Genomic DNA, 70,000 nt, shown 5'->3' with positions numbered 1-70,000 from the left:
GAATGAAGGAGGGAGGGAGGAATGAAGGAGGGAGGGAGGGAGGAATGAAGGATGGAGGGAGAGGAGGAATGATGGAGGGAGGGAGAGGAGGAATGAAGGAGGAAGATAATCATGTCAACTATTCAGTAGTCCATAACATATACTGTGATCTTAACCACATCTCTCTCTCCCTCCACCCCATCCCTCCCCCATCCCCCCATCCACAGCATTCAGAGATGGAGCGAGATGATGGCGGGGGATATAGCCACCAGAAGCAGAAGATTTCCTTCCTTGAGAACAACCTGGACCAGCTTACAAAGGTTCACAAACAGGTGGGCAGTTGAATGGTTCGTTGTGTTGTGTAGAGCAGACTGGAGCTCCGGGCCCATATTAACAAAAAGTCTCGGAGGAGGAGTGCTGATATATTGACTATTATAATAACAAATCGGATCATAATGAATGATTATATGGTCAGTGGGGGGGACCCGATCCTAAATCAGCACTCCTACACTGAGATGCTAAAATGGGTTTTAATACTCTCCATACCCTACTGAAGCAAATCCTTTTTCTATTACATACACACCTGCAGTATGACTTACATTACAGAGCACAATGAGTAGGAGAAGGATCAAATGGACCAAGCAAACGGTATTAGTCCTGGCTGTGCTGTTAGTTATTACGATCCTCTGGCTACGAGCCAGCTACATCAATCGCCCTGTATTGCAGATACAAGTCCCCTGGAAAATAAGGCAGCAGGAAATGTTATGTTACCTGCTGCTGCTACTGCAATACAATGTTATGTTACCTACTGCTGCAGCTACTGCAATACAATGTTATGTTACCTACTGCTGCTACTGCAATACAATGTTATGGTACCTACTGCTGCAAATACTACTGCAATACAATGTTATGTTACCTACTGCTACTGCAATACAATGTTATGTTACCTACTGCTACTGCAATACAATGTTATGTTACCTACTGCTGCTACTGCAATGCAATGTTATGTTTCCTACTGCTGCTGCTACTGCAATACAATGTTATGTTACCTACTGCTACTGCAATACAATGTTATGTTACCTACTGCTGCTACTGCAATGCAATGTTATGTTACCTACTGCTGCTGCTACTGCAATACAATGTTATGTTACCTACTGCTGCTACTGTAATACAATGTTATGTTACCTACTGCTGCTTCTACTGCAATACAATGTTATGTTACCTGCTGCTACTGCTACTGCAATACAATGTTATGTTACCCACTGCTGCAAATACTACTGTAATACAATGTTATGTTACCCACTGCTACTGCAATACAATGTTATGTTACCTGCTGCTGCTGCTACTGCAATACAATGTTATGTTACCCACTGCTACTGCAATACAATGTTATGTTTCCTACTGCTGCTGCTACTGCAATACAATGTTATGTTACCTACTGCTGCTACTGCAATACAATGTTATGTTACCTGCTGCTGCTGCTACTGCAATACAATGTTATGTTACCCACTGCTACTGCAATACAATGTTATGTTTCCTACTGCTGCTGCTACTGCAATACAATGTTATGTTACCTACTGCTGCTACTGCAATACAATGTTATGTTACCTGCTGCTGCTACTGCAATACAATGTTATGTTACCTACTGCTGCTACTGCAATACAATGTTATGTTACCTACTGCTGCAAATACTACTGTAATACAATGTTATGTTACCCACTGCTACTGCAATACAATGTTATGTTACCTGCTGCTACCTCTACTGCAGTACAATGTTATGTTACCTACTGCTGCTACTGCAGTACAATGTTATATTACCTACTGCTGCTACTGCAATACAATGTTATGTTACCTACTGCTGCTGCTACTGCAATACAATGGTATGTTACCTACTGCTGCAGCTACTGCAATACAATGTTATGTTACCTACTGCTGCAAATACTACTGTAATACAATGTTATGTTACCTACTGCTACTGCAATACAATGTTATGTTACCTGCTGCTGCTGCTACTGCAGTACAATGTTATGTTACCCACTGCTATTGCAATACAATGTTATGTTACCTGCTGCTACTGCTACTGCAATACAATGTTATGTTACCTGCTGCTGCTACTGCAATACAATGTTATGTTACCTACTGCTGCTACTGCAATACAATGTTATGTTACCTGCTGCTACTGCTACTGCAATACAATGTTATGTTACCTGCTGCTACTGCTACTGCAATACAATGTTATGTTACCTGCTGCTACTGCTACTGCAATACAATGTTATGTTACCTGCTGCTGCTACTGCAATACAATGTTATGTTACCTGCTGCTACTGCTACTGCAATACAATGTTATGTTACCTGCTGCTGCTACTGCAATACAATATTATGTTACCTACTGCTACTGCAATACAATGTTATGTTACCTGCTGCTACTGCTACTGCAATACAATGTTATGTTACCTGCTGCTACTGCTACTGCAATACAATGTTATGTTACCTGCTGCTGCTGCTACTGCAATACAATGTTATGTTACCTGCTGCTGCTGCTACTGCAATACAATGTTATGTTACCTGCTGCTGCTGCTACTGCAATACAATGTTATGTTACCTGCTGCTGCTACTGTAATACATGTGGCTTTATCTAACTGCATGCTGAGTAAGATGCACAAACTCACATTCACACTCATGCACACGCACTCACACACACACACACACACACACACACACACACACACACACACACACACACACACACACACACACACACACACACACACACACACACACACACACACACAGGGAACAGGGAACAGGGAATATGACGTATATATATTGTTGTCTATCACACGCCATACCTAGGTTCAAATACTGTTTCAATTATTTAAATGACTTTCCATATGTTTAGAAGTATTCAAATATGTGTTTTATTTGAAAATAGAAGTAGTTGAATATTTGAATGTATTTGGAAATACACTTGAAAAGTATCGGCATGCATTTGAAAATACTTAAATACACAGAGTATTAAATAAATTATTGTTTGTCTGAAGGCTCATTTTTTAACACTCTCTATATTGGCTGTTGACTCATCTGACATTGTGCCCTTTAGCAAGACACTTCACCTTTAACCCCTCTCTCTCTCTCTCTCTCTCTCTCTCTCTCTCTTTCTCTTTCTCTTTCTCTCTCTCTCTCTCTCTTTCTCTCTCACTTTCTCTCTCTCTCTCTCTCTCTCTCTCTCTCTCTCTCTCTCTCTCTCTCTTTCTCTCTCACTTTCTCTCTCTCTCTCTCTCTTTCTCTCTCACTTTCTCTCTCACTTTCTCTCTCTCTCTCTCTCTCTTTCTCTCTCACTTTCTCTCTCATTTTCTCTCTCTCTCTTTCTCTCTTTCTCTCCCTCTCCCTCTCAATTCAATTCAAGAGGCTTTATTGGGAAACATATGTTAACATTGCCAGAGCAAGTGAAGTAGATAATATACAAAAGTGAAATAAACAATAAAAATGAACAGTAACATTACCCTCACAGAAGTTCCAAAAGAATAAAAACATTACAAATGTCATATTATGTCTATATACAGTGTTATAGCGATAAGCAAATAGTTAAAGTACAAAAGGGAAAATAAATAAGCATAAATATGGGTTGTCTCCCTTTCTCCCACCCTCTCTCCATCTCCCTCTCTCCCACCCTCTCTCCATCTCCCTCTCTCCCACCCTCTCTCCATCTCCCTCTCTCCCACCATCTCTCCATCTCCCTCTCTCCCACCCTCTCTCCATCTCCCTCTCTCCCACCCTCTCTCCATCTCCCTCTCTCCATCTCCCTCTCTCCCACCCTCTCTCCATCTCCCTCTCTCCATCTCCCTCTCTCCCACCCTCTCTCCATCTCCCTCCCTCTCTCCAGTTGGTACGTGACAACGCAGACCTGCGTTGTGAGCTTCCTAAGCTTGAGAAGCGTCTTCGGTCTACGGCTGAGAGAGTGCGGGCGTTGGAGGGTGCACTGAAGGAGGCTAAGGAGGGGGCTATGAAGGACCGGAGACGCTATCAACAGGAAGTAGAGAGAATCAAAGACGCTATGAGGGTCAAGAACCCCCTACGCAGGCCGCACGCAGCTCAGATAGGTGATAATACATACTCTCTCTATCTCTCTCTCTCTCACACACTTTCCCCTATCTCTCGCCTCTCTCTCTCTCTCTCTCTCTCTCTCTCTCTCTCTACACACCCATACACGCATTGAGGATGATGATAACGCCGATTTTGATACCACTGCTATGTCTCTATTTCCAGCCAAGCCGGTCCGTCCGGGCCAGTTCCCGCTCTGCTCTCCCACCAACCCCTGGGTCCGTATTACTGAACAGCAACACTCCATCCATTTTAGTAATGCCATGTTCCAGATGCCCAGTCTGACCCCCAGCCAGATAGCCAGTCATCATGCTGCATCCCCAGCAACAGCCCCTTACTTCAAACCCTCCAAGAGCAAGGACCAGTCCAACAATCACAACTCCACTGAGTCCAACATGCCCCAGACCAACAAGTCCAACATGGCCCAGACCAACAAGTCCAACATGCCCCAGACCAACAAGTCCAACATGCCCCAGACCAACAAGTGAGTACAAACATAGTTTTGAGTGAAAGGAAAACAGAGGGCAATTTTATAAGCATTTTATTGCTTTATTTAACCAGGAAAGACCCTTGAGGTTAGAAACCTCTTTCTGCCATCTGCTGGTAGCTGTTATTGATTGAGATACTGTACAATCATATGAATAGGTGACTGACGGGCCTCTGTTTGTCTTGTAGGCTGCCAGCTGAGCCAGTCAACAGCCCCACAGAGGACAAGAGCCCCACAGAGGACAACAGCCCCACAGTGGACAACAGCCCCACAGTGGACAACAGCCCCACAGTGGACAACAGCCCCACAGTGGACAACAGCCCCACAGAGGACAACAGCCCCACAGAGGACAACAGCCCCACAGAGACCAACAGCCCCACAGTGGACAACAGCCCCAAAGAGGACAACAGCCCCAAAGAGACCAACAGCCCCACAGTGGACAACAGCCCCACAGAGGACAACAGCCCCACAGAGGACAACAGCCCCACAGAGGACAACAGCCCCACAGAGGACAACAGCCCCACAGAGACCAACAGCCCCACAGTGGACAACAGCCCCACAGAGGACAACAGCCCCACAGAGGACAACAGCCCCACAGAGGACAACAGCCCCACAGAGGACAACAGCCCCACAGAGACCAACAGCCCCACAGTGGACAACAGCCCCAAAGAGGACAACAGCCCCACAGTGGACAACAGCCCCAAAGAGGACAACAGCCCCAAAGAGGACAACAGCCCCAAAGAGGACAACAGCCCCAAAGAGGACAACAGCCCCAAAGAGGACAACAGCCCCAAAGAGGACAACAGCCCCACAGTGGACAATAGCCCCCCAGTGGACAATAGCCCCACAGTGGACAATAGCCCCACAGTGGACAATAGCCCCACAGAGGACAATAGCCCCACAGAGGACAATACTATAGTGAAGAACCCTACAGTGCAGAACACAACAGAGAAGGACACTATAGAGAAGGACACTACATTGAAGAACACTACATTGAAGAACACTACATTGAAGGACACTACATTGAAGGACACTACATTGAAGGACACTACATTGAAGGACACTACATTGAAGAACACTACATTGAAGAACACTACATTGAAGGACACTACATTGAAGGACACTACATTGAAGGACACTACATTGAAGGACACTACATTGAAGAACACTACATTGAAGGACACTACATTGAAGAACACTACATTGAAGAACACTACATTGAAGGACACTACATTGAAGAACACTACATTGAAGAACACTACATTGAAGGACACTACATTGAAGAACACTACATTGAAGGACACTACATTGAAGAACACTACTGCCAACTCTACAGAGACGCTGGATGTGGACACCGTCAACGGTAAGGTTAACAGAACGGCCCTTTTCCTGTTTCTGTGTTCTCCACTTTGACTCCCCACTGCTTCATAGACTTAGATAGACTAACTTCAATTCCCTAGTCTGTTCACTGGTGTGACTGCATTCCCACCCTGACACGAGCTCTGTCTACCCACAGGGAACACCACAGATATCAATGACAACAGGTAAGACCACTGTCACTGACCTGCCTTGCTCTTTGTGTTTAATCCTGCCGTTAATCCCCTGCAGCCAACACAACACTACTACTCGCTTAATAATTAATTGTCATTGATTGGATTTATAAAGCACTTTTGTAGTACGCTCAAAGCACTTAGAGCTTTAGTTAGCTGACTAGACAAACACAGTAGCATTAGCAAACCTTGTTAAATATATTCTATTGTGAACCTGAAGCCTGACACTCCTACACTTGTCCCTCACTGCTTCCCGTCCCATCACTGTTATGCTGCTGTGCTTCTGGTTTCCTCCTGCTGCTACGTCCTATCTTCCTGACTGCCTACTGTTTTCCCTGCCTGGTGCTGTGGTATAGCTTGTCTCTGAGTGTCCACTCTGCTGCTGTGTCCAGGAGTGATGTGCAGCACTGCGACAACCAGAACCAGGACAGCCCAGCCAAGCTGCACCACGTCATCCAGCCAGAACAGGCTCCCAGCTAGTGACCCGGCTCCTCACGTGAGGGAGGAAGGGAATAGGGAGAATATTGAATGAGTATTTCATAACAGACATAATCTAAGATGGCAGATTCACTTACTTGTGTATTTCTATACACCTGCCCTCTCCGTCTCTCTCTCTCTCAATTCAATTTCAATTTCAATTTAAGGGCTTTATTGGCTTGGGAAGTGAACTAGATAAACTCTAGATCTCTCTCTCTCTCGCTCTTGCTCTCTCTTTCTCTCTCTTTCTCTCTCTCTCTCTCTCTCCTTTTCTCTCTCCCTCTTTGTCGCTCTCTCTCTCTCTCTCTCTGTCTCTCCTTTTCTCTCTCCCTCTTTGTTGCTCTTTCTCTCTCTCTCGCTCTCTTTATTGCTATCTTTCTCTCTTTTTCTCTCTCTTTGTCTCTCTCTCCCACTCTCTTTCTCTCTCCCCCTCTCTCTTTGTCTCTCTCCCGCTCTTGTTTTCTCTCTTTCTCTCTCTCCCTCTCTTTCTCTCGCTCTCCTTTTCTCTCTCTATCTCTCTCTCCCTCTCTCTCTCTTTCTCTCTCTCCCTCTCTTTCTCTCGCTCTCTTTTTCTCTCTCTATCTCTCTCTCTTTGTCTCTATCTCTGGGAAACAGAGGGAGGGGGAGAGGAACACTGAATATATTTATGCAGAGTTCCATATGGTGAGCGAGCCACTCACAGACCTAATATTGGGTCCATATAAGAATTATTGTTATTATGGCTTCATCTTGCCTTCTGATTGGCTAGGAGGAAATGGAGCATATTAAATGTGATTTCGGCATATTTAACTGATTAGACTGGTGAAATTCATCCCACAGTTTTTCACAATAAAGATTCCATATCAGACATATAATGATGCCTGGTGCTGTTTATGGGACTCATTGCATTGTTTGTTTGTTTCTCTCTCTCTCTCTCTCTCTCTCTCTCTCTCTCTCTCTCTCTCTCTCTCTCTCTCTCTCTCTCTCTCTCTCTCTCTCTCTCTCTCTCTCTCTCTCTCTCTCTCTCTCTCTCTCTCTCTCTCTCTCTCTCTCTCTCTCTCTCTCTCTCTCTCTCTCTCTCTCTCTCTCTCTCTCTCTCTCTCTCTCTCTCTCTCTCTCTCTCTCTCTCTCTCTCTCTCTCTCTCTCTCTCTCTCTCTCTCTCTCTCTCTCTCTCTCTCTCTCCAGGTGTCCGGTTCTGCCAAGACCGCCCTCATAAATCTGCATGCTGCTGATCAGTGACCTTCTGATCTCCCTCTCCTCCTCCCTCTCCTCCCCCCTTTCCCAGTAAGACGGTCTCTCTCCCCCCCCCCCCCCCCCCCCCCTTTCCCAGTAAGACGGTCTCTCTCCCTCCCCCCCCCTTTCCCAGTAAGACGGTCTCTCTCCCTCTCCTCCCCCTTTCCCAGTAAGACGGTCTCTCTCCCTCTCCTCCCCCATTTCCCAGTAAGACTGTCTCTCTCCCTCTTCCTCTCTCCGTAGAACTCTCTGTAGCCCCCTCCCCCTCTCCCTCTCTCCTCCTTTCTCCCTCTCTCCTCCTTTCTCCCTCTCTCCTCCTTTCTCCCTCTCTCCTCCTTTCCCCCATCTCCCCCATTATGCTTGCTGACTGTCCGTGTACTCTCTTGAACCGTTTGTTTAATCATTTGTTGGTGATATGAATATAACGTACTGTACTAAATAGGCTATGTATGGGAGTGTAGGACCAGTGGTTTAGAAAGCACTGTAAATTAACCACTAGAATTGGCAGCTTCCTCTTCCTCAGAGCCCTGACCCTTTTTGGGATGAACTGTGGTCAAGGCTGTTGGAGCGAGAGAGGGTGTGGTGTTCTGTGTGGCCACTAGGGCGCACTCTTGCTGCTCCTCGCCATTCCCGGAGGCTTTAGTGAGGGTAAATGAGATTATCTTTTTAGGCTATTTTGGGTTAAATCTGTTGGAAAACAGACAATAACCTGACCTAACAACCACCTTGCAATTGAAGATTGATAGAAGTAAACACACACGGCATAGCCTTAATACATTTCTAATAAACCTGCTCATACATTTTTCACTCTATACAATTCATGTACAGTACCAGTCAAAAGTATTAGAACATCTACTCATTCAAGGGTTTTTCTTTATTTTTTACTATTTTCTACATTGTAGAATAATAGTGAAGACATCAAAACATAACAAATATTATTATTATTTATATATTTTTTTACCTTTAATTTAACTAGGCAAGTCAATTACGAAGAATTTCTTATTGACAGTGACGGCCTAGGACTTTCACTATATGACTGGTGTCATACTTCTAGTGGTTATGTAGTAGTCCTAGTTGCTATCTGAGCTGGTTAACATATCAGACAGCTGTTTCTTTCACCTCCTTAATAAGCGTTAGGATCAATTCCATTTCAATTCAAAGTTGAAAGTTCCTGTTTACTTCCTGAATTGACTGAAAGGAAATGAAATTGAATCCAACCCTGATGTCCTCACTATAAAGACAACAGGTGACTTCTTCTCTTGCTTCCAGTATGTCCTGTCGTGTTGTCAGGCTCTGAGATATATATTTACATATCTGCTCAGGTCTAGATTGAATGGACAGAGTACTGTAGGTAGGGGGCAGATCACGATCCCTGTGCTGTTAGCAGTGGTTTAAACGCCATGACTCAGAACCTCAGATGAAGCGGACAGCAGCCTCATGCTCAGTAAATAGCTGATATACAGTCAGTAGATGAGTTAGGGTCATAGGTCATCCTCAAACTTCCTACAGCAGGCTCTGTGTTGTACTTGTATGTGTGTATATTACCCTGACTATAGAATAACAGCTGCTACAGTCAGACGCAAACAAGCATGTCTGTTGTATGCGGACGCTTCAACCGAGCACTTCAAAGCTAGCCTGGGTGCCAGGCTGTTTTCGGCTCTCTTGCCAACTCCTTATGGAATGGATGACAATGCCAATGGAGTAGGTGGATGCACAAACTGTTCTGGGACCAGGCTACTTCACGGCTGGCTTTCAGAGTAATGTATGCTTTTAATGTGTGATGACTTTAATGCAGTAACTCATGGTTTACATCAAATAGGTTATCTGATATGAGAGCAAACTACTAGTGTCTGAGAACTAGGAAAAGTCTGGCAAAAAAATCTGGACTTTTATTTTCAGTGCTTTTCTATGCATCGATCTATACAGAGAGAGAGAAAGGGATATTTTGGAGCTGTAACATATTGTACTACTGTATCCAGACATGGGCTCAAATACTACTTGAAATCTTAGCAGCAGTTTTGATGTGTGTGTAGCGTGAGTGAGTGAGTGAGTGAGTGAGTGAGTGAGTGAGTGAGTGAGTGAGTGAGTGAGTGAGTGAGTGAGTGAGTGAGTGAAGGAGTGAGTGAGTGAGTGAGTGAGTGAGTGAGTGAGTGAGTGAGTGAGTGAGTGAGTGAGTGAGTGAGTGAGTGAGTGAGTGAGTGAGTGAGTGAGTGAGTGAGTGAGTGTGCGCACTAAGGTGCTGAGAGTCAATGCAGTTGGTCAGTCCAGTTCAAGTGTTCAGCAGTCTGATGGCTTGTAGATATAAACTATCTCTGAGCCTGTTGGTATCAGACATCATGCTCCGATACAGTCTGATGGCTTGTAGATAGAAACTGTCTCTGAGCCTGTTGCTATCAGACATCATGCTCTGATACAGTCTGATGGCTTGTAGATAGAAACGGTCTCTGAGCCTGTTGGTATCAGACATCATGCTCCGATACAGTCTGATGGCTTGTAGATAGAAACTGTCTCTGAGCCTGTTTGTATCAGACATCATGCTCCGATACAGTCTGATGGCTTGTAGATAGAAACTGTCTCTGAGCCTGTTGCTATCAGACATCATGCTCTGATACAGTCTGATGGCTTGTAGATAGAAACGGTCTCTGAGCCTGTTGGTATCAGACATCATGCTCCGATACAGTCTGATGGCTTGTAGATAGAAACTGTCTCTGAGCCTGTTGCTATCAGACATCATGCTCTGATACAGTCTGATGGCTTGTAGATAGAAACGGTCTCTGAGCCTGTTGGTATCAGACATCATGCTCCGATACAGTCTGATGGCTTGTAGATAGAAACTGTCTCTGAGCCTGTTTGTATCAGACATCATGCTCCGATACAGTCTGATGGCTTGTAGATAGAAACTGTCTCTGAGCCTGTTGCTATCAGACATCATGCTCTGATACAGTCTGATGGCTTGTAGATAGAAACGGTCTCTGAGCCTGTTGGTATCAGACATCATGCTCTGATACCGTCTGCCCGACAGTAAGGGAATGAATAGCTCATGGCAGGAAGTGACCTCATGCTGTGGTGTGTGGGGTCCTTGATGATGCTGCGGGACTTCTTCAGGCAATGTTTCAAGTAGATGTCCTGGATAGATGGCAGCACAATCCCAGTGATGTACTGGGCCGTCTTCATCAACCACCCGCTGGAGGGCCTTTCGGTCGTGGACGGAGCAATTCCCGTACCAGGCCGTAATGCAACTGGTCAGGACACTCAATGGTGCAACGGTAGTATTTGGAGACGACCCCGGGTGGCACGCCAAATTTCTACAGCCGCCTCAGGAAGTAGAGACACTGTTGATTGTCTTGACAAGAGTGGTAGTGTTGTTGGTCCATGTCAAGTCCTCTGTGATGTGGACGCTGAGGATCTAGTGGATCAGCAGAGGGCTGAGGAATACACCCCTGGGGGGCCCCTGTGTTAAGAGTCAGTGTGCCGGAGGTGTTGTTGCCAATATTCACAGTCTGTGGTCTGCCCGTCAGGAAGTCCAGGACCCAGTTTCAGAAGGTAGTGTCCAGACCCAGGGATCTGAGCTTGGTGTCGAGCTTGGAGGGAACTATAGTGTTGAAGGCTGCACTGTAGTCAATGAACAGCATTCTCACATAGGTGTTCCTCTTGTCCAGATGTGTTAGGGCCGTGTGAATAGCGATGGAAATGGGCATCTGTTGTGGTTCTGTTGGAGCGGTAGGTAAACTGGAGTGGGTCCAGTGTGCCTGGCATGACGGCCTTGATGCGAATGAAAATACATTTTTAAAAGATTTCAAATACTATTTGAAACCAGGTCTGACTGTATCTACATGGGTTGGCAGGTTCTATATACCTCCATCTCAATAGGTCTGTTCTGTTGTGGTCTGTTCAGTGGTCAGTTACATTCACTAACACAGAATGGAAAATATTATTGGGGGAAAATACTACATTTTAGTAATTATGTAGCAACTATTTTTATACAGTCTATTTCCGTTTTGAAAGATTATTTATGCTATGTATTATTTAGTGTATTTAAATATATGTATTATTTAATGCAAGTTGTGTTTTTGTTGTAAATATTCTATATAATGTTATATATATATATGTTTACCCTGATTTGCACATGGATAATGTATTTGTCATGTACTATTTATCAACTCATTGTTTGTATTACTGTTGAATACTTCTGGATATATCAGAAGACACTTTAGTTGCAGATTGGTAGTGAGAAACAGAGAAACAGAATGAGATACATGGCATGTGTAAACCTGCCATTCTTAAAACACAGAGGTACAGGTATCGGAGACTATCCATCTGAACTTTCCCCAAAGCCACCTCCTGATCACACACAAACACACAGAAGTGCTGCCTCCCAGTGAGATCCCTTCTGATCAGCCAGTCAAGACAAGAGGGCCAGGGAAGGCTTCATGTGTGCGTATGTATGTTAGGGTCGTAACTACCAGGGTCGTAACTACCAGGGTTGTAACTACCAGGGTCGTAACTACCAGGGTCGTAACCACCAGGGTCGTAACTACCAGGGTCGTAACCACCAGGGTGGTAACTACCAGGGTGGTAACCACCAGGGTCGTAACTACCAGGGTCGTAACCACCAGGGTCGTAACTACCAGGGTCGTAACCACCAGGGTCGTAACTACCAGGGTCATAACCACCAGGGTGGTAACTACCAGGGTTGTAACTACCAGGGTCGTAACTACCAGGGTCGTAACTACCAGGGTCGTAACCACCAGCGTTGTAACTACCAGGGTTGTAACTACCAGGGTTGTAACTACCAGGGTTGTAACTACCAGGGTCGTAACCACCAGGGTTGTAACTACCAGGGTTGTAACTACCAGGGTGGTAACTACCAGGGTGGTAACTACCAGGGTTGTAACTACCAGGGTTGTAACTACCAGGGTCGTAACCACCAGGGTCGTAACTACCAGGGTCGTAACCACCAGGGTCGTAACCACCAGGGTCGTAACCACCAGGGTCGTAACTACCAGGGTCGTACAACCAGGGTCGTAACCACCAGGTCCATTCTCTCTTGCTCTGTGACTCCTCTGAACCCTGTATACAAAACCAACACCCCACTGCCATGAGGCTCAACAACAAAGCATTGTGCGCTTTATCTTGTGTAAACAACTTATTTTTGTTTGCGCTCCTCTACTATTTAAAATCAACAGCATATAGATAGCAGTAGCGGTGTGTGGGTAAAATCACTGGACAAGCTGAGCCAGTAAAAAATCCATATTAAAACCTATATTGTGATAATTTCTCTATAACTCATTAGTTCATATGCCACCATGATATACAATAAGACCGTGACAACAAAAAGACAACAGTCTCACAGTGGCGGAATAAATTCAACTAAACATACAGTACCAGTCAAAAGTTTGGACACACCTACTCATTCAATGGTTTTTCTTTATTTTTTTTTACATTGTAGAATAATAGTGAAGACATCAAAACTATGAAATAACACAGAAAACGTAGTAACCAAAAAGTGTTAAACAAATCAAAATATAGTTTATATTTGAGATTTTTCAAAGTAGCCACCTCTTGCCTTGATGACAGCTTTAAACACTCTTGGCATTCTCTCAAACAACTTCACCTGGAATGCTTTTCCAAAAGTCTTGAAGGAGTTCCCACATATGCTGAGCACTTATTTTCCTTCACTCTGTGGTCCAACTCATTCCAAACCATCTCAATTGGGTTGAGGTCGGGTGATTATGGAGGCCAGGTCATCTGATGCAGCACTCCATCACTCTCCTTCTTGGTCAAATAGCCCTTACACAGTCTGGAGGTGTGTTGGGTCATTGTCCTGTTGAAAAACAAATGATAGTCCCACTAAGGGCAAACCAGATGGGATAGTGTATCGCTGCAGAATGCTGTGGTAGCCATGCTGGTTAACTGTGCCTTGAATTCTAAATAAATCACTGACAGTGTCACCAGCAAAGCACCCCCACAACATCACACCTCTTCCTCCATGCTTTACAGTGGGAACCACACATGCAGAGATCATTCGTTCACCTACTCTGCGTCTCACAAAGACACGGCGGTTGGAACCAAAAACCTCAAATTTGGACACATCAGACCAAAGGACAGATTTTCACCGGTCTAATGTCCATTGCTCGTGTTTCTTGGCCCAAGCAAGTCTCTTCTTATTATTGTTGTCCTTTAGTAATGGTTTCTTTGCAGCAATTTGACCATGAAGGCCTGATTCACGAGGTCTCAGAACAGTTGATGTTGAGATTTGTGAAGCATTTATTTGAGCTGCAATCGGAGGAGCAGTTAACTCTAATGAACGTATCCTCTGCAGCAGAGGTAACTCTGGGTCTTCCTTTCCTGTGGTGGTCCTCATGAGAGCCGGTTTCATCATATCCTCTGCAGCAGAGGTAACTCTGGTTCTTCCTTTCCTGTGGTGGTCCTCATGAGAGCCGGTTTCATCATATCCTCTGCAGCAGAGGTAACTCTGGGTCTTCCTTTCCTGTGGTGGTCCTCATGAGAGCCGGTTTCATCATAGCGCTTGACGTTTTCTGCGACTGCACTTGAAGAAACTTTAAAAGTTCTTGAAATGTTCCGCATTGACTGACCTTCATGTCTTAAAGCAATGACGGACTGTCATTTCTCTTTGCTTATTTGAGCTGTTCTTGCCATAATATGGACTCGGTCTTTTACCAAATAGGGCTAACTTCTGTATACCCCCCTACCTTCTAACACAACTGATTGGCTCAAATGCATTAAGATGGAAATAAATTCCACTATTTAACTTTTAACAAGGCACATGTGTTAATTTAAATGCATTCCAAGTGACTAACTCATGAAGCTGGTTGAGAGAATGCCACGAGTGTGCAAAGCTGCCATCAAGGCAAAGGGTGGTTACTTTGAGAATCTAAAATATAATATATATTTTGATTTGTTTAACACTTTTCTGGTTACCACATGATTCCATATGTGTTATTTCATCATTTTGATGTCTTCAGTATTATTCTACAATGTAGAAAATTGTAAAAAAAATAAAGAAAAACCTTTGAATAAGTAGCTGTGTCCAAACTTTTGACTGGTATTGTACGCTTGTTTCATCACAAAACCCGGAGAGCAACATCTGTCCAGTGAAGTCCACAAAGCAAATATTGCATGTAACAGTTACAGTACATGACCTGGAACATGGTCCAACAAGTTAATGTTTTCGACAGTTTAGAGCCACTGAGTTAGCGCAGGTCAGCACAAAGACAACGAGAGTATTGACGCCGCTCTTACAGAACCATTTCAACTTAAACGTTCACATCAAATCAACAAAGCTATATATGCTTAGTTGAACTCCAATGCCATCCTCCTCTCTTACATGTTGGCAAAACAGTCAATGGCTCTGTCATACAGTACTCTTTAAGTTGTTATTGTCATAGGCTACCTAGCTAGAATGCTGGCTAGACTAACTTCCTCGCAAGGGCAACAATGAGCCAGCTTAGTTAGCTAGTTAGTTAATGTGAGCATTCTAGGCTACATCTTGAACTTCAATTGTCTCAGGCCAGGGGTACAATATATTAATTCATGGTTAGATCAGAATCGCCATCATAATCATTGGCCTGTAGAGAGAATTAAGTCAAAACCACAAGTCCAAATCCCCATCTCCATCCATGGTTTAGGAAAGGGCCGATTTAGCAAGCTAGCTACTGCAGGACATCAACACAAGTAGGCCAGAAACGAAAATGACTTTTTTCTTAGGATGTGATTTGATTGGTGTGAAGCCAAATCCAAAGTGACTTCCTTTGGGGGGAGGGGGGGGGGGGGTTGCTGCACCAGAACATCCCACAGTTGAGCTCAGCTTTACGCTGATTGGCTAATTATTTTATTTTAAAAAAAATATCAAGGAAGGCCATATGCTTGCTGGCATCAATCAGTCAAATGCTACGGCGGAAACACTTCATACTCTTTTGTTCCAGACAGTGTCAGATACATGGACTACACAGAGGGACGCTGTTCCTCTCGCTCAGATTTCTCCGGTGAGATTCAGCCACTTGCGAATTGACGAAAAATTATGAAAACACAGAGAGAGACGAAATATACATTTTAAATGTTTTTATTGGTCAAATATTTGGGGAGCCTGGCTTCCTTTGGTATCCATGACTACACATCACTGATAGATAGTGGCTGGGATCTCTGCACTATAGGTCTAGACATGTGGAATGTGGGATGATGATGATGATGATGATGATGATGATGATAGCGATGATGTTGAGGATGATGAAGATGATGTTGAGAAAGAAACTGAGTGTGAGTCTGTCTGTTGTCTGATTTGTAACCAATCTGAAGATGTTCTAGTCCTATCCCTGATGCATTATGGGGACTGTAGTACATCGTGGTATTATTCTAAAATACAGTGTACAGTAGTAAATAACCTAAAGAAAAAAGACAACAACGTATCAATATTGTTAGTTTGTTTGTAGTGTGCTGGATAGTGCATGCAGTACATGACTGTAGCTGCTGAGAAACAACAAACATGTTATTATAATGAAAGTCTTACAATAAAGATGATCTGTATCACGACAGTCAGGCCTCCGTGTTTTATTACTACAAACAGCGTTGTGTTTTTATTTAAAGCTGTAGGATATACCGTCACGTAAAGAGGAAACAGATTCCTGTTAATTAAGTTACAAATGTAACGGCTCATCAACCATTTAATAGCCAATATAAACGTCATGTAATGTACAGTAAAGATGTATATTTTATTCTAAAATGATCTAGCACATAATTGAATAGATATAGTTCTATAGTAATATAGTTCTCCATGGAATCTAGAGCTAGGAGAAAAGAAAGATAAAAAGGTCATTAAAGGGTCATTAAGGTTGCCATAACAATGGGGTCAAAGACACAACAGCAAAAAAAAGAGATAAAGGGAAAATACATGGGATGATAATTCCTTAGTACTGTAAAAACTTGTCCAGTCATCTTCCTCCGAACTAACGCACGCACACGCACACATACACACACACACACACACACACACACACACACACACACACACACACACACACACACACACACACACACACACACACACACACACACACACACACACACACACACACACACACACACACACACACACACACACACACACACACACAGAACCAATGGACAGAAGGACACACTATGGACCCTTATACAGCTCTAGTCTAGATATACTAGTCTCATTGTGGACACTTATACATCTCTGGTCTGGATATACTGGTCTCATTGTGGACCCTTATACAGCTCTGGTCTGGATATACTGGTCTCATTGTGGACCCTTATACAGCTCTGGTCTGGATATACTAGTCTCATTGTGGAACCTTATACAGCTCTGGTCTAGATATACTAGTCTCATTGTGGACCCTTATACAGCTCTGGTCTGGATATACTATTCTCGTTGTGGACCCTTATACAGCTCTGGTCTGGATATACTAGTCTCATTGTGGACCCATACAGCTCTGGTCTAGATACACTAGTCTCACTATGGACCCTTATACAGCTCTGGTCTGGATATACTAGTCTCATTGTGGACCCTTATACAGCTCTGGTCTAGATATACTAGTCTCATTGTGGACCCTTATACAGCTCTGGTCTAGATATACTAGTCGGCCAGCCAGCCAGCCAGCCAGCCAGCCAGGTGACTACAGGAGAAGGGTAGGACCTCAGCCAAGCTGGGCAAAGATCAACCTTTCAGCTGATGTAAGAGAGGGACACAGTTCACACACACACACACTCACACACCAGCGAGACACTCAGCGACATTGCTTCTCCCTGAGGATCACTCCCTGGAGCCTGTCTGTGTCAGGGGAGACCTGAGCCTGAGACCAGAACACTGTGAGTAACCTACAATGTGATTACAAGTTGAACCCAATATAATGTATGTTATTTACAGTATCTAGAGATATGTTTATTTTGCTGTGACCCCAGTGTATATTGTTATTTACTGTATATTTATATATGGCTCTGGTGGAACCCAGCTTGGGTTTTAGATCGATCAGAGATGACCTTAGAGATCAGAGATGACCTTAGAGATCACATAGATCAGAGATGACCTTAGCCTTTCAGGGCTACCCATCCCGGATCCGGGAGCATCCTCATCAAAAAAGCTGACTAGCATAGCCTAGCCTAACGTGACAGGGATATCATATAATATAATTTCATGAAATCACAAGTCCAATACAGCAAATGAAAGATAAACATCTTGTGAATCCAGCCATCATTTCCGATTTTTAAAATGTTTTACAGTGAAAACACAATATGTATTTATATTAGCTAACCACAATAGCCAAACACACAATGCCATGTTTTCACCATGTTTCCACCGCATAGGTAGCTTTAACAAAACCCAGAAATAGAGATAAAATTAATCACTAACCTTGAACAACTTCATCAGATGACAGTCTTATAACATCATGTTATACAATACATTTATGTTTTGTTCGAAAATGTGCATATTTGAGGTATAAATCGTAGTTTTACATTGCAGCCACCATCACAAATAGCACCAAAGCAGCCAGAATAATTACAGAGAGCAACGTGAAATACATAAATACTCATCATAAAACATTTATGAAAAATACATGGTGTACAGCAAATGAAAGATAAACATCTTGTGAATCCAGCCAATATTTCCGATTTTTTAAGTGTTTTACAGCGAAAACACAATATAGAATTATATTAGCTTACCACAATAGCCAAACACACAAAGCCATTTATTCACCGCCAACATAGCTTTCACAAAAACCAGCAATAGAGATAAAATGAATCACTAACCTTTGGACAACTTCATCAGATGACAGTCTTGTAACATCATGTTATACAATACATTTATGTTTTGTTCAAAAATGTGCATATTTAGAGCTGCAAATCGTGGTTATACATTGTGAATACATAGCAACAATTCACCAAAATGTCCGGAGATATTTTGGAGAGTCACCTAATCTAACCAAAGAACTCATCATAAACTTTACATAAAAATACTTGTTGTATGGCAAATGAAAGATACACTGGTTCTTAATGCAACCGCTGTGTTAGATTTTAAAAAATAACTTTACTACAACTACAGCATGCATTATTGTGAGACAGCGCTCACCTATTCTCCGCCGTGTTGGAGCCAACATATTATACAAAAATACGAAATAACATCATAAATATTCTCTTACTTTTGCTGATCTTCCATCAGAATGTTGTGCAAGGAGTCCTAGGTCCAGAATAAATCATTGTTTGGTTTTAGAATGTCCATTTCTTCTGTCGAATTAGCAACTTTGGCTAGCCATGCGGAGCTCACGTGTCCAAGAAATCTTGGCGCATGGAACGAAAAATTCCAAAATTCCCAATAAACGTCGAATAAACTGGTCAAACTCGGTTGAAAATCCTACTTTATGATGTTCTTCTCATATGTATCCAATAACATCAGAGCCGGAGCAATTCGTAGTTTATACCGAACGCTTTTCAGAAGACAATGTGAGGTTCCCCGGCGCGCAGATGAAAACTGACAAAAGGGCGGACCTGTCACTCCAAAAGCTCTTATTCGGCCTCACATCAAGCTAGACACCCCATTCAACCTTCTACTGCCTGTTGACATCTAGTGGAAGGCGTATGCACTTCATACGCCTTCCACTAGATGTCAACAGGCAGTAGAAGATCCATAAATAAAAGCCAGTTGAATAGGCAGGCCCTGACACAGAGCCTCATTTTCAGAATTTTCACTTCCTGTATGGAAGTTTGCTGCCAAATGAGTTCTGTTTTACTCACAGATATAATTCAAACAGTTTTAGAAACTTCAGAGTGTTTTCTATCCAATAGTAATAATAATATGCATATTGTATGATCTAGAACAGAGTACGAGGCCGTTTAATTTGGGCACAATTTTTTCCAAAGTGAAAACAGCGCCCCCCTATTAAGAAGAAGTTAGAGATCAGAGATGACCTTAGAGATCACATAGATCAGAGATGACCTTAGAGATCAGAGATGACCTTAGAGATCACATAGATCAGAGATACCCTTAGAGATCAGAGATGACCTTAGGGATCAGAGAGATCAGAGATGACCTTAGAGATCAGAGATGACCTTAGAGATCAGAGATGACCTTAGAGATCACATAGATCAGAGATGACCTTAGAGATCACGGAGATCAGAGATGACCTTAGAGATCACAGAGATCAGAGATGACTTTAGAGATCAGAGATGACCTTAGAGATCACATAGATCAGAGATGACCTTAGGGATCAGAGAGATCAGAGATGACCTTAGAGATCAGAGATGACCTTAGAGATCACATAGATCAGAGATGACCTTAGAGATCACAGAGATCAGAGATGACCCTCGAGATCAGAGAGATCAGAGGTGACCTTCGAGATCAGAGATGACCTTAGAGATCACATAGATCAGAGATTACCTTAGAGATCAGAGAGATCAGAGATTACCTTAGAGATCAGAGATTAATTTAGAAATCACAGAGCTCATTCTATATCTTCTCTGTTTGTGAAAGGACCACATGACTGAGAAACAGGTAAGCAGGTACATGGTGCTTGTTAATATAAATTGCTGAGTCATTTATTCATTTCCAGCTCTGGTAGATAATCTAATAACATAAAGCAATAACAGGACGTAAGCCTGGATGACAGAAAATCTCAAACCTTCAGTACTCTATGGTGAGGGATGGAGATGGCCAAGATCTTAGAGGTACGATTTGCTACAATCTGATGGTAGTTTGAGTTCAACCAGAGAAGGATGGATGCTACTGTACTGTCTAATGACAAATACACCTAAATGTACTGTGAACAAGACACAGACCATGATTGTGTCTACTATGTGTCTTCTAGTTCTGGGCATTGAGTCAACTCAACTGGGCATTGACTCAACTCAACTGGGCATTGACTCAACTCAACTGGGCATTGACTCAACTCAACTGGGCATTGACTCAACTCAACTGGGCATTGACTCAACTCAACTGGGCATTGACTCAACTCAACTGGGCATTGAGTCAACTCAACTGGGCATTGACTCAATTCAACTGGGCATTGAGTCAACTCAACTGGGCATTGACTCAATTCAACTGGGCATTGAGTCAACTCAACTGGGCATTGAGTCAACTCAACTGGGCATTGACTCAATTCAACTGGGCATTGAGTCAACTCAACTGGGCATTGAGTCAATTCAACTGGGCATTGACTCAACTCAACTGGGCATTGACTCAACTCAACTGGGCATTGAGTCAACTCAACTGGGCATTGACTCAATTCAACTGGGCATTGACTCAACTCAAATGGGCATTGACTCAATTCAACTGGGCATTGACTCAACTCAACTGGGCATTGACTCAACTCAACTGGGCATTGACTCAACTCAACTGGGCATTGACTCAACTCAACTGGGCATTGAGTCAACTCAACTGGGCATTGACTCAATTCAACTGGGCATTGACTCAACTCAACTGGGCATTGAGTCAACTCAACTGGGCATTGACTCAACTCAACTGGGCATTGAGTCAACTCAACTGGGCATTGACTCAATTCAACTGGGCATTGACTCAACTCAACTGGGCATTGACTCAACTCAACTGGGCATTGACTCAACTCAACTGGGCATTGACTCAACAAGCACAGAATATTCAGAGAAAGAGTGAAACACTCCTCTTCATTTAATTCCCACGTGACCTATAAGCATGTTTCATTGCTGCCTTCTACTTCACACTATAATCAATGCGCATAGCGGAAGTTCAGTTTTTTACAGCGAGATTGAAATTTAAAAGGCAATGTTCCCCGCTTTAGCGGAGCCTGCATTCACGGTAAACGCTGCTTATGTCGGTACAACTGTAAATTACCTTCACATTTTTATCGCGGAATGTGTAACGCTTCAGCGATACAGACTGAATAGAACTCTTGGACTTTAATGTCTTCGACCTTTACAATGTCATATCAGCATATCTGTCATTAGTTCAAAATGAAAGAACAGCCTCTACCTCACATGAAAATAATCATTGAGTAAATGATTGCATCGGTGGGAGAGAGAGACGGGGAGGGAGAGAAATAGAGAGGAGAGAGACAAAGGGGGAAAGAAAGGAGGGAGAGAGGGGGGACAGAGAGAAGGGAGAGAGGGAGAGAGAGAGATGGGGGGAGAGAGGAGAGAGAGACATTGGGAATGAGGGAGACAGAAGAGAGAGAGAGGAGGAGAGAGGGGGGACAGAGAGAGGGGAGAGAGGGAGAGAGAGAGATGGGGGAGAGAGGAGAGAGAGACATTGGGAATGAGGGAGGGAGGGAGGGAGACAGAAGAGAGAGAGAGGAGGAGAGAGGGAAGGAGAGAATGAAAACAGGAAACACACAAGAGATGATAACCTCTAGTAAACCCTGACGCTGATCAAACACTACAGATAAACAAACGTGTGCTACTACTTGTAAGGGTATGTGGCTTGTTTTCGTCCAGTGGGCCGTTGGGATGACAATGGACAGGTTGTTCACCACCTCTCTCTTCCAATCCTGTCGTCAGCATATATTTAGACAGACCTCATGTGCTATTTAAAAATCGAACCCTTCCAAGAACATACCGTCCCGGGAGTTATTGGGTCAACAGAAATGGAAGGATAAGGAACGATGAGGTTACTGTTGGTCATGACGACAGACCCTCTGTATCGTTCCCCCGATAGAGACAGAAACAGAGAGATAGGAAGTGAAACTGAGGTTACTATTGGTCATGACAGACCCTCTTTATCTTTCTCCCCTACTGTACTGTAGAGGCTGATTATCATATCTTAAGACAGAGCTCAACTATGTACAAGTCCAATCCCCCATAAAGATAGTACAGACAGTACAGGGACGTAAATGGAAAGGGATGAGGAGCACGGCCCCCTTCTGGGGAAAAAACGTAGAATCTTTCCTCTACCATCTCCCTACGGGTCCGCGGAGTTGGGGGGGGGGGGGGGGGGGGGGGGGTCTGCACATTGTTTTTGGGGGAGGGGGGTATTTTTTTTGTGGAAAAATATTAGTTTGGGATTTTTTGAGGTGAAAAATTATTATTTTATGAATATCGCTAGCTACAACAGAATACCATTGTGGATGCAATTTTTATGTCTCTGCGTCCAGTACGAAGGAAGTTAGAGGTAGTTTCAGGAGCCAATACTTACTAGCGTTTAGCGCAGTGACTAGAAGTCTACAGGAACAGTTAGCATGCTAGCTGTTCATCCGACTCTGGGGAAGTAGGTAAATGGCTTCATTGCCAACATGTCTAACTATCCCTTTAACATGGAGGAAATGACAGTCATTGGAGCTGATTACAGGGCCGTCTAATGGTTGTTTTCGTGACGGAAGGACAGCTTCAGTGTCAACTTACGATCAACACCAGATAGAAAGCAAACAGAAAGGATATTGAACTATATATATATATACTGTATATGTTTTAAAAAATATTGAACTATATATATATACTGTGTATGTTTTAGTAATATTGAACTATATACACTGCTCAAAAAAATAAAGGGAACACTTAAACAACACAATGTAACTCCAAGTCAATCACACTTCTATGAAATCAAACTGTCCACTTAGGAAGCAACACTGATTGACAATAAATTTCACATGCTGTTGTGCAAATGGAATACACAAAAGGTGGAAATTATAGGCAATTAGCAAGACACCCCCAAAAAAGGAGTGATTCTGCAGGTGGTGACCACAGACCACTTCTCAGTTCCTATGCTTCCTGGCTGATGTTTTGGTCACTTTTGAATGCTGGCGGTGCTCTCACTCTAGTGGTAGCATGAGACGGAGTCTACAACCCACACAAGTGGCTCAGGTAGTGCAGTTCATCCAGGATGGCACATCAATGCGAGCTGTGGCAAAAAGGTTTGCTGTGTCTGTCATCGTAGTGTCCAGAGCATGGAGGCGCTACCAGGAGACAGGCCAGTACATCAGGAGACGTGGAGGAGGCCGTAGGAGGGCAACAACCCAGCAGCAGGACCGCTACCTCCGCCTTTGTGCAAGGAGGTGCACTGCCAGAGCCCTGCAAAATGACCTCCAGCAGGCCACAAATGTGCATGTGTCAGCATATGGTCTCACAAGGGGTCTGAGGATCTCATCTCGGTACCTAATGGCAGTCAGGCTACCTCTGGCGAGCACATGGAGGGCTGTGCGGCCCCACAAAGAAATGCCACCCCACACCATGACTGAACCATCGCCAAACCGGTCATGCTGGAGGATGTTGCAGGCAGCAGAACGTTCTCCACGGCGTCTCCAGACTCTGTCACGTCTGTCACATGTGCTCATGTGCTCAGTGTGAACCTGCTTTCATCTGTGAAGAGCACAGGGCGCCAGTGGCGAATTTGCCAATCTTGGTGTTCTCTGGAAAATGCCAAACGTCCTGCACGGTGTTGGGCTGTAAGCACAACCCCCACCTGTGGACGTCGGGCCCTCATACCACCCTCATGGAGTCTGTTTCTGACCGTTTGAGCAGACACATGCACATTTGTGGCCTGCTGGAGGTCATTTTGCAGGGCTCTGGCAGTGCACCTCCTGGCAAAAAGGCGGAGGTAGCGGTCCTGCTGCTGGGTTGTTGCCCTCCTACGGCCTCCTCCACGTCTCCTGATGTACTGGCCTGTCTCCTGGTAGCGCCTCCATGCTCTGGACACTACGATGACAGACACAGCAAACCTTTTTGCCACAGCTCGCATTGATGTGCCATCCTGGATGAACTGCACTACCTGAGCCACTTGTGTGGGTTGTAGACTCCGTCTCATGCTACCACTAGAGTGAGAGCACCGCCAGCATTCAAAAGTGACCAAAACATCAGCCAGGAAGCATAGGAACTGAGAAGTTGTCTGTGGTCACCACCTGCAGAATCACTCCTTTATTGGGGGTGTCTTGCTAATTGCCTATAATTTCCACCTTTTGTCTATTCTATTTGCACAACAGCATTTGAAATTTATTGTCAATCAGTGTTGCTTCCTAATTGGACAGTTTGATTTCACAGAAGTGTGATTGACTTGGAGTTACATTGTGTTGTTTAAGTGTTCCCTTTATTTTTTTGAGCAGTGTATATATACTGTGTATGTTTTAATAATATTGAACTATATATATATATATACTGTGTATGTTTTAGTAGTATTGAACTATATATATGTAACAGTATAACTTTAAACCGTCCCCTCGCCCCGACACGGGCGCGAACCAGGGACCCTCTGCACACATCAACAACGGTCGCCCACGAAGCATCGCTACCCATCGCTCCACAAAGGCCACGGCTTTTGTGGAGCGATGGGTAACGACGCTTCGTGGGTGTCAGTTGTTGATGTGTGCAGAGGGTCCCTGGTTCGCGCCCGTGTCGGGGCGAGGGGACGGTTTAAAGTTATACTGTTACATTGATGCTGTTGACCCGGATCACTGGTTGCTGCGGAAAAGGAGGAGGTTGAAAGGGGGGTGAGTGTAACGGATGTGAAATGGCTAGCTAGTTAGCGGGTACGCGCTACTAGCATTTCAATCAGTTAAGTCACTTGCTCTGAAACCTAGAAGTAGTGTTGCACCTTGCTCTGCAAGGGCCGCGGCCTTTGTGGAGCGATGGGTAACGATGCTTCGTGGGCGACCGTTGTTGATGTGTGCAGAGGGTCCCTGGTTCGCGCCCGGGTCGGGGCGAGGGGACATACTAAAGTTATACTGTTACATATATATAGTGTATATGGTTTAATAATACCATCTTTGAGAAATAACAATCAAATAAAAGCTAGACAGTTTTTTTTTAAATTGCAAAATATATTTTTTATTGCCATTCAGAGCACATTAGCTTTAAAACTACAAAATGGTCTCTCATCTCCATGCCAAATAAGTCCCTCCCCCCCAAAACAAAATGGCAGCTCAATGGAAAAATGTGTAGAACAGCAAAAGTAATCCAGTTGCTAAGATACCATTATAGCTAAAAGACAATATTAGAGTTGACACTTCCTCGTACAATGAACAGTGGGGGAGGTCGAAATAATTTCACTGTCTACAAAATCTATTCATTTTAAAATGTTGATTACTACAGTACAGAACTGCTAGATATAGGATCCCATAGGACGTTCCCCTATATCTTTATAAGACAGCCATCTTCTCTTTCTGGTTATTTATGCTTTTGGAGAAGGGTTTTTAACTTTTTATTTTCACAAGATTTGGCGGGTTACAAGTACAAGGGTGTTTATATTTGTGTAATACACTTTAAATGTTTATATTTGTGTAATACACTTTAAAAGCTATAGGAGATTATAGTCAACGGGTTGGGTCTGTAACAGGTGCTGTCTTCCTCTATACACGTGTTCGATTCTAATCTGTTTCTCCTTCAGGTTCCTACAGCAGGGCGATACCTGTACAGAACCCGTCCCTGCGTCTTGACCCGGAGGTGCCATGGCAACAGACAGCAACAGACTTGGAGACACCACGGCCACAGAGACAGCCACCAGATTGGTGCACCGAAACATTAACAACACCAACAGCACTGTCTCCAATGGAGAGGTCACTAACCGTGGTGAGGAGTTAGTCAACACACTATCCTCCATATCATCATCATCATCATCATCACAGATTGATCACATCCTGTATGTAATAGATATTACAGTAGGCTAGCTACCATAACTGTTTATTTCTGTGTGCAGTGGAGAAGCACGCTGAGGATTTGATGCAGTGGAAGAGGCATGCGGAGGTCGGTGCACTGATGTTTTTTATTTATTTTACCTTTATTTAACGAGGCAAGTCAGTTAAGAACAAATTATTATTTTCAATGACGGCCTAGGAACAGTGGGAACAGTGGGTTAACTTTTTTGAAGGTAACGTAAGGGTAATGGCGGACTGAAGGGATTTATGTAGAGCACCTCAAGATAAAACATAATATTCGAAATATCTGCTAAATTAGACTAAAATATTAGCACTACTTAATCTGGTGAGTGATAACCTTCAATCTGGACAATAACACAAAACAAATCCTAAAACTAGAGACATTTATCGACAAATATTACGAAAACAGGCAACAACCAAACATGACGGAGAGTAAGACAGGGGAACCGATTACTAAACGAAAACGTGACTCTTCTACAGACACTGATGACTTAATATTCTCACCACCGGGAATGGTAAAGGTCGAAACCGATCTGTTAAAATCAATAAATGACAAACTGGGTATACTTGAATTAGTTAGTAAGGATATAAAAGAGTTGAAGGCAAGCCTAGAGATGAGTGATGAAAAAGCTGCGACATTGGAGAAGCAAACACACGCGCTAAAAGGGACAGTCAATAAGATTGAAACCGAAATGAATGGAATTAAAAAGGAGAACACCGTTCTGAAGGAAACCTTACTAGACATACAAACTAGATCCATGAGAGAGAATTTGGTACTTACAGGTATCCAAGAAAAAGAAGGAGAAGTTCCTGAATCTATAGTTAGAGAGTTCCTCCTTACAGCGCTTCAGATTCCACGCGAAGTTATCGACAAAATCCAACTTGAACGCGTTCACCGCTTCGGACAGAGAGGGCAGAGGTACGAACGCCCAATCGTTGCCAAATTTGCTTCATTTAAAGATAAAATAATGGTTAAAAGCCTGGGTAAAAGACTTGCTGGGACCAAAATTGGCATGAATGATCAGTTTCCGAAGGAAATAGCAGAACGGCGCAAAGTTCTGTATCCAATTTTCAAAGAAAATAGATTAAAAGCGAAACGAGTAGCTCTCGTCGTTGATAAACTATATATTGATAACCAGTTGTTCAGAGACACAAAGACTACTCCATGGTTATTTTAAAAATTACAAAGTTCTCATAGACGAGGGAAATAAACACAATTCAAGCCCGGTTACTGATTGTAACAATACAATAAAAAATATAGCTTTTCTATAAATCTTCACATATAACTAATTGAACACACAAGCACTAATTCAACATAGTGAAGATAAAAACTAAGTAAACAGAAGGCACAGTATGTGTGGATGGTATGGTTTGTGTTTATTTTTTATTTTATTTGTTATGTTTGGAAAGTTGAGTGAGTGAGTAAGGAAATGGTTGCATATCCCAGAGCCAATGTATTGCTGTGAGCCGGGTATGAGAGGGCTTTCAATGTTGTTCAGATGATGGATATACCTTTATAATGAATTATACGTCTTATTTATTTATTGTCCTATCATGGAGAACTACATTTTTTATTTATTTTTTTATAAATTATATCTAATTATTTATTATCCTATTTTAATGGTACGGTCCATGGCACTATACCCTAGACACCCACCTGAATGACCCAGATACTAAGGAGAAGTCCCTAACTGTTTTATGTGCCCGCTGTAAGCGGTCTGTATGCAGCTAAAATGAGGTCAGAGACCAAGAGCAGCACTGCCCCCTCAAGATTCTGAGCCTGCTTGGCAGGGTTGGTCCTGCAAAGCCAAAGCCCCATAAAGGGAGAGCATAATATACAAGGAAATTCTCAAAGCTGCTAATGAGAACCTTGACGACCTTGTACCTAGCCGGTGGGGATTCCGGTGGGGTGCCCCCACCCAGGCAGTGGCAGTGCTGGCAACACTAGCTGCAGTAACCCATGGGGAGGGGGTCACACTCGGACATTCAGAGAGGGGGTATATTATTGTGGCCCTGGCGGCACAAAATCATAGTCGGACTGCATGGAGATGCGTGGGGACATGGTCATGACGGGTGGCCGTATTGTGGGTGTTTCAGGAATAAGGTGTACATTTGACCTCCATTATCTAGGATATGACAATGGTAAATAAATCTCTCAATTTTTGCTAATTTTTTGTGCGGTCTTGCAGGCCTTCTCATGCAGCTGCAACTGCAAGTGCATTTGTAAATCATGACCCATCTTGAGTTGGGCTCTGGGATGGTGCAATTGTTGAGAAAGTGAGCTTATGGTTGTGTGGGGGTAAGGGCTGAGTGTGTGTGGGTGTATGTGTGTATCCCACAACTGTTGCGAAGGAAGAAGTAAAAGATGTTAGGGACAATAGAGGATGATCCACAGATATATATAATACAAATCGAGGTGAGGGCAATGGAAATGCATATGGTAATTGATCTTCTTCAATTCGGTAAATGGCACTGTATGCTCTTTTCAAAGAATGGATCCCAGTCAGTTCAGGGCTATGGGATACAGGGGGTCGAGGGTGGTCTACCGGGCATTGGGATGACAAGCCATCTCGAGATGAGGCCTTTTAGCGGGTGGAATAGTAGGGACCAATTGGAGGTTTACTTAGTAGAAATGCAAATATCATGGTACAACTATATAGACACTCAATCATTATGTTACTTTTTAATAGTACGTTTACAAAAATATATTCTGATTAAAAGAATGAAAGGTGTGTCTCATTATGGTAAGTGGTGAAATAAGTATAGCCAGTTACAATTGTAATGGCTTAGCAGATAATAAGAAAAGACGATCAGTATTTACCTGGCTAAAAGAGAAGGATTATAATATCTATTGTTTACAGGAAACCCATTCAACAGTTTTAGATGAAGTTTTGTGGAAAAAGAACTGGGGGGGCAAAATATATTTCTCCCATGGGCAAAGAAATTCAAAAGGGGTGATGGTTTTAATTAACAATAATTTTGATCCAAATGTGCAAATTGTCCAAACAGATCCTCAAGGTAGATGGATTATTTTAAATATGTTATTGGACAATAAACAAATATGGCTTGTTAACCTATACGGTCCGAATAATGATGATCCAAGCTTCTTTGAAAATATATATAAGAATTTATCAACTCTACAAGCAACACTAGACTCTATTATTATAGTGGGAGATTTTAATACGGTCTTAAATACCTCTATAGACCGGAAAGGAAATCACACTACAAACTATCACCCTCAGGCACTTAAGGAAATCATGAATGTCATGGATATATTGGAATTAGTGGATATATGGAGACTTAAATACCCTGATTTAGTGAGATATACATGGCGGAGGCTGAATCAAGCTAGTCGTCTTGACTACTTTCTTATACCATTCTCTCTGGCACCAAAAGTTAAAAAAGTGTTGATAGGGGACAGAATGCGGTCGGATCATCACATAATTGGCATATATATTTCTCTTACAGAATTTCCACGTGGGCGAGGATATTGGAAATTTAATCAAAGTCTACTAGATGATAAATTGTTTAGAACTAGGACAGAAGATTTTATAACTGACTTTTTCAGACATAACATAGGTACAGCAGATCCCCTTATTGTATGGGACACTTTTAAGTGTGCCTTTAGAGGCCATGCAATTCAGTACTCATCTATAAAACAAAGGGAATTTAGATCAAAAGAGTCCATATTAACAAAGGAAATTGAAGGACTAACAGTACAGTTAGATAGCAATAAAAACGGTACCATAGAGGCACAGAATAAGTTAGAGGAAAAACAAAAAGAAATGGAGGAACTTATTCAAGAAAGATCCAGTGTAATATATTATAAAAATAAAGCGAACTGGATGGAATATGGGGAAAAATGCACCAAATTCTTTTTCAATCTTCAATATAGAAATGCTACCAAAAAAAATGTATTAAAACTTGTTACAAATGATGGAGTCACGCATGATTCACCAAATGATATTTTGAAAGAGGAAGTAAAGTACTTTAAGAATATGTTTTCGTTTCAGGCTCCTCCATCTCCACTAACTGAAACTAATTGTATGGATTTTTTTCCTATTAATAATGTAAAATTAACATCTGTACAGAAAGACTCATGTGAAGGCCAAATTACAGAGGAGGAACTGCTTGATGCAATTGGGGCCTTTAAGGATGGGAGAACTCCAGGGCTGGATGGCATACCAGTGGAAGTATACAAAACTTTTTTTGATATACTCAAAGGACCATTATTAGCTTGTTTTAACCACTCCTATATAAATGGTAGATTATCAGACACGCAACAAGAAGGTCTGATATCGTTATTACTGAAACAGGACCCAAGTGGTATATATAAAGATCCAGTCCAATTAAAAAATTGGAGACCTCTTACACTTCAGTGTTGTGATGCAAAAATCCTAGCAAAATGCTTGGCGCATAGAATAAAAAAAGTTTTGTCAGATATTATTCATCCTAATCAGACAGGTTTTTTACATGGACGATACATTGGAGATAATATAAGGCAAGTACTGGAAACAATAGAACACTATGAAATATCGGGGACACCAGGTCTGGTTTTCATAGCTGATTTTGAAAAGGCTTTTGATAAAGTACGACTGGAGTTTATATATAAATGCCTAAAATATTTCAATTTTGGGGAATCTCTTATAAAATGGGTTAAAATTATGTATAGTAACCCTAGGTGTAAAATAGTAAATAATGGCTACATCTCAGAAAGTTTTAAACTATCTAGAGGAGTAAAACAAGGTTGTCCACTATCGGCATATCTATTTATTATTGCCATCGAAATGTTAGCTGTTAAAATTAGATCAAACATTAATATTAATGGATTAGAAATCCGTGGCTTAAAAACTAAGGTGTCATTGTACGCTGATGATTCATGTTTTCTTTTAAAACCACAACTAGAGTCTCTCCACGGCCTCATAGAGGATCTAGATACCTTTGCTATCCTCTCTGGATTAAAACCAAATTATGATAAATGTACCATATTACGTATTGGATCACTAAAAAATACACATTTTATATTGCCATGTAGTTTACCAATTAAATGGTCTGACGGAGATGTGGACATACTCGGTATAAAAATCCCAAAAGAAAGAAATGATCTCACTCCAATAAATTTTTATAGAAAGTTAGCAAAAATAGATAAGATCTTGCTACCATGGAAAGGAAAATACTTGTCTATTTGTGGAAAAATCACCCTGATTAACTCTTTAGTCATATCACAGTTTACCTATTTGCTTATGGTTTTGCCTACACCTAGTGACCTGCTTTTTAAATTATATGAACAAAAAATATTCCATTTTATTTGGAACGGCAAGCCAGATAAAATTAAAAGGGCCTATTTATATAACGAATATGAATTCGGAGGGCAGAAATTATTAAATATTAAAGCATTAGACCTCTCACTAAAGGCATCAGTCATACAAAAGTTATACTTAAATCCAAACTGGTTCTCTAGTAAATTGGTACGAATGTCTCATCCTATGTTCAAGAAGGGCCTTTTTCCCTTTATTCAGATTACACCTGCTCACTTTCGGTTGTTTGAAAAGGAAATAATCTCCAAAATATCCTTATTTTTTAAACAAGCCTTAGAAAGTTGGTTGCAATTTCAGTTTAATCCACCTGAAAGGACGGAACAAATAGTACAACAAATATTGTGGTTAAATTCAAATATAGTAATTGATAAAAAAACTGTATTTATCGAAGAAATGTTTAAAAAAGGTATAATTTTTGTGAATGATATCATAAATAGGACTGGTGGAGTTATGTCACACATGCAGCTAACACAGACATATGGAAATGTCTGCTCTACCCAAAATTACAACCAATTAATTGCAGCATTACCACAAAAATGGAAGAGGCAAGTAGAAGGGGAAAAAAGTAAGGAACTTGTATGTCGGCCCTGTATTAAAGAACATAAATGGTTAAAGAAAAGTGTGATAAATAAAAACATATACCAATTTCATTTAAGGACCAAAAAACTGACAGCTGTGCCATATAAATTGCAAAATAGTTGGGAAGAGATTTTCGATGTACCCATTCCATGGCACATGGTTTATGAATTGATACGCAAAACAACGCAGGATTCAAAACTTCGAATTTTTCAATTTAAATTACTGTACAAAATTCTTGCAACTAATAGAATGTTATATATATGGGGTATACAATCTTCCCAGCTCTGCAGATTCTGTTGTGAGGAGGCAGAGTCATTAGATCATTTATTTTGGTATTGTCCATATGTAGCTCGTTTTTGGTCACAGGTCCAGGAATGGCTGAAGAATTGCAACATTTGCCTAGAACTAACGCTACAGATAGCAATACTGGGGGATTTGAAAAGCCATAGTCAATCAATCAATAATATAATAATTATTTTAGCAAAAATGTTTATTTTTAATTTACAATCTGTAGAAGCTATGAGAATAGGAAGGTTCAAATCTTTTGTGAAGCATCACAGCACAGTTGAAAAATATATGGCAAATAAAAATCCGAAATGGATGATGTTGGAAGATAGATGGGAAGGGTTGAGTGGAACTGAAGGGTGGGACTAATAACAAGATAAACAATGTAGGGCATACGGGATCTGTGAAATGTGTATAGGTGCGGAGCTTTTGTGAAATAGCACAGTTACAAGTGGAAATAAAATTGGATGGACAACAGAAATAGAGGAAGGACTAAGAACAAACAAGAGAGAACTATTATAAAGTAGTCTGTGTCTGTAAAATAGGTATAAGATGTATAAATTGAAGGTAAAAGCAGAAGTGTTTATTAGTTTACTCCAATTGGGGGAGCGGTGGTAGGGTTGCGGGGAATAATAATAAAGGTATATTCTTTAAAAAAGTATGTATGTCTATATAGGTATGTGTATGTATATATGTATGCATGCGTGTATGGATATATATATTTACCCAAAAAAATATGGGGGATTGGAAATGATGCAGACAATTACATTGGAAGCAACATTCTTTCCGCAATATTAAGCTGATCCACCCCAAAGAAAAAATAAAATAAAATAAAATAAAAAATAAAAATAAATAAATAAATAAAAAACAGTGGGTTAACTGTCTTGTTCAGGGGCAGAATGACAGATTTTTTACCTTGTCAGCTCGGGGATTTGAACTTGCAACCTTTCGGTTACTAGTCCAACGCTCTAACCACTAGGCGACCCTACCACCCCTGTCTCTATTGTACCTAGATGCCACTTATCAAGCAAAGTAAAGTACTCTGTCTATATGTGCCAACCTATCATACTATGCTCTGTGTGTGTGTGTGTGTGTGTGTGTGTGTGTGTGTGTGTGTGTGTGTGTGTGTGTGTGTGTGTGTGTGGGTGTGGGTGTGTGTGGGTGTGTGTGGGTGTGTGTGTGTGTGTCCTGTGCAGCGAATTAAGAGTAAGGTGCTGGACCAGATTCAGGGGCAACTTAGTGACCTGCTAGACAAGGCCCTGACTGAATCTGTCCAGACATTCACACAGAACGGGAACCATGGCAACAACTACGTCACCAGGGACGGGACAGTCACCACCACTAACAACAACGACCACTCACACAGGTTAGGACAGCTCTGATAATGCTGCACTATACTGTAATGTACTATACTACTGTACTGTACTGTACTACACTGTACTATTCTATTCTACACTACACTGTACTCTACTGTACTCTACTGTACTGTACTCTACTGTACTACACTGGACTGTGCTGTACTATACTGTACTGTACTATAATGTACTATGCCATACTGTATGGATGACAACACACAGTTTAGGATCTGTGTGTGAGGTAGAGCCCAGTTTCTCCTGGTCAACTCCCTGCTATGTCCATGAAGGTACCTGTAGATGTTTGTATGAAAGTGACTAGCTGTTGATCTTCTCATGTTGATTTCAACTTCTTTATTCATTTCAGAACCCACACGGAAAAGGATGGAAAAGTATTTATGGACAGACGCTCCATCCTAGAGTTAGTTCATTATATTTATTTAAACAGACGCTCCATTCTAGAGTTAGTTGATTTTATTTATTTAAACAGGCACAGGACACTAGACAAGAACATAATGTTTTGTACACATTCCACTAGTGAGGATGTTCTGTCCACATGACACAATATTGTGCTATCATGCAACACCATTGTATCAATCAATTGTGTCGTATGGACAGTACATCCTGTCTACTGGACAAAACATTAATTTCATGTCTAGTGTCCTGTGTTTGTTTTGTTTGAGCTGTTTGAGATGAATCCCGTCAGAATAATGTAATACTGGATATGATAGTTAGATGAATCCCGTCAGAATAATGTAATACTGGATATGATAGTTAGATGAATCCCGTCAGAATAATGTAATACTGGATATGATAGTTAGATGAATCCCGTCAGAATAATGTAATACTGGATATGATAGTTAGATGAATCCCGTCAGAATAATGTAATACTGGATATGATAGTTAGATGAATCCCGTCAGAATAATGTAATACTGGATATGATAGTTAGATGAATCCCGTCAGAATAATATAATACTGTATATGATAGTTAGATGGATCCTGTGTGTGTTCCTCCACAGTGATCTGTTTGAGATGAATCCCGTCAGAATAATATAATACTGTATATGATAGTTAGATGAATCCTGTGTGTGTTCCTCCACAGTGATCTGTTTGAGATCAACCACATTCGGACCATCTACCACATGTTCATCTCAGTGCTCTTCCTCTTCATCATCAGCACACTGGCTGTGGACTACATCGACCAGGGCAGGTGTGTGTGTGTGTGTGGGTGCGTGCGTGCGTGCGTACGAAAATGACGTCACGCTGCTTGCTTAGCGAGCTGCGCTTTCTCCGGATTCGGCTCACACCGAGGCTCAAACACAGGACCGCTGCCTTGCTAGCGCACGCTGCCTTGCTAGCACACGCTACCTCGCTAGCACACGTGACCGCCCTCCCGAAGCGTCTTACCAGTCGCGTCACGCAAAAACCTAGCTATTCGTTGACGCAATCGGGGACACATCAGGCTAAGGAGTAAATTTCACATATCAAATCAAATCTAACTTTATTTGTCACATGCGCCAAATACAACAGGTGTAGATCTTACTGTGAAGTGCATACTTACAAGCCCTTTAACGAACAATGCAGTTCAAGAAAGAGTTAAGAAAAGATTTACCAAAGGAACTAAAGTCAAAAATAATAAAAAGTAACACAATAAAATAACATTAACGAGGTTATATACAGGGGGTACCGGTACCGAGTCAATGTGCGGGGGTACAGGTTAGTCGAGGTAGTTTGTACATGTAGGTAAAGGGATTATGCATAGATAATAAACAGAGTAGCAGCTGTGTAAAAACAAATGGGTGGAGGGGGGGGGTCATTGTGGCTAGGAGTCTTTGACAATTTTTTGGGCTTTCCTCTGACACGCCTAGTATATAGGTCCTGGATGGCAGGAAGCTTGGCCCCAGTGATGTATTGGGCCATACGCACTACCCTCTGTAGCACCTTATGGTCAGATGCCGAGTAGTTGCCATACCAGGCGGTGATGCAACCAGTCAGGATGCTGTTGATGGTGCAGCTGTAGAACTTTTTGAGGATCTGGGGACCCATACCAAATCTTTTCAGTCTCCTGAGGGGGAAAGGTGTTGGCGTGCCCTCTTCACGACTGTCTTGGTGAGTTTGGACCATGACAGTTCGTTGGTGATGTGGACACCAACGAACTTGAAACACACACGTTTAGTGTTACTTTTCAAGAATGGTAAAGGCGTCCGCATACACAGGTTGGGTTTGCTCCTAGCAGAACCCGTTTAGGTCGAAGCGACCGTCTGTGATCACATACTCCCTAAAGACCTTCGCTTGAAACACAGCAATATTACTGTTGTTTGTCCCTCTTGAGCCACTGTAGCAACATCATAGCCAGAAACACTTCCTCAAAATAGTCTGAATTAATCTAAGATAAATCAAGGAATCTGTCAATAGTTGTTTACGTTTTTCACCGAGGAGGTCTTAATCTGGCAATTTTACATCTAACTAAGATGTTTGGTGTAGTATATCTCAAGTTTTAAAAAATGCATAAAAAACTTAGCATCTCTTGTGGAATGACAACAAACACTTCATGTTCCCACTCCTACTGGGAGTAGTACTGTTGACCAATCACAGACAAAGATTTAGACTGGGAAGCATACGATAAGCTTCAGACTTTACTAAGGTTTTTGAAGCATCTATTGTATTACATTTCAATATATTCTATTCAATTATATTTTGAAGAATCTATTCTATTATGTTTCAATATATTCTATTCAATTGTATCCCCAGACTGGTGCTGGAGTTTGACCTGTTGTCCTATGCCTTTGGGAAACTACATATAGTAGCTTTGGCCTGGCTGTTGATGTTCAGCTACACGTTGGCCGTGCCCTACTATGCCCTGGCTCTCTGGGGTACTCTCTACCATCGCAGCCCGGTACAGGGGGTACTGTCGGTGGGCGCTGGGCTGGTGCTCTCCGTCTTGCAGGCCGTTGTACTGGGGATTCTCCCTGTATACGTGGTGTTTCACTACCAGCTGCCTCCAGCCTCACGATTCATCATCATATTGGAACAGGTATGGATAACATTGTATAGTAAAGTCAACACCATGACACTATGACATTTGGAATTACTAGAAGAGGTATGGATGGATGTGTGTACCTACAGTGGAGTGGTGGAGATCTGTCTGGTAGTGGTGTGTGGTGGAGATCTGTCTGGTAGTGGTGTGTAGTGGAGATCTGTCTGGTAGTGGTGTGTGGTGGAGATCTGTCTGATAGTGGTGTGTGGTGGGGATCTGTCTGGTAGTGGTGTGTGGTGGAGATCTGTCTGATAGTGGTGTGTGGTGGGGATCTGTCTGGTAGTGGTGTGTGGTGGAGATCTGTCTGATAGTGGTGTGTGGTGGAGATCTGTCTGATAGTGGTGTGTGGTGGAGATCTGTCTGGTAGTGGTGTGTGGTGGAGATCTGTCTGGTAGTGTGGTGGAGATCTGTCTGGTAGGGGTGTGTAGTGGGGATCTGTCTGGTAGTGGTGTGTGGTGGAGATCTGTCTGATAGTGGTGTGTGGTGGAGATCTGTCTGGTAGTGGTGTGTGGTGGAGATCTGTCTGGTAGTGGTGTGTGGTGGAGATCTGTCTGGTAGTGGTGTGTGGTGGAGATCTGTCTGGTAGTGGTGTGGAGATCTGTCTGGTAGTGGTGTGGAGATCTGTCTGGTAGTGGTGTGGAGATCTGTCTGGTAGTGGTGTGGAGATCTGTCTGGTAGTGGTGTGGAGATCTGTCTGGTAGTGGTGTGGAGATCTGTCTGGTAGTGGTGTGGAGATCTGTCTGGTAGTGGTGTGGAGATCTGTCTAGTAGTGGTGTGGAGATCTGTCTGGTAGTGGTGTGGAGATCTGTCTGGTAGTGGTGTGGAGATCTGTCTGGTAGTGGTGTGGAGATCTGTCTGGTAGTGGTGTGGAGATCTGTCTGGTAGTGGTGTGGAGATCTGTCTGGTAGTGGTGTGGAGATCTGTCTGGTAGTGGTGTGTGGTGGAGATTTGTCTGGTAGTGTGGTGGAGATTTGTCTGGTAGTGGTGTGTGGTGGAGATCTGTCTGGTAGTGGTGTGTGGTGGAGATCTGTCTGATAGTGGTGTGGTGGAGATCTGTCTGATAGTGGTGTGGTGGAGATCTGTCTGGTAGTGGTGTGTGGTGGAGATCTGTCTGGTAGTGTGGTGGAGATCTGTCTGATAGTGGTGTGGTGGAGATTTGTCTGGTAGTGGTGTGGTGGAGATCTGTCTGGTAGTGGTGTGTAGTGGGGATCTGTCTGGTAGTGGTGTGGAGATCTGTCTGGTAGTGGTGTGTGGTGGAGATCTGTCTGGTAGTGGTGTGGGGATCTGTCTGGTAGTGGTGTGTGGTGGAGATCTGTCTGATAGTGGTGTGGTGGAGATCTGTCTGATAGTGGTGTGTGGTGGAGATCTGTCTGATAGTGGTGTGGTGGAGATCTGTCTGATAGTGGTGTGGTGGAGATCTGTCTGGTAGTGGTGTGTGGTGGAGATCTGTCTGGTAGTGTGGTGGAGATCTGTCTGATAGTGGTGTGGTGGAGATTTGTCTGGTAGTGGTGTGGTGGAGATCTGTCTGGTAGTGGTGTGTAGTGGGGATCTGTCTGGTAGTGGTGTGGAGATCTGTCTGGTAGTGGTGTGTGGTGGAGATCTGTCTGATAGTGGTGTGTGGTGGGGATCTGTCTGGTAGTGGTGTGTGGTGGAGATCTGTCTGATAGTGGTGTGTGGTGGAGATCTGTCTGATAGTGGTGTGTGGTGGAGATCTGTCTGATAGTGGTGTGTGGTGGAGATCTGTCTGATAGTGGTGTGTGGTGGAGATCTGTCTGATAGTGGTGTGTGGTGGAGATCTGTCTGGTAGTGGTGTGGTGGAGATCTGTCTGGTAGTGTGGTGGAGATCTGTCTGATAGTGGTGTGTGGTGGAGATCTGTCTGGTAGTGGTGTGTGGTGGAGATCTGTCTGGTAGTGGTGTGGTGGAGATCTGTCTGGTAGTGGTGTGTGGTGGAGATCTGTTTGATAGTGGTGTGTGGTGGAGATCTGTCTGGTAGTGGTGTGTGGTGGAGATCTGTCTGGTAGTGGTGTGGGGATCTGTCTGGTAGTGGTGTGGTGGAGATCTGTCTGGTAGTGGTGTGTGGTGGAGATCTGTCTGATAGTGGTGTGTGGTGGAGATCTGTCTGATAGTGGTGTGTGGTGGAGATCTGTTTGATAGTGGTGTGTAGTGGAGATCTGTCTGGTAGTGGTGTGTAGTGGAGATCTGTCTGGTAGTGGTGTGTGGTGGAGATCTGTCTGGTAGTGGTGTGTGGTGGAGATCTGTCTGGTAGTGTGGTGGAGATCTGTCTGGTAGTGGTGTGTGGTGGAGATCTGTCTGATAGTGGTGTGTGGTGGAGATCTGTCTGGTAGTGGTGTGGGGATCTGTCTGGTAGTGGTGTGTGGTGGAGATCTGTCTGGTAGTGGTGTGTTTAGTAATTAAGTAAAGACAGTGATGAATGTAGACACGAGCATCAACAACATCTCATATTATACAAGTTAAAGTAGAGAACTGATCCTGATTGGACACGTCCCATCGCTGCTTGTTGTGACAGTGTTGATATTTATCTGGATTGGACTCATCCCATCTCTGCCCTGCTCCTCTTATCTTCACACTGATATTGTCAATAAAGAAAGGTTGATTTAATAAATCAGCTGGATGACTAGCTTGGTCATTTGTTATCTTTTTAGAATTGGCAGGAGAACATATGAGACTTTGGATGCACTAACCAAACCTGGGTTTAAACACTATTTGAAATCATTTCAAATAATTTTGCTGAACTTGATTGAGATTAGTTGGTGCAAGGGAAACAATAGAATAGTTACAAAAGATCAGCCCTGTCCATCTGGCACTCCAGGCAGGCTAAAGAAAAGGCAAAAAGTATTTGAAAGATTTCAAAAACTATTTGAACCCAGGTCTGGCAATAACTCTCACAAGGACAATTCTATTCCAATCCCTTGATTCATCTAAGGTGTGGATATCAATGTAACAAGTTACAGTCATTCATTGGTCATGATTGATTTGTTTTATTGCCTTAGCTGGCTCCATTTGCCTTGTATAACGTTTACGTGTTGTCTCTCTCCCCTGTTCAGATCCGTTTCCTGATGAAAAGCTACTCTTTCATCCGAGAGAATGTCCCAGTCATCCTAAAACACAAGACAAAGGAAGGTAATGACAAGGATCATGTAATGTAATATAAAATAATGTATGTAATGACACAGAAACTACCCCCCAATGACGATTGCATTTATATTGGAGTCATTCAGTGCATTCAACTGACCATGATGAGTCATAATGTCAATACAGTGTCAAAACCTCAGAACCTTGTCTAGTGTTTATAGAGGTGACATATAGAACCTCAGAACCTTGTCTAAAGTGTTTATAGACGTGACATATAGAACCTCAGAACCTTGTCTAAAGTGTTTATAGAGGTAACATATAGAACCTTGTCTAAAGTGTTTATAGACGTGACATATAGAACCTTGTCTAAAGTGTTTATAGAGGTGACATATAGAACCTCAGAACCTTGTCTAAAGTGTTTATAGAGGTGACATATAGAACATCAGAACCTTGTCTAAAGTGTTTATAGAGGTGACATATAGAACCTCAGAACCTTGTCTAAAGTGTTTATAGAGGTGACATATAGAACATCAGAACCTTGTCTAAAGTGTTTATAGAGGTGACATATAGAACCTTGTCTAAAGTGTTTATAGAGGTGACATATAGAACCTTGTCTAAAGTGTTTATAGAGGTGATATATAGAATCTCAGAACCTTGTCTAAAGTGTTTATAGAGGTGACATATAGAACCTTGTCTAAAGTGTTTATAGAGGTGATATATAGAACCTCAGAACCTTGTCTAAAGTGTTTATAGAGGTGACATATACAGTAGAACCTTAAGGCCAGGATTTTTTCCTGACCATGTGGCCTGACCAAGATAAACTAGGCCCTGTATTGACATGACATCTCTTATATATGACATCACCTCAACAGACAATACTGCCTGACTAATGACATCATTGTGTTTCTCAGGAGAGGGTCCCAGGGGAGAGGGCCCCAGGGGAGAGGGTCCCAGGGGAGAGGGCCCCAGGGGAGAGGGCCCCAGGGGAGAGGGCCCCAGGGGAGAGGGTCCCAGGGGAGAGGGCCCCAGGGGAGAGGGCCCCAGGGGAGAGGGTCCCAGGTTCCCAACGTTCTCGAGCTACCTCTATTTCCTCTTTGCTCCCACCCTCATCTACAGAGAGTCTTACCCCAGAAACCCACACATTAGATGGAACTATGTTGGCGTAACGTTTGCTAAGGTCAGTTATTTTCCTACTTTTAATCTTAATGATAGATTGTCTGTATTGTCTGCTGTAGATATACAGTTCATCTTTTAGTCTATTTTAAAATAATCAGTGAATGTATTCACCCTAATAATAAATAATTGATTTGATTTTATACTGTAAAGTGTTTTTCCAGAGCCCAATTTGCTTTATAAAGTAAGGGAGAGACTACCCTTATTCGCCCTCTGTTGGTAGAGGTGTTGAATGCAGCCTGTGGCTCAGTATTGTTCCAGTAGCAGGTCATTGACATACCAGTATAGTTCAAGTCTCCAAGCTATACTATAATTTAACTGTTATCTTTAATCTTATCAATATGTACAGTATGTTATTGAAGAATACATTTAGATTTGACCTTCAACCTCTAACCTAACAAACTAGAACTTTTGTCAGTAAGCCTTCTGTCTAGTGCATTCTGGGTCCTACCCCCTGATAAGTTCACATTGGATAAGGTCAAAGATCATTTTGTGTAGTATATTTTGCTTTTATAATTCTGAACTCTGGACAGATTCCTCTGCCATGGGAACTGGCAAGACCGCACAAACAGATCTGGTACCAGGCTTGCCATGGGTGACTTTTCCATTTATCCTCCACCTGTTTCCTTCCTGTCCTTCACTCAGATTCTGGGCTGTCTTTTCTATGGTTACTTTATCCTGGTGAGACTGTGCATCCCTGTCTTCATGAATGACAGCAACACGCCTTTCAGCACCAGAACACTGGTCCTGGCCTTGTTCCATGCTACACTTCCAGGTAATTCGTCAGTCAAATATAAATATATATATATAAAGCCACGTCAGTAGAAGAATGTAGCCTGTATTCTAATTGGGAGTGGTGAATTTTTATGATTTTTAAAAAACCTTTATTTAACTAGGCAAGTCAGTTAAAAACAAATTCTTATTTACAATGACGGCCTACCCCGGCCAAACCCCGGACGACGCTCGGCCAGTTGTGCGCCTCCCTATGGGACTCCCAATCACAGCCGGGTGTGATACAGCCTGGATTCAAACCACGTTGTCTGTAGTGACGCCTCAAGCACTGAGATGCAGTGCCTTAGACCGCTGAGCCACTCGGGAGCGCCAGAGTGAACTTTAACCTTTATTTAAGGAGGAAAGACCTTTGACCTTATCCAATGTGAACTTATCAGGGGGTAGGACCCAGAATGCACTAGACAGAGGGCTTACTGACAAAGTTCTAGTTTGTTAGGTTAGAGGTTGAAGGTCAAATCTAAATGTATTTGTCACATGCTTCGTGAACAACAGGTCTAGACTAACAGTGAAATATGTACGGGCCCTTACCAACAATGGAGAGAGAAAGAAAACAGAGAAATAATAAATAATTAAACACTTAATAATAAAGTGATAATAAATACGCAATGTGTAACTATAACTTGGCTATATACACGGGGTACCAGTACTGAGTTGTTGTGTAGGTGTACGAGGTAATTGAGGTAGATATTTACATATAACTAAGAAAAAGTGACAAATAATAAACAGTAGCAGCAGCGTATGTGATGAGTCCAAAAAATTTGTGGAAAATGGGTCAATGCAGATAGTTAAATAGTTAACCGAATAGTTACCCGGACGAACTATTTAGCGGCCTTATGGCTTCAGGGTAGGTGTTGTTCAGGGTCCTGTTGGTTCCAGATTGGTGCATTGGTACCACTTGCCGTGCGGTAGCAGAGAGAACAGTCTATGACTTGGGTGGCTGGAGTCTTTGACACCTTTTAGGGCCTCCCTCTGACACCGCCTGGTATAGAGGTTCTGGGTGGCAGGGAGCTCGGCCCCAGTGATGGGGCCGTTCGCACCACCCTCTGTAGTGCCTTGCGGTTGGAGGCCGAGCAGTTGTCATACCAGGCGGTGATGCAACCAGTCAAGATTCTCTCGATGGTGCAACTGCAGAACTTTTTGAGGATCTGAGGTCCCATGGCCAAATCTTTTCAGCCTTCTGAGGGGGAAGAGGCGTTATCGTGCCCTCTTCACGACTGGTTTGGTGTGTGTGGGCCATAATTGATCCTTAGTGATGTGGACACAGAGGAACTTTAATTTCTCGACCCGCTCCACTACAGCCCCGTTGATGTGAATTGGGGCGTGCTCGGCCCTCCGTTTCCTAGTAGTCCATGATCAGCTCATTTGTCTTTCTGACGTTGAGGGAGAGGTTGTTTTCCTGGCACCACACTGCCAGGTCACCGTTCTCCTCCCTATAGGCTGTCTCATCGTCGTTGGTGATCAGACCTACCACCGTCATGTCGTTGGCAAACTTAATGGTGGCAATGGAGTCGTGCTGTCCACACAGTCGTGGGTGAACAGGGAGTACAGGAGGGGACCAAGCACACACCCCTGAGGGGCCCCCGTGTTGAGGGTGAGCAAGGCGGATGTTCTGTTGCCTACCCTCACCACCTGGGAGAGGCCCATCAGGAAGTCCAGGATCCAGTCGCAGAGGGAAGTGTTCAGTCCCAGGGTCCTTAGCGTAGTGATGAGCTTGGAGGGCACTATGGTGTTGAATGATGAGCTGTAGTTAATGAATAGCATTCTCACGTAGGTGTTCCTCTTCTACAGCTGGGAAGTGTGTGGAGTGCAATAGAGATTGAGTCACTTGTGGATCTGTTGGGGCGGAATGTGAATTGGAGTGGGTCCAGGGTGTTTGGGATGATGGTGTTGATGTGAGCCAACACCAGCCTTTCAATGTTTTTCATGGCTACAGATGTGAGTGCTATGGGGCGATAGTCATTTAGACAGGCTACTTTGGCGTTCTTGGGCACCCGGACTTCTTGGGCACCCTGGAACGCCACTTCTGTCTTGAGAGCGTCGCTGTTACTTCCGATTTAATTTTTTTGCTTGTAAGCAGGAATCAGGAGGTTAGAGGTACAAGGCACTGCATCTCAGTGCTAGAGGCGTCACTACAGACCCTGGTTCAATTCCAGGCTGTATCACAACCGACTGTGATTGGGAGTCCCATAGGGAAGCGCATAATTGGCCCAGTGTCGTTCGGGTTAGGGTTTGGCCGGGGTAGGCCGTCATTGTAAATAAGAATTTGTTCTTAACTGACTTGCCTAGTTAAATAAAGGTCAAATAAAATTAAAATAAAAGATTTGCCAAATTAAGAGCGAGGGAGAGCTTTCTATGCGTTTCTGTGTGTGGAGTAAAGCTGATCTAGTTTTTTCGCCTCTAGTTGCACAGTTGATATGCTGGTAGAAATGAGGTAAAAGGGATTTTGATCTAGTTTTTTCGCCTCTAGTTGCACAGTTGATATGCTGGTAGAAATGAGGTAAAAGGGATTTTGATCTAGTTTTTTCGCCTCTAGTTGCACAGTTGATATGCTGGTAGAAATGAGGTAAAAGGGATTTTGATCTAGTTTTTTCGCCTCTAGTTGCACAGTTGATATGCTGGTAGAAATGAGGTAAAAGGGATTTTGATCTAGTTTTTTCGCCTCTAGTTGCACAGTTGATATGCTGGTAGAAATGAGGTAAAAGGGATTTTGATCTAGTTTTTTCACCTCTAGTTGCACAGTTGATATGCTGGTAGAAATGAGGTAAAAGGGATTTTGATCTAGTTTTTTCGCCTCTAGTTGCACAGTTGATATGCTGGTAGAAATGAGGTAAAAGGGATTTTGATCTAGTTTTTTCGCCTCTAGTTGCACAGTTGATATGCTGGTAGAAATGAGGTTAAAGGGATTTTGATCTAGTTTTTTCGCCTCTAGTTGCACAGTTGATATGCTGGTAGAAATGAGGTAAAAGGGATTTTGATCTAGTTTTTTCGCCTCTAGTTGCACAGTTGATATGCTGGTAGAAATGAGGTAAAAGGGATTTTGATCTAGTTTTTTCACCTCTAGTTGCACAGTTGATATGCTGGTAGAAATGAGGTAAAAGGGATTTTGATCTAGTTTTTTCGCCTCTAGTTGCACAGTTGATATGCTGGTAGAAATGAGGTAAAAGGGATTTTGATCTAGTTTTTTCGCCTCTAGTTGCAGTTGATATGCTGGTAGAAATGAGGTTAAAGGGATTTTGATCTAGTTTTTTCGCCTCTAGTTGCACAGTTGATATGCTGGTAGAAATGAGGTAAAAGGGATTTTGATCTAGTTTTTTCGCCTCTAGTTGCACAGTTGATATGCTGGTAGAAATGAGGTAAAAGGGATTTTGATCTAGTTTTTTCGCCTCTAGTTGCACAGTTGATATGCTGGTAGAAATGAGGTAAAAGGGATTTTGATCTAGTTTTTTCGCCTCTAGTTGCACAGTTGATATGCTGGTAGAAATGAGTTAAAAGGGATTTTGGTCCGGGGCGAGCAGTACGTCCGCTGTTCTAATGTTCAGAAAAAAAACACAAAATAGCCAGTAAAAGCAGCTGCTCTACATTGCGGCGCGATTCTATAGATATACAGGTGATCTATTTACTATGAACCACAGGGAGGTTTGTCTCCCAGAGAGATAACACACTGCTTCTTTATCTATGGTGTCTCCAGTCTATTCCCTAGGCTGTGATAGGAACTAGCATTACAATGAGATAATAATACCAATACAACCTCTGAGTTTATGGTTGTGACCCGATGTGTCAGTAGGTTGTTGAGTTCCTTACTGTGAGGTAATTGGACAAGTCAGATAAGTTGAGTTACTTGAGTACGTTCTGACAGTGGGGTGGTAAATCTCTCTCTCTCTCCCCCATCCTCCCTCTCCACCTTCTCCTCTCTCCTCCTCCCCCTCTCTCCCACCCCCTCTTCTCCCTGCCCTCCTCCCAGGTATGTTATTGCTACTGCTGGCGTTCTTTGCCTTCCTCCACTGCTGGCTAAACGCCTTCGCTGAGATGCTATGCTTTGCAGACAGGATGTTCTATAAGGTATAACTTCCACACACACACACACACACAAATAGTCTACACGTAATACCTCTGAAACACACTGTCTATTTGTTATAATCAGACCAGGAAAAATTCCCGGCACTATTTAAAATGCCGTAGAACCAAATTCAATAATTTTCATCCTTTTTGTTCTGCAGGACTGGTGGAACTCGACATCGTTTGCCAATTACTACAGGACCTGGAACGTGGTGGTTCATGACTGGCTTTACTACTATGGATACAGAGATTTTCTCTGGGTAACTATCTCCGCTAAATCTCACCGTAAATATAGCCCCAAATCTCATACAGACCCACTACTGGGAGCCACAGTGTTCGCATTCGAAAACAGAATATTCAAGAGATTTTTTTTAAATCTAAGAGATGAAATGGGATTGACCGTCCACAACCCTGTTAAACCTTCTAAACCTTCTGCTTGTAAAAAAGAGCTGACCTACTCTAACACCTAAAAAGGCTTAAAAACGAGAAATTAGGTAAAAAGGTTAAAAATGACTTCAACTATTTTAAAACTGCAGAGTAAGTAAAGCCATTGGCAGTAAAAGCTTGGAGGAAATGCAGCTGACACACAGGTTAAAAAGACATGCTCCTTCAATTAGGTAAGAGCATGTGCACCTGTGTCAGAATGAACGACCAATGAGCAATGGGGGAAAAGTATCCAATTGTCATACTTGAGTAAAAGTAAAGGTACCTTAATAGAAAATGACAAAGTGAAAGTCACCCAGTAAAATAGTACCTGAGGAAAAGTCTAAAAGTATTTGGTTTTAAATATACTTAAGTACCAAAAGTAAAAGTAGAAATCATTTCAAATTCCTTATATTGAGTAAACCAGACGGCATAATTTTTTCTTGTTTTTGCTAATTTACGGAGAGCCAGGGGCACACTCCAACCCTCAGACATAATTTACAAACGAAGAATTTGTGTTCAGTGAGTCCGCCAGATCAGAGGCAGTAGGGATGACCTGGGGCCTCATTTATAAAATGGACTTAATTAATATCCATTGTTATCTTAAGTATGACTTATGCAAGAAAACCACGTATAAGTAGTTATTTATAAAACTTTACTGTGATGTGGAAATGATCTTATCTCTACTCAGAGACTTGACACAAGTGATTTTCCTGCTGGTTATGTATGGCTATTCTTTCTTCCTTTGCAGTTTAAGGTCTCGTTTCTTTTTCACATCAGACACAGTTCTGTCCTGCTGCCCCACCTCGTTCACTGCAGAGGCGACACACTCCCAAGATACCTGTTTGTCAACCCACTATTTAGTCCACCGAATAATACGTGTTGCCTGTTTTCAATCTCCACTACCATCGCCGTGATCTCGTCTTCCAGAACGTTTGCGTTTCTCTTTTGGTCCATGGCTATTCCTGACTAAACCCTCATTCGTGCCACCATTCTAGAAGGGGAAATCACTGATTGTAAGGAATGTTTTTGGTGCCATCAATTTTCAGTTAATTTGAGATTTATAGATGACAAGTAAGTTACAAACAGGCTTCTTAGAACCTGCGTAAGCAAGGTTAGCCGTCAGAAATGATCTTACCACTAAGTTCAAGTATAAATCTAATCATTTTTTTTTATAAATGAGGCCACAGGGATTTTCTCTTAATAAGTGAGTGAATTGGACCATTTTCCTGTCCTGTTAAGCATTCAAAATGTAATGAGTACTTTTGGGTGTCGGGGAAAATGTATGAAGTTCAACTTCATTATTATTTTGTTTAGGAATGTAGTGAAGTAAAACTCAGTTGTCAAAAATATAAATGGTAAAGTAATGTACAGATACCCCCCCCAAAAAAACTTAAGTAGTACTTTAAAGTATTTTTACTTAAGTACTTTACAACACTGTCAATGAGAACACAGTAACAATTATAATGACTGCACGGCCAGGCACGACTCCAACACCATCATTACATTTGCCGGTGACACAACAGTGGTAGGCCTGTTCACCGACCACAACGAGACAGCCTATAGGGAGGAGGTCAGAGACCTGGCCGTGTGGTGCCGGGACAACAACCTCTCTCTCAACGTGATCAAGACAAAGGAGATGATTGTGGACTACAGGAAAAAGAGGACCAAGCACGCCCCCATTCTCATCGGCAGGGCTGCAGTGGAGCAGGTTGAGAGCTTCAAGTTCCTTGGTGTCCACATCACCAACAATCAAACATGGTCAAAGCACACCAAGACAGTCGTGAAGAGGGCACGACAAAACCTATTCCCCCTCAGGAGACTGAAAAGATTTGGCATGGCTCCTCAGATCCTCAAAAGCTTCTACAGCTGCACAATCGAGAGCATCCTGACTGGTTGCATCACTGCCTGATATGGCAACTGCTCGGCCTCCGACCGCAAGGCACTACAGAGGGTAGTGCGAACGGCCCAGTACATCACTGGGGCCAAGCTTCCTGCCATCCATCCAGGACCTCTCCAGACTATTTGCAGTGCCCCCCCCCCCCTTTTACACCACTGCTACTCTCTGTTGTCATCTATGCATTGTCACTTTAATAACTCTACCTACATATACATATTACCTCAATTACCTCAACTAACCGGTGCCCCCGCACATTGACTCTGTATTGGCACCCCCCCTGTATATAGTCTCGCTATTGTTATTTTACTGCTGTTCTTTAATTATTTGTTACTTTTATTTCTTATTCTTATCCGTATTTTTTTTTTTAAACTGCATTGTTGGTTAGGGGCTCGTAAGTAAGCATTTCACTGTAAGGACTACACCAGTTGTATTCGGCGCATGTGACTAATAAAATTTAATTTGAAGACAATTAGCATTTTGGTGTGTGCAATTGGAAATTAGTGCAGGCATAGATTCTCCATTATATGTATTAACCGCCTCTTCTTCTCTGGCGCAGGCTTATGGGATGTTTGAATGGAATGGCAAATGACCAGAAATACAAAGACGTTACGTGGACTTGCTTCACGGTTAAAGAAGTTACTTTAAAATGAGTCTCAGTACAAGTGAAGGCTTTTTATATAGAGAGACGAAGTCTCTCAAACGATACCCGATTACCTACGTCAGGTTAAAAGTTGTGCACTATAAAGGGAATAGGGTGTAATTTTGAACACAACTAGTGTCGTGTTCATTGTGTATGTCCACTCGTCTCTGTGACCCTGTCCAACCCCTAACCTTTGACCTGTAACCCCTGACTGTAGCTGTCCAGAAGGAAGTTCCGTACGGCAGCCATGTTGTCAGTGTTCGCCGTGTCGGCCTTGGTCCATGAATATGTCTTCACCCTGGGCTTCGGATTCTTCTACCCAGTGATGTTCTGTCTCTTCGCTTTCTTCGGAGGTGAGACACACACACACACACACACACACACACACACACACACACACACACACACACACACACACACACACACACACACACACACACACACACACACGCACGCACGCAAACACGCACACACACACACACACACACACACACACATGTTCTGCCTCTGCACTGTCATCAGAGATGATCCAGAGCCATAGACTATATTGGCCAGTTTCCCAGACATAGATTAAGTCTAGTCCCTTTAATATGCATTCAAGAATACCTCTGTGATGACACACTGTAACTTGAAATGATTTGTTTTGACAACAGAAAATAGTTTGATGATCTCTCTCTCTCTCTCAGTGGCGTTCAACTTCACTCTGAACGACAAGAGGAAGAGTCCTGTGTGGAACATCATGATGTGGACCTGTCTGTTCATTGGCCAAGGGGTCATGGTGTGTCTGTACTGCCAGGAGTGGTACGCCCAGATACACTGTCCTCGCACTGGGGTAGGTATCACCCACAGACATTATATACCATATGTTTACATATATTACGCTGGGTTACGTATCACAGCCAGATAACTATGAACAATCCAGTACAACGTTATCAGACATTAGCCAACGCTCATAGAAATGCCCATTAATCCACAAAATGATTCACATTTCCTCTTGCTGCAGGATTAGAAAACACTGCAGTACAATGTTATGATAGCACTACAATACTGCAGTACAATGTTATGATAGCACTACAATACTGCAGTACAATGTTATGATAGCACTACAATACTGCAGTACAACGTTATGATAGCACTACAATACTGCAGTACAATGTTATGACAGCACTACAATACTGCAGTACAACGTTATGATAGCACTACAATACTGCAGTACAACGTTTTGATAGCACTACAATACTGCAGTACAATGTTATGATAGCACTACAATACTGCAGTACAATGTTATGATAGCACTACAATACTGCAGTACAACGTTATGATAGCACTACAATACTGCAGTACAACGTTATGATAGCACTACAATACTGCAGTACAACGTTTTGATAGCACTACAATACTGCAGTACAATGTTATGATAGCACTACAATACTGCAGTACAATGTTATGATAGCACTACAATACTGCAGTACAACGTTATGATAGCACTACAATACTGCAGTACAATGTTATGATAGCACTACAATACTGCAGTACAACGTTATGATAGCACTACAATACTGCAGTACAACGTTATGATAGCACTACAATACTGCAGTACAATGTTATGATAGCACTACAATACTGCAGTACAATGTTATGATAGCACTACAATACTGCAGTACAACGTTATGATAGCACTACAATACTGCAGTACAACGTTATGATAGCACTACAATACTGCAGTACAATGTTATGATAGCACTACAATACTGCAGTACAACGTTATGATAGCACTACAATACTGCAGTACAACGTTATGATAGCACTACAATACTGCAGTACAACGTTATGATAGCACTACAATACTGCAGTACAACGTTATGACAGCACTACAATACTGCAGTACAATGTTATGATAGCACTACAATACTGCAGTACAATGTTATGATAGCACTACAATACTGCAGTACAATGTTATGATAGCACTACAATACTGCAGTACAATGTTATGACAGTGTTGTCAGTCCTCGTAAAATACATTTTTCTCTGTCCTCGTCACTTTCCCACTAGTCTCACACGCAAGCAAACACCCACACATCGTCACACACACACACACCAACAGGCCACACGTGTTAGCGTGTGGATATGAATATTTTTTTTATAATTTCAAAATAAATAAACATAACTTTTTTTTAAACAGCAGAAAATCTGATGTTTCTATGTCAAACGGTTTTATTTTATTTCAGTCTTCTGTGATGTATATAAAGTGTAATATTGGGATGCAAACTCAAAATGTAATACATTTCAACTCTATATCTGACATGGTACAGACGTCTTCTTTTTATAAGTGTGTGAGGTGTATACTTGTGTTTCAAAGTAGATTTATTTAAAGACTACCAAGAAACACTCTGTGTAACCTGGATTTAGCCCACTGCAGTAAATTAAACCACAAAAACAGTGGCAATGTTTTCCAAACAAGTGACAATGCTTTTCTAAACGGTGTGTGTGTGTGTGTGATCTCTCTCAACAGGATAGCTTCTGGGAGTTGGTGACACCCCGATCCTGGTCCTGCAGCAACTAGGTCTGAAACTACGTCATTGAGTTGCCTGCTTCATCCAGGGATTGAGACATGGGCTGAGTCTCAATAGTAATCCCAGCTGTTCAACGCTCCACTTTGAACTTGGTGTCAGGGGACAAACCCAGCGTGTAAACCTTGCCTTTGATCCTTGGCTAAAACAGACGCCCTTTGAGAGTGTGATTCATTGATAGAATCCTGTCAGGAAACAAGATCTAAAGGTGGAATATAAACAAGAGGTAGTAGTAGTAGAAAACGTGCTTACTGTTTGGATGGAACATGTACGGATGGATTGTGTATCTATGGATGTGTTTAACTATAGTAGTGGGGACCAAAGGTCCTCACAAGAATAGTAAACAAAAAAACATTTTGATCAACTGGGGATATTTTGTTAGTCCCCACAAGGTCAAATGCTATTTCTAGGGGGTTTAGGGTTAAGGTTAGAATTAGTGTTAGGGTTAGAATTAGGTTAAGTTTAGGGTTAGGAGCTAGGGTTAGGTTTAGGGTTAAGGTTAGGTTTTTGGATTAAGGATAGGGTAAGGGTTAGGGTTAGGGTTAGGGTAAGGGTTAGATAAAGGGTTAGGGTTAGGGTAAGGGTAAGGGTTAGGGTTAAGGTTAGGTTTTTGGATTAAGGATAGGGTAAGGGTTAGGGTTAGGGTAAGGGCTAAGGTTAGGGTTAGGGTAAGGGCTAAGGTTAGGGTAAGGGTTAGGGTAAGGGCTAAGGTTAGGGTAAGGGTAAGGGCTAAGGTTAGGGTAAGGGTTAGGGTTAGGGTAAGGGCAGTGGTGGAAAAGTACCCAATTGTCATATTTCAGTAAAAGTAAAGATACGTTAATAGAAAATGACTAAAAGTATTTTGTTTTAAATATACTTAAGTATTAAAAGTAAAAGTTCCTTATATTAAACTCCTCAAACTCCTTATATTAAGCAAACCAGACAGCACCATTTTCTTGTTTTTAAAATTTACGGATAGCCAGGGGCACACTCCAACACTCAGACTTAATTTACAAACAAAACATTTGTGTTTAGTGAGTCCGTCAGATCAGAGGCAGTAGGGATGACCAGGGATGTTCTCTTGATAAGTGCGTGAATTAGACAATTTTCTTGTCCTGCTAAGCATTCAAAATGTAACGTGTACTTTTGTGTGACAAGGAAAATGTATGGAGTAAAAGGTACATTATCTTCTTTAGGAATGTAGGGAAGTAAAAGTAAAAGTTAAGGTTAAGTCAAAAATTAAAAATAGTAAAGTAAAGTACAGATACAAAAAATAAATTACTTAAGTAGTGCTTGAAAGTAGTTTTACTTAAGTACTTTACACCACTGGGTTAGGGTTAGCAGCTAGGGTTAGGTTTAGGGTTAAGGTTAGGGTTAAAGTTAGCAGCTAGGGTTAGGTTTAGGGTTAAAGTTAGCAGCTAGGGTTAGGTTTAGGGTTAAGGTTAGGGTTAGGGTTAGCAGCTAGGGTTAAGTTTAGGGTTAAGGTAAGGGTTAGCAGCTAGGGTTAGGTTTAGGGTTAAGGTTAGGGTTAGGAGCTAGGGTTAGGTTTAGGGTTAAGGTTAGGGTTAGCAGCTAGGGTTAGGGTTAAGGTTAGGGTTAGCAGCTAGGGTTAGGTTTAGGGTTAAAGTTAGCAGCTAGGGTTAGGTTTAGGGTTAAGGTTAGGGTTAGGAGCTAGGGTTAGGGTTAAGGTTAGGGTTAGGGTTAGCAGCTAGGGTTAGGTTTAGGGTTAAAGTTAGCAGCTAGGGTTAGGTTTAGGGTTAAGGTTAGGGTTAGGGTTAGCAGCTAGGGTTAAGTTTAGGGTTAAGGTTAGGGTTAAAGTTAGCAGCTAGGGTTAGGTTTAGGGTTAAAGTTAGCAGCTAGGGTTAGGTTTAGGGTTAAGGTTAGGGTTAGGGTTAGCAGCTAGGGTTAAGTTTAGGGTTAAGGTTAGGGTTAGGGTTAGCAGCTAGGGTTAGGTTTAGCAGCTAGGGTCAGGTTTAGGGTTAAGGTTAGGGGTTTGGGAAAATAGGATTTTGAATGGGACTGAATTTTGTGTCCCCACAAGGTTAGTTATACAAGACTGTGTGAACTGAAATGACATGGACAGCATTCTGCATTACCTAGGTGTCAAGACTTCCATGCCAGGGGACGCAATTCTTCACGCATTAGAATGTTCTATTGGTTAAATTCAGACACAACTCCACTGAGTTATATTGTTTTGTAAATTCAAGACAATTTGTAAATTAATGCAAAACAAAATCATATCACATTTGTAAACGTACCGCTTCAAATGTAATTTCTTTTTTTTAATACGAAACTGCATTTACAATATTTTTGTTGTTGTCTTTACACTATATAAAGTGATCTCAATAAAAGGTGGTTATAGATATGAAGGAACAATACCATTTCACTGCAGAGAAACTCTAATCTGCACAAAACAATGACAGGAAGCCAAGAGGGAAAACAAGGACTATAGTGGTGATACGGTGATTTATTGATCTGACGGGTGAAACGTCGACTCCACATCACTGTCCTCATCTGCTCCATCCAGAAATATCTGATTCAGCACTCCGGTCATCCTATGATAGAGCAACATCATCTACTGCATGTGTCCTGGTGTGTTTATTATTGGGTCTGGGTTAGGAATAACAACCGTCCTAAACCCACTGAGGTAGTCCCCAGGACCTGGGGTGGAGAGCGTTGTCTGCAATTTGACGCTGGGGCATGGTAGCATGCCTAATCTAGTGCAGTGTGTTCCCCAAAAAGAAAGATATCCCCTAGAGGGTAATTCTGGTTTAAATCCGTGGAACAAACAGTCCACCGTCTTACCTAGCGTGCAGGGTGCGCATTGCGTTGACTCTTCCTCGGTTGACGTCCATCTCCAGCAGGCGTGGGATACAGCGGATGTTAGAGGGCCCTGCTGGGATCTTCCTGGCCAGCCACATGCAGCGCAGAGTCTTGTCTGCCTGCCACAGCGTCTTCATCTTGTCTTGTTCTTTATCGCTATGACACACACACACACACACACACACACACACACACACACACACACACACACACACACACACACACACACACACACACACACACACACACACACACACACACACACAGAGAGAGAGAGACAGGAAGCAGAGGATTACATGGTGCTCTGTGTGGAATGTTCTGTTGACAGTGTTAGCAGCAGATGTGGTTGGGGGATACAGGACTAGGTGTGTTAGTAGTTGATCTGGTTGGGGGATACAGGACTAGGTGTGTTAGTAGTTGATCTGGTTGGGGGATACAGGACTAGGTGTGTTAGTAGTTGATCTGGTTGGGGGATACAGGACTAGGTGTGTTAGTAGTTGATGTGGTTGGGGGATACAGGACTAGGTGTGTTAGTAGTTGATGGTGTTGGGGGATACAGGACTAGGTGTGTTAGTAGTTGATGGTGTTGGGGGATACAGGACTAGGTGTGTTAGTAGTTGATGGTGTTGGGGGATACAGGACTAGGTGTGTTAGTAGTTGATGTGGTTGGGGGATACAGGACTAGGTGTGTTAGTAGTTGATGTGGTTGGGGGATACAGGACTAGGTGTGTTAGTAGTTGATGTGGTTGGGGGATACAGGACTAGGTGTGTTAGTAGTTGATGGTGTTGGGGGATACAGGACTAGGTGTGTTAGTAGTTGATGTGGTTGGGGGATACAGGACTAGGTGTGTTAGTAGTTGATCTGGTTGGGGGATACAGGACTAGGTGTGTTAGTAGTTGATCTGGTTGGGGGATACAGGACTAGGTGTGTTAGTAGTTGATCTGGTTGGGGGATACAGGACTAGGTGTGTTAGTAGTTGATGTGGTTGGGGGATACAGGACTAGGTGTGTTAGTAGTTGATGGTGTTGGGGGATACAGGACTAGGTGTGTTAGTAGTTGATGGTGTTGGGGGATACAGGACTAGGTGTGTTAGTAGTTGATGGTGTTGGGGGATACAGGACTAGGTGTGTTAGTAGTTGATGTGGTTGGGGGATACAGGACTAGGTGTGTTAGTAGTTGATGTGGTTGGGGGATACAGGACTAGGTGTGTTAGTAGTTGATGTGGTTGGGGGATACAGGACTAGGTGTGTTAGTAGTTGATGGTGTTGGGGGATACAGGACTAGGTGTGTTAGTAGTTGATGTGGTTGGGGGATACAGGACTAGGTGTGTTAGTAGTTGATGTGGTTGGGGATACAGGACTATGTGTGTTAGTAGTTGATGTGGTTGGGGGATACAGGACTAGGTGTGTTAGTAGTTGATGTGGTTGGGGGATACAGGACTAGGTGTGTTAGTAGTTGATGGTGTTGGGGGATACAGGACTAGGTGTGTTAGTAGTTGATGGTGTTGGGGGATACAGGACTAGGTGTGTTAGTAGTTGATGTGGTTGGGGGATACAGGACTAGGTGTGTTAGTACTTGATGTGGTTGGGGGATACAGGACTAGGTGTGTTAGTAGTTGATGGTGTTGGGGGATACAGGACTAGGTGTGTTAGTAGTTGATGCGGTTGGGGGATACAGGACTAGGTGTGTTAGTAGTTGATGTGGTTGGGGGATACAGGACTAGGTGTGTTAGTAGTTGATGTGGTTGGGGGATACAGGACTAGTTGTGTTAGTAGTTGATGTGGTTGGGGGATACAGGACTAGGTGTGTTAGTAGTTGATGTGGTTGGGGGATACAGGACTAGGTGTGTTAGTAGTTGATGTGGTTGGGGGATACAGGACTAGGTGTGTTAATAGTTGATGGTGTTGGGGGATACAGGACTAGGTGTGTTAGTAGTTGATGTGGTTGGGGGATACAGGACTAGGTGTGTTAGTAGTTGATGTGGTTGGGGGATACAGGACTAGGTGTGTTAGTAGTTGATGGTGTTGGGGGATACAGGACTAGGTGTGTTAGTAGTTGATCTGGTTGGGGGATACAGGACTAGGTGTGTTAGTAGCAGATGTGGTTGGGAATACAGGACTAGATGTGTTAGTAGTTGATGGGGTTGGGGGATACAGGACTAGGTGTGTTAGTAGTTGATGTGGTTGGGGGATACAGGACTAGGTGTGTTAGTAGTTGATGGTGTTGGGGGATACAGGGCTAGGTGTGTTAGTAGTTGATGTGGTTGGGGGATACAGGACTAGGTGTGTTAGCAGCAGATGTGGTTGGGGGATACATGACTAGGTGTGTTAGTAGTTGATGGTGTTGGGGGATACAGGACTAGGTGTGTTAGTAGTTGATGGTGTTGGGGGATACAGGACTAGGTGTGTTAGTAGTTGATGGTGTTGGGGGATACAGGACTAGGTGTGTTAGTAGTTGATGGTGTTGGGGGATACAGGACTAGGTGTGTTAGTAGTTGATGTGGTTGGGGGATACAGGACTAGGTGTGTTAGTAGTTGATGTGGTTGGGGGATACAGGACTAGGTGTGTTAGTAGTTGATGGTGTTGGGGGATACAGGACTAGGTGTGTTAGTAGTTGATGGTGTTGGGGGATACAGGACTAGGTGTGTTAGTAGTTGATGTGGTTGGGGGATACAGGACTAGGTGTGTTAGTAGTTGATGGTGTTGGGGGATACAGGACTAGGTGTGTTAGTAGTTGATGGTGTTGGGGGATACAGGACTAGGTGTGTTAGTAGTTGATGGTGTTGGGGGATACAGGACTAGGTGTGTTAGTAGTTGATGTGGTTGGGGGATACAGGACTAGGTGTGTTAGTAGTTGATGTGGTTGGGGGATACAGGACTAGGTGTGTTAGTACTTGATGTGGTTGGGGGATACAGGACTAGGTGTGTTAGTAGTTGATGGTGTTGGGGGATACAGGACTAGGTGTGTTAGTAGTTGATGCGGTTGGGGGATACAGGACTAGGTGTGTTAGTAGTTGATGTGGTTGGGGGATACAGGACTAGGTGTGTTAGTAGTTGATGTGGTTGGGGGATACAGGACTAGTTGTGTTAGTAGTTGATGTGGTTGGGGGATACAGGACTAGGTGTGTTAGTAGTTGATGTGGTTGGGGGATACAGGACTAGGTGTGTTAGTAGTTGATGTGGTTGGGGGATACAGGACTAGGTGTGTTAATAGTTGATGGTGTTGGGGGATACAGGACTAGGTGTGTTAGTAGTTGATGTGGTTGGGGGATACAGGACTAGGTGTGTTAGTAGTTGATGTGGTTGGGGGATACAGGACTAGGTGTGTTATTAGTTGATGTGGTTGGGGGATACAGGACTAGGTGTGTTAGTGGTTGATGTGGTTGGGGGACACAGGACTAGGTGTGTTAGTAGTTGATGTGGTTGGGGGATACAGGACTAGGTGTGTTAGTAGTTGATGTGGTTGGGGGATACAGGACTAGGTGTGTTAGTAGTTGATGTGGTTGGGGGATACAGGACTAGGTGTGTTAGTAGTTAATGTGGTTGGGGGATACAGGACTAGGTGTGTTAGTAGTTGATGTGGTTGGGGGATACAGGACTAGGTGTGTTAGTAGTTGATGTGGTTGGGGGATACAGGACTAGGTGTGTTAGTAGTTGATGTGGTTGGGGGATACAGGACTAGATGTGTTAGTAGTTGATGGTGTTGGGGGATACAGGACTAGGTGTGTTAGTAGTTGATGTGGTTGGGGGATACAGGACTAGGTGTGTTAGTAGCAGATGTGGTTGGGGGATACAGGACTAGATGTGTTAGTAGTTGATGGTGTTGGGGGATACAGGACTAGGTGTGTTAGTAGTTGATCTGGTTGGGGGATACAGGACTAGGTGTGTTAGTAGCAGATGTGGTTGGGGGATACAGGACTAGATGTGTTAGTAGTTGATGGGGTTGGGGGATACAGGACTAGGTGTGTTAGTAGTTGATGTGGTTGGGGGATACAGGACTAGGTGTGTTAGTAGTTGATGGTGTTGGGGGATACAGGGCTAGGTGTGTTAGTAGTTGATGTGGTTGGGGGATACAGGTCTAGGTGTGTTAGTAGTTGATGTGGTTGGGGGATACAGGACTAGGTGTGTTAGTAGTTGATGTGGTTGGGGGATACAGGACTAGGTGTGTTAGTAATTGATGTGGTTGGGGGATACAGGACTAGGTGTGTTAGTAGTTGATGTGGTTGGGGGATACAGGACTAGGTGTGTTAGTAGTTGATGTGGTTGGGGGATACAGGACTCGGTGTGTTAGTAGTTGATGTGGTTGGGGGATACAGGACTAGGTGTGCTAGTAGTTGATGTGGTTGGGGGATACAGGACTAGGTGTGTTAGTAGTTGATGTGGTTGGGGGATACAGGACTAGGTGTGTTATTAGTTGATGTGGTTGGGGGATACAGGACTAGGTGTGTTAGTAGTTGATGTGGTTGGGGGATACAGGACTAGGTGTGTTAGTAGTTGATGTGGTTGGGGGATACAGGACTAGGTGTGTTAGTAATGGATGTGGTTGGGGGATACTAGGTGTGTTAGTAGTTGATGTGGTTGGGGGATACAGGACTAGGTGTGTTAGTGGTTGATATGGTTGGGGGATACAGGACTAGGTGTGTTAGTAGTTGATGGTGTTGGGGGATACAGGACTAGGTGTGTTAGTAGTTGATGTGGTTGGGGGATACAGGACTAGGTGTGTTAGTGGTTGATGTGGTTGGGGGATACAGGACTAGGTGTGTTAGTAGTTAATGTGGTTGGGGGATACAGGACTAGGTGTGTTAGTAGTTGATATGGTTGGGGGATACAGGACTAGGTGTGTTAGTATTTGATGTGGTTGGGGGATACAGGACTAGGTGTGTTAGTATTTGATGTGGTTGGGGGATACAGGACTAGGTGTGTTAGTAGTTGATGTGGTTGGGGGATACAGGACTAGGTGTGTTAGTAGTTAATGTGGTTGGGGGATACAGGACTAGGTGTGTTAGTAGTTGATGTGGTTGGGGGATACAGGACTAGGTGTGTTAGTAGTTGATGTGGTTGGGGGATACAGGACTAGGTGTGTTAGTAGTTGATGTGGTTGGGGGATACAGGACTAGATGTGTTAGTAGTTGATGGTGTTGGGGGATACAGGACTAGGTGTGTTAGTAGTTGATGTGGTTGGGGGATACAGGACTAGGTGTGTTAGTAGTTGATGTGGTTGGGGGATACAGGACTAGGTGTGTTAGTAGGTTGATATGGTGTTGGGGGATACAGGACTAGGTGTGTTAGTAGTTGATCTGGTGGGGATACAGGACTAGGTGTGTTAGTAGCTGATGTGTTGGGGGATACAGGACTAGGATGTGTTAGTAGTTGATGTGGTTGGGGGATACAGGACTAGGTGTGTTAGTAGTTGATGTGGTTGGGGGATACAGGACTAGGTGTGTTAGTAGTTGATGTGGTTGGGGGATACAGGACTAGGTGTGTTAGTAGTTGATGTGGTTGGGGGATACAGGCTAGGTGTGTTAGTAGTTGATGGTGTTGGGGGATACAGGACTAGGTGTGTTAGTAGTTGATGTGGTTGGGGATACAGGACTAGGTGTGTTAGTATTGATGTGGTTGGGGGATACAGGACTAGGTGTGTTAGTAGTTGATGTGGTTGGGGATACAGGACTAGGTGTGTTAGTAGTTGATGTGGTTGGGGGATACAGGACTAGGTGTGTTAGTAGTTGATGTGGTTGGGGGATACAGGACTAGGTGTGTTAGTAGTTGATGTGGTTGGGGGATACAGGACTAGGTGTGTTAGTAGTTGATGTGGTTGGGGATACAGGACTAGGTGTGCTAGTAGTTGATGTGGTTGGGGGATACAGGACTAGGTGTGTTAGTAGTTGATGTGGTTGGGGATACAGGACTAGGTGTGTTAGTAGTTGATGTGGTTGGGGGATACAGGACTAGGTGTGTTAGTAGTTGATGTGGTTGGGGGATACAGGACTAGGTGTGTTAGTAGTTGATGTGGTTGGGGGATACAGGACTAGGTGTGTTAGTAGTTGATGTGGTTGGGGGATACAGGACTAGGTGTGTTAGTAGTTGATGTGGTTGGGGGATACAGGACTAGATGTGTTAGTAGTTGATGGTGTTGGGGGATACAGGACTAGGTGTGTTAGTAGTTGATGTGGTTGGGGGATACAGGACTAGGTGTGTTAGTAGCAGATGTGGTTGGGAATACAGGACTAGATGTGTTATAGTTGATGGTGTTGGGGGATACAGGACTAGGTGTGTTAGTAGTTGATGTGGTTGGGGGATACAGGGCTAGGTGTGTTAGTAGCAGATGTGGTTGGGAATACAGGACTAGATGTGTTAGTAGTTGATGGTGTTGGGGATACAGGACTAGGTGTGTTAGTAGTTGATGTGGTTTGGGGGATACAGGACTGCTCTAGTGTGATGTAAGAACACGTCACTAACTCTCTGCGTGGTGATGTAGAACACGTCACTAACTCTCTAGGGTGATGTAGAACACGTCACTAGACTCTCTAGTGGTGATGTAGAACACGTCACCAGACTCTCTAGTGGTGATGTAGAACACGTCACTAGACTCTCTAGTGGTGATGTAGAAAACACGTCACATAGACTCTCTAGCGGTGATGTAGAACACGTCACCAATAACTCCTCTAGCGGTGATGTAGAACACGCACCAGACTCTCTAGGGTGATGTAGAACACGTCACTAGACTCTCTAGTTGGTGATGTAGAAACACGTCACTAGACTCTCTAGTGGTGATGTAGAACACGTCACTAGACTCTCTAGTGGTGATGTAGAACACGTCACTAGACTCTCAGTGGTGATGTAGAACACGTCCCTAGACTCTAGTGGTGATGTAGAACACGTCACTAGCCTCCTAGTGGTGATGTAGAAAAACGTCACTAGACTCTCTAGTGGTGATGTAGAACACGTCACTAGACTCTCTAGTGGTGATGTAGAACACGTCACTAGACTCTCTAGTGGTGATGTAGAACACGTCAACTAGACTCTCTAGGGTGATGTAAACACGTCACTAGACCTCTAGCGGTGTGTAGAACACGCTCACTAGACTCTCTAGTGGTGATGTAGAACACGTCACCAGACTCTCTAGTGGTGATGTAGAACACGTCACTAGACTCTCTAGTGGTGATGTAGAACACGTCACCAGACTCTAGGTGATGTAGAACACTTCACTGACTCTCTAGTGGTGATGTAGAACAACGTCACTAGACTCTCTAGTGTGTGATGTAGAACAGTCACAAACTCTCTAGTGGTGATGTAGAACACGTCACCAGTACTTTCTAGTGGTGATGTAGAACACGTCACAGACTCTAGTGGTGATGTAGAACACGTCACTAGACTCTCTAGTGGTGATGTAGAACACGTCACTAGACTCTCTATCGATGTAGAACACGTCACTAGACTCTCTAGTGGTGATGTAGAACACGTCACTAGACTCTAGTGGTGATGTAGAACACGTCACTAACTCTCTAGGTTGATGTAGAACACTCGTCACTAGACTCTCTAGGTGATGTAGAACACGTCACTAGACTCTCTAGTGGTGATGTAGAACACGTCACTAACTCTCTAGTGTGATGTAGAACACGTCACTAGACTCTAGTGGTGATGTAGAACACGTCACTAGACTCTCTAGTGGTGATGTAGAAACACGTCACTAGACTCTCTAGCGGTGATGAAGAACACGTCACTAGACTCTCGTGGTGATGTATAACACGTCACCAGACTCTAGTGGGATGTAGAACACGTCACTAGACTCTCTAGTGGTGATGTAGAACACGTCACTAGACTCTCTAGTGGTGATGTAGAACACGTCACTAGACTCTCTAGTGGTGATGTAAGAACACGTCACCTAGACTCTCTAGTGTGATGTAGAACACGTCACTAGACTCTCAGTGGTGATGTAGAACACTCACTAGACTCTCAGTGGTGATGTAGAACACGTCACTAGACTCTCTAGTGGTGATGTAGAACACGTCACTAGACTCTCTAGTGGTGATGTAGAACACGTCACTGAGACTCTCTAGTGGTGATGTAGAACACGTCACTAGACTCTCTAGTGGTGATGTAGAACACGTCACTAGACTCTCTAGTGGTGATGTAGAACACTCACCAGACTCTCTAGTGGTGATGTAGAACACGTCACTAGACTCTCTAGTGTGATGAAGAACACGTCACTAGACTCTTAGTGGTGATGTAGAACACGTCACTAGACTCTATGGTGATGTAGAACACGTCACTAGACTCTCAGTGGTGATGTAGAACACGTCACTAGACTCTCTAGTGGTGATGTAGAACACGTCCTAGACTCTCTAGGGGTGATGTAGAACACGTCACTAGACTCTCTAGTGGTGATGTAGAACACGTCACTAGACTCTCTAGTGGTGATGTAGAACACGTCACAGACTCTCTAGTGGTGATGTAGAACACTCACAGACTCTCTAGTGGTGATGTAAACACGTCCACAGACTCTCTAGTGGTGATGTAGAACACGTCACTAGACTCTCTAGTGGTGATGTAAAACACGTCCCTAAACTCTCTGTGGTGATGTAGAACACGTCATAGACTCTCTAGTGGTTTGTAGAACACGTCACAGACTCTCTAGTGGTGATGTAGAAACACGTCACTAGACTCTCTAGTGGTGATGTAGAACACACGTCACCAGACTCTCTAGTGGTGATGTAGAACACGTCACTAGCTCTCTAGTGGTGATGTAGAACACGTCACTAGACTCTCTAGTGGTGATGTAGAACACGTCCACTAGACTCTCTAGTGGTGATGTAGAACACGTCACTAGACTCTCTAGTGTGTGATGTAGAACACGTCATAGACTCTCTAGTGGTGATGTAGAACACGTCACTAGACTCTCTAGTGGTGATGTAGAACACGTCACCAGACTCTCTAGTGGTGATGTAGAACACGTCACCAGACTCTAGTGGTGATGTAGAACACGTCACCAGACTCTCTAGTGATGTAGAAGCCTCCTTCACTCACGCTGTCAAACATACCCTCGTAAAACTGACTATCCTACCGATCCTTGACTTTGGCGAGTTTCATTTACAAAATAGCCTCCAATACTCTACTCAGCAAACTGGATGCAGTCCATCACAGTGCCATCCGTTTTGTCACCAAAGCCCCATATACTACCCACCACTGCGACCTGTATGCTGTAGTCGGCTGGCCCTCACTACATATTTGTCGCCAGAACCACTGGCTCCAGGTCATCTATAAGTCTTTGCTAGGTAAAGCCCCGCCTTATCTCAGCTCACTGGTCACCATAGCAGCACCCACCCGTAGCACGCGCTCCAGCAGGTATATTTCACTGGCCATCCCCAAAGCCAACACCTCATTTGGCCGCCTTTCCTTCCAGTTCTCTGCTGCCAATGACTAGAATGAATTGCAAAAATCGCTGAAGTTGGAGACTTATATCTCCCTCACTAACTTTAAGCATCAGCTATCTGAGCAGCTTACCGATCGCTGCAGCTGTACACAGCTCATCTGTAAATAGCCCACCTTCGCTACTATGGCCTATTTATTGCCTTACCTCCTTACTCCATTTGCACACACTGTATATAGATTTTTCTGGTATTGACTGTACTTTTGTTTATCCTATGTGTAACTCTGTGTTGTTGTTTGTGTCGAACTGCTTTGCTTTATCTTGTCCAGGTCGCAGTTGTAAATGAGAACTTGTTCTCAACTGGCCAACCTGGTTAAATAAATTTGAAATAAAAAATTCAAAAATATTTCCAATGACGGCCTACCAAAAGGCAGAAGGCCTCCTGCGGGGACGGTGGCCTGGGATTAATAAAAAATACAATATAAATATAGGACATAACACACATCACAAGAGAGACAACAGAGAAACCTAAGACAACAGCATGGTAGCAACACAACATGGCAGCAGCACAAAACATGGTACAAACACCTACTACCATATCCCGTACCATACTACCTACTACCATGTTGCCTTCATCCTGTCTGTTACATGTGAACTAATGGCTCAAGAAGAATGTTATGAATGTTTTTAAGGCTCAGCGCAATGACTGTTCATAGAGGATCAGCTGTTGTAACCGGTCTACATCTCCTCTCTGTAGGGGAGGTGGAGCGTCTTCAGAAGGGCTGGTCCGGTCTGCAGCAGGAGTGTGACTGTCTCCGTTCTGAGAAGACTACCCTGGTGAACAGACTGCACAGACTGGAGACTGACCTGGACAGGTGGGTCTACACACTGCAGATTTGGGGGGGGGGCTCTGACTGTCAACTGAACACCGTAGCCGTCACACTAGACATGTTAGGGGGTGGGTTGAGGTCACTCCCACCGCTGCCTGTACAAGGTGGGTTGAGGTCACTCCCACCGCTGCCTGTACAAGGTGGGTTGAGGTCACTCCCACCGCTGCCTGTACAAGGTGGGTTGAGGTCACTCCCACCGCTGCCTGTACAAGGTGGGTTGAGGTCACTCCCACCGCTGCCTGTACAAGGTGGGTTGAGGTCACTCCCACCGCTGGCCTTACAAGTGGGTTGAGGTCACTCCCACCGTGCCTGTACAAGGTGGTTGAGGTCACTCCCACCGCTCCTAACAAGGTGGGGTGGAGGTCACTCCCACCGCTGCCTGTACAAGGTGGTTGAGGTCACTCCCACCGCTGCCTGTACAAGGTGGTTGAGGTCACTCCCACCGCTGCCTGTACAGGTGGGTTGGTCACTCACACCGTGCGTACAAGGTGGGTTGAGGTCACTCCCACCGCTGCCTGTACAATGGTTGAGGTCATCCCAACGCTGCCTTACAAGGTGGTGAGGTCACTCCCACCGCGGCCTGTACAAGGTGGGTTTGAGTCACTCCCCACCGCTGCCTGTACAAGTGGGTTGAGGTCCCTCCCACCGCTGCTGTACAAGGTGGGTTGAGGTCACTCCCACCGCTGCCTGTACAAGGTGGGTTGAGGTCACTCCCACCGCTGCCTGTACAAGGTGGGTTGAGGTCACTCCCACCGCTGCCTGTACAAGGTGGGTTGAGGTCACCCACCTTGTACAGGAGGTGGGGGGAATGACCATAGGGGGAACAGCAGTATGATCATTGAGGAGGTGGGGGGAGATGACCGTAGGGGGAACAGCAATATGATCATTGAGGAGGTGGGGGAATGACCATAGGGGGAACAGCAGTATGATCTGAGGATGGGGATGACTAGGGAACGCAGTATATCTTGGGGTGGGGGAATGACCATAGGGGGAACAGCAGTATGATCATTGAGGAGGTGGGGGGGATACCATAGGGGACAGCAGTATGATCATTGAGGAGGTGGGGGAGATGACTTAGGGGGAACAGCAGTATGATCATTGAGGAGGTGGGGGGAGATGACCGTGAGGGAACAGCAGTATGATCATTGAGGAGGTGGGGGAATGACCATAGGAGGAACAGCAGTATGATCATTGAGGAGGTGGGGTGGGGGGGGTGACCATAGGGGGAACAGCGTATGATCATTGAGGAGGTGGGGGGGGGGGGGGGTGGGGGGGGGACCATAGGGGGAACAGCAGTATTATCATTGAGTTGAGGGGTGGGGGGGGGGGGTGACCATAGGGGAACGGCAGTATGATCATTGAGGAGGTGGGGGGGAGATGACCATAGGGGGAACAGCAGTATTATCATTGAGAGGTGGGGATAGGGGGGGGGGGGGGGGGGGGGGGGGGGGGGGTGGGGGGGGGGGGGGGGGGGATGACCTAGGAGGAACAGCAGTATATCATTGAGGAGTGTGGGGGAGATGACATAGGGGGAACAGCACGTATTATCATTGAGGAGGTGTGGGGGGGATGAACCATAGGGGGAACAGCAGTATGATCAATTGAGGAGGGTGGGGGGGATGACCATAGGGGGAACAGCAGTATGATCATTGAGGAGGTGGGGGGAGATGACCGTAGGGGGAACAGCAGTATGATCATTGAGGAGGTGGGGGGATGACCATAGGGGGAACAGCATATGATCATTGAGGATGTGGGGGAGATGACCGTAGGGGGAACAGCAGTATTATCATGTAGGGGTGGGGGGGGATGACCATAGGAGGAACAGCAGTATGATCATTGAGGCAGGTGTGGGGGAGATGACCATAGGGGGAACAGCGTATTATCATTGAGGAGGTGGGGGGAGATGACCGTAGGGGGAACAGCAGTATGATCATTGAGGAGGTGGGGGGGATGACCATAGGGGGAACAGTGGGGGGAGTAGCAGGTAAGGTTAGTGAGAGTTGGGGGAGGGGGGAGCAGGTAGCTGAGTAGTGGTGGCTATTCAGCAGCCTGATGGTCTGCGGGTAGAAACTATTGTCCAGGCTTACAGTATTTGCCCTCGTCTGAGTGATTGAAGCAGGGAGGACAGTGCGTGGCTGTGGTGCAGGGCGTGGCATGGAGGACAGGGCGTGGCTGTGGTGCAGGGCGTGGCAGGGAGGACAGGGCGTGGCAGGGAGGACAGGGCGTGGCAGGGCGTGGCAGGGAGGACAGGGCGTGGCTGTGGTGCAGGGCGTGGCTGGGGTGATCTTCTTGGCCTTCCAGTGTCAACTGGTGTTGTAGGTGTCCTGTTAGGCAGGCAGTGGTCACCCAGCGTTCAGCTGCATCACCCAGCGTTCAGCTGCATCACCCAGCGTTCAGCTGCATCTCTGAAGTGCTTTGTGGTCCGTGGATCAGAACGTGTGCTCTCTGGCGCTCCTGTAGAACACTGAGGGCCCTCTGGGATAGGCCGAATTTCTTCAGCATCCTGAGATTGAAGAGTCGCTGTTGTTTCTTCACTACGGTGTTCATGTGGTTAGACATTTCAGCATCTCTCCCAGGTGGCTGGGCTAGCAGCTAGTAACTGTCTGGGTGTGGGGTAGAGGTGGCTGGACTAGCAGCTAGTAACTGTCTGGGTGTGGGGTAGAGGTGGCTGGACTAGCAGCTAGTAACTGTCTGGGTGTGGGGTAGAGGTGGCTGGGCTAGTGGTAGTAACTGTCTGGGTGTGGGGTAGAGGTGGCTGGGCTAGCAGGTAGTAACTGTCTGGGTGTGGGGTAGAGGTGGCTGGACTAGCAGGTAGTAACTGTCTGGGTGTGGGGTAGAGGTGGCTGGGCTAGTGGTAGTAACTGTCTGGGTGTGGGGTAGAGGTGGCTGGGCTAGCAGGTAGTAACTGTCTGGGTGTGGGGTAGAGGTGGCTGGACTAGCAGGTAGTAACTGTCTGGGTGTGGGGTAGAGGTGGCTGGGCTAGCAGGTAGTAACTGTCTGGGTGTGGGGTAGAGGTGGCTGGGCTAGCAGGTAGTAACTGTCTGGGTGTGGGGTAGAGGTGGCTGGACTAGCAGGTAGTACCTGTCTGGGTGTGGGGTAGAGGTGGCTGGGCTAGCAGCTAGTAACTGGTCTTGGGTGTGGGTGAGCTGGCTGGACCTTAGAGCAGGGTAGTACTGTCTGGTGTGGGGTAGAGGTGGCTGGACTAGTGGTAGTAACTGTCTGGGTGTGGGGTAGAGGTGGCTGGACTAGTGGTAGTAACTGTCTGGGTGTGGGTAGAGGTGGCTGGACTAGCAGGTAGTACCTGTCTGGTGTGGGGTAAGGGGCTGGACTACAGTAGTAACTGTCTGGTTGGGGTAGAGGTGGCTGGAACTAGCATGTAGTAACTGTCTGGGTGTGGGTAGAGGTGGCTGGGATAGCACATAGAACTGTCTGGGTGTGGGGTAGAGGTGGCTGGACTAGTGGTAGTAACTGTCTGGGTGTGGGGTAGAGGTGGCTGGACTAGCAGGTAGTAACTGTCTGGGTGTGGGGTAGAGGTGGCTGGACTAGTGGTAGTAACTGTCTGGGTGTGGGGTAGAGGTGGCTGGACTAGCAGGTAGTAACTGTCTGGGTGTGGGGTAGAGGTGGCTGGGCTAGCAGGTAGTAACTGTCTGGGTGTGGGGTAGAGGTGGCTGGACTAGTGGTAGTAACTGTCTGGGTGTGGGGTAGAGGTGGCTGGGCTAGTGGTAGTAACTGTCTGGGTGTGGGGTAGAGGTGGCTGGGCTAGCAGCTAGTAACTGTCTGGGTGTGGGGTAGAGGTGGCTGGACTAGCAGGTAGTACCTGTCTGGGTGTGGGGTAGAGGTGGCTGGACTAGCAGGTAGTAACTGTCTGGGTGTGGGGTAGAGTGCTGGGCTAGCAGTAGTACCTGTCCTGGGTGTGGGGTAGAGGTGCTGGGCTAGCGGTAGTACCTGTCTGGGTGTGGGGTAGAGGTGGTGGGCTAGAGGTAGTACCTGTCTGAGTGGGGTAGAGGGGTGGCTAGCAGCTAGTAACTGTCTGGGTGTGGGGTAGAGGTGGCTGGACTAGCAGGTAGTAACTGTCTGGGTGTGGGGTAGAGGTGGCTGGACTAGCAAGTTGTAACTGTGTGGGGTAGAGGTGGCTGGGCTAGCAAGTTGTAACTGTGTGGGGTAGAGGTGGCTGGACTAGCAAGTTGTAACTGTGTGGGGTAGAGGTGGCTGGACTAGCAAGTTGTAACTGTGTGGGGTAGAGGTGGCTGGACTAGCAAGTTGTAACTGTGTGGGGTAGAGGTGGCTGCTAAGCAGTTGTAACTGTGTGGGGTAGAGGTGGCTGGGCTAGCAAGTTGTAACTGTCTGGGTGTGGGGTAGAGGTGGCTGGACTAGCAGGTAGTAACTGTCTGGGTGTGGGGTAGAGGTGGCTGGACTAGTGGTAGTAACTGTCTGGGTGTGGGGTAGAGGTGGCTGGACTAGCAGGTAGTAACTGTCTGGGTGTGGGGTTAGAGTGGCCCGGACTAGTGGTATAACTGTCTGGTGTGGGTTAGAGGTGCTGGGCTAGGCAGGTATAAGCTGTCTGGGTGTGTGGTAGAGTGGTGGCTGGACTAGCAGTTAGTAATGTCCGGGTGGTGGGGTAGAGGTGGCTGGGCTAGCAGGTAGTAACTGTCTGGGTGTGGGGTAGAGGTGGCTGGGCTAGTGGTAGTAACTGTCTGGGTGTGGGGTAGAGGTGGCTGGACTAGTGGTAGTAACTGTCTGGGTGTGGGGTAGAGGTGGCTGGGCTAGCAGGTAGTAACTGTCTGGGTGTGGGTAAGAGGTGGCCTGGACATAGCCAGGTAGTTAACTGTCTGGATGTGGGGGTAGAAGGTGGCTGGACCTGTGGGTTAGTACTGTCTGGGTGTGGGGTAAGAGGATTGGATAGTGGTATAACTTCCTGTGGAAGTGCTGGCTAGCTGAACTGTTCCTGGGTGTGGGGTAGAGGTGGCGGACTAGCAGGTTAGTAACTGTCTGGGTGTGGGGTAAGGAGGTGGCTTCTGTGGTAACTGTTTTTAAGAGGTCGATGTTGGAGGAAGACCTTGTCTGCGGTAGGTGTGGGGTGAGAGGAGATGAGCTAGAGGAAGGGCTGACTGTGTTAACTGTCTGTGGAGGTGTAACAGACTGCTTATTGGTAAGGGCTGGGCTAGTGTAGAACGTGGTGGGGATGCGGAACAAGGTGCGCTGGGTGGAAAGGCTATGTGGTATAACTGTCTGGGTCGTGGGGTGGTGGGGCTAGTGGTGTAACCTGCCGGGGTGGTCAGCTGGACTAGAGTAGTAACTGTCTGGGTGTGGGTAGAGGGCTATCTCT

The 70,000-nt window shown here is 44.2% G+C and overlaps 2 protein-coding genes across 3 annotated transcripts in view; one reads left to right on the top strand and one right to left on the bottom strand.

The window, feature by feature from the left end:
* Positions 1-17,524: 17,524 nt before the first annotated feature.
* soat2 (sterol O-acyltransferase 2) lies at positions 17,525-52,039 on the top strand. Of its 2 annotated transcripts, none has more exons than XM_039006366.1 (15): positions 17,525-17,656; positions 26,124-26,302; positions 26,433-26,479; positions 33,770-33,939; positions 34,293-34,346; positions 35,029-35,136; positions 36,678-36,960; positions 40,030-40,105; positions 40,999-41,234; positions 41,876-42,005; positions 45,984-46,081; positions 46,240-46,338; positions 49,259-49,394; positions 49,728-49,873; positions 51,554-52,039. In XM_039006366.1, exons 2-15 carry the CDS (start codon positions 26,185-26,187, stop codon positions 51,602-51,604), a joined length of 1,752 nt encoding a protein of 583 aa, XP_038862294.1. In that variant the 5' UTR covers positions 17,525-17,656; positions 26,124-26,184; the 3' UTR covers positions 51,605-52,039. The 2 variants fall into 2 exon arrangements, with proteins under 2 accessions (XP_038862294.1, XP_038862287.1); XM_039006359.1 differs by having other exon boundaries at positions 26,124-26,305.
* A 12,662-nt stretch (positions 52,040-64,701) lies between these two features.
* The window catches only part of LOC120020108 (sarcolemmal membrane-associated protein-like), a 93,228-nt gene continuing 87,929 nt past the window's right edge, over positions 64,702-70,000 (bottom strand). The window contains exons 15-16 of the mRNA XM_038963558.1: positions 66,762-66,998; positions 64,702-64,913 (exon numbers count right to left, since the gene is read on the bottom strand). Coding sequence (XP_038819486.1) covers positions 64,702-64,913; positions 66,762-66,998 — 449 coding nt within the window. The remainder of the gene's footprint in view (positions 64,914-66,761; positions 66,999-70,000) is intronic.

The sequence above is a fragment of the Salvelinus namaycush genome, chromosome 2 (genome assembly GCF_016432855.1).
Source record: "Salvelinus namaycush isolate Seneca chromosome 2, SaNama_1.0, whole genome shotgun sequence".
Classification (NCBI taxonomy): Eukaryota; Metazoa; Chordata; class Actinopteri; order Salmoniformes; family Salmonidae; genus Salvelinus; species Salvelinus namaycush.
Note: the sequence above shows the minus strand (reverse complement) of the source record. Positions and strands in the feature narration are given on the sequence as shown.

Bases quoted from the DNA above. Each gene is read 5' to 3' on its own strand.
- soat2 (XM_039006359.1), top strand. From the start codon at position 26,185: ATGGCAACAGACAGCAACAGACTTGGAGACACCACGGCCACAGAGACA. The intron at 33,940-34,292 runs GTTAGGACAGCT...TATTCATTTCAG, and splicing joins AACAACGACCACTCACACAG to AACCCACACGGAAAAGGATG. The intron at 46,339-49,258 runs GTAACTATCTCC...CCCTGACTGTAG, and splicing joins GATACAGAGATTTTCTCTGG to CTGTCCAGAAGGAAGTTCCG.